At 37.0% G+C, this 72089-nt stretch overlaps 2 long non-coding RNA genes and 1 other non-coding gene across 3 annotated transcripts; 2 read left to right on the top strand and 1 right to left on the bottom strand.

Annotated features, from left to right (window-relative positions):
- The first annotated feature begins 19962 nt into the window (after positions 1-19962).
- On the top strand, positions 19963-22308 carry LOC141720463 (uncharacterized). Its single transcript, XR_012574378.1, has 3 exons — positions 19963-20088; positions 21079-21271; positions 22093-22308. It is a non-coding gene; the product is annotated as an uncharacterized LOC141720463 (long non-coding RNA).
- A 6738-nt stretch (positions 22309-29046) lies between these two features.
- Positions 29047-31483, top strand: LOC141720467 (uncharacterized). Its single transcript, XR_012574381.1, has 3 exons — positions 29047-29227; positions 30219-30411; positions 31233-31483. It is a non-coding gene; the product is annotated as an uncharacterized LOC141720467 (long non-coding RNA).
- An 18487-nt stretch (positions 31484-49970) lies between these two features.
- On the bottom strand, positions 49971-50077 carry LOC141679840 (small nucleolar RNA R71). Its single transcript, XR_012558194.1, has one exon. It is a non-coding gene; the product is annotated as a small nucleolar RNA R71 (small nucleolar RNA).
- Positions 50078-72089: the final 22012 nt, after the last annotated feature.

Below are 72089 nucleotides of genomic sequence, written 5' to 3' on the forward strand. Positions count from 1 at the left end.
GGTACACTTGAGATAAATATGACACAAGTCTCGGTGCCTACCTCGCAAACATGTATGTGTTGCATAGGTTTTATCGGCAAACTGAGGTGCGAGTTGTCGTTGATCATTGTTGGTTCTGTGGCCAGATTGATATGTTGATGTTTTATCCTGGAAGCGATATTGCTGCATTCCATCATAACTTAAGTGGGGGGCAATAATCTCTTCAAGAACAGTCAAATCCTCTTGAAGGGTTTGGCGACTTAGCTGTTGTATTCTTCTTCTTATCAGAATTTGGAAAGCGATAAGAGATAAGTTTTCTTTACTTTCGTTGTCAATTACAGTCTTTATAATTATAGTCTTTATAGTTTGTTATTGCCTTCATGTTTTGTTTCGTTAGTTGGTTATTTGGTTATTTGCCTTGTTCTTGTTATTGTATATATATAACTGCCAATTGTTGCTGTGTAGTTAGAATTATACCCTTATCCCATCTGCATGTACAGAGCACTACACGAATTGATTATGAATGAAAAATAGGTAGAAAAATCTGCTACCCTCCCGGATTCCGTCTCCCATAGTTGCATTGCCTTAAAGTATGGGGTCGGACCAGTACTTTTCAACATGCCTACAGCATTACGGTCGAGGGTTAATTGAATTGAGGGATCAAAATGTCCAGCATCACCAGCATAGGTTATTCCCTCAGTGTTTGGATTAAATATAGTGTAGTTAGAAGGAAATTTGCGCATCACATGAGAATATAAAGAAATTCAAAATGATGATCATGAAAGTACAACGATAAATCTTGACTTTGTAGGGATGAAAGATATTCCAAAGATTGTAGAACAACATTTCTAGTTTAACTAGGACTGGAACAATAAACTTTAGAGGATAAGTCAAGCTGATGCGATATCATATTGATCAATTACTAAAGTAATTACGAATATATTATTTGATGGACTTGCATAGTTTGTGGTTTCTTATGCATAGGTCTCCCTTTGGTGTCTTCAAAGAAAAAGTTAATAACTGCAGTCAGATTTCGGAAGAGGTATCTTAATGCATTGGTACATCCAAGAAGACATTAGACCTTGAGGAACATTGTGTCATTGTCCCTCATGCTTTCTGCATTGCATGTACCACGTTAGTTACCATGTACCTATCTGTCTTATTTTTGGATTCTATCAGAATACTGTTTTTGTCCCAACCGCATTGCAGTATCTAAACTACACAAAATTTACAATTAGAGCAAATTGTCTCACTTAAGCCCATTCTGTAAGGGCTTTCCAAGAAATATTAGTAATATTTTGGATTATACGCTGCGTGAGCTTGAAAAATGAATGGGATAGGAGCAAGTACTAGGAGAGCAACAGGACTATGTGTTTAGCATTTTATTCAATTAAAGTTAGAGTTGAGTATGAAAATATTCACCAGTTTGATCAATCTTAAGAATCAAGCTTCAAATCCAAACAGGACAATATTATTACATTATTGGCAAGGTTAATTTTCAGGAGTTTACCAATTTCTGGGGGTAAGTTTCTTTTCTGGATCGTTTATATATCTAACAACCCTAAAGAGGGAAGGCGCATTAAAATACATATTCATATCGATTAATATGATTATTTTTCGCATGTAGTAAGCAGTAGACAAAAACATGAAATCATCCCTATAACCTCATACTAATTAAACATCACAATCTTAGAGAACATTATTTTATAATGCTATCATACACAATAAGATTTAGATCAGAATTTTTACCTCTTACAATAGCTTTCTGGTCACCGGAAGTCTCAACTCACCCTTGCCCTATTATCCTTAACGCTCTCCAAGCTCCTTTGGATATTCTTGGCTGGATGCATGAGTCCTCACACGGTCTCTTCCATATTGCTATTCTTGGCTGGATGCATGTTCATAATGCGTATTAACTATGTGCAATATTGCAGGTTAAGAAATGCCAATACTTGTCACTTAGAACTCACAAAGAAAAACAAACAGTTACATCAGACTCTTCATTAAACTCAGCCATTCAAATGTGTTGACAGAGGAGATAAAATTATATAAAAGATTATTATTATTATTATTATTTTAAACGTGATTGTGATACGAAAAGATTTTGCTTTTGTGTCATAATCTGCATCAACACCAGAACTACAATTAAATGTTGACTTCGTTAACTATCAGCATATGCGTATTTTTACTCTCTGTATATGCCAAGATTTGATAAAACCTCAAAAGTTTTGCACATGGGGAAACCATAGTTCTGCAAGAACCATTAGATTTCTTCAAGCTCAAGAGTTTGTTGTGCACATTGCAATAGATGTTAGCTAACCAGTCGTTACTGTTATAAACCAGGGGCCTTTGTTAACTCTGCCTGGTCTGAATCAAGTAAATAAATTTTGGGATCATTCAGCCTAAACTTTTTGGACTTCTATTCCATTTTATTTTATCTACTCCTGAGCAACCAGCTGCCTCTTTTAACAAGCCCTTAAAAGTTGCTAGATCGTCGGGTGCAAACTTGGAGTGTTAAATCTTTTTTGCCATTCCAATTCGAGGGGGGTAATTTAGACGTCGTTATTCTTGTACTTGACAGGTTACTTAGGTAGTCCTAGACAATACTGCTAGCGTAATTAGTTAGGTAGTGTAAGAGTTAGTAATTAGTCTTGACAGGTTACTTGGGTTATCTTGTATTATCAATTCATGTTCCAATTAAATGAAAAGTACAGTTCGATCCATTTTTTTGCAAGTACCCTTTGGGTAGTAGTACTTATCTGTGAGCAGCTATGGAACAAGTAAACAACATTTATAACACGTTGCCTATAATTGGCTAAAAAAGGATTTCCCTAGAGAGTGGTTCTTGATACAATTACTCAAATCCCGAAAATTGTGAGGAAGATGGAGAGCATCAAGAAAGCTTCCCTGCTGATACAATGCGCATCAGTGCTACTTATAATTTCCACTATAGCAGCATTGTATCAGCAGGGAAGCTTCCCGGTAATTGCTAAGTGCTAGTTGATCAACACTTTAGCAGCATCATTGTACTAAATAGCATGGATTGTAAGTTAATATATGGATTGTAATGCGTGGATGCTGGGGGGAGAGAGAGAGGGAGAGAGAGAGAGGGAGAGAGAGAGTAATCAATAACAACACATTTTACCTAGAAAAAATGAAATTTATAAATCTGAAAAATGAATTGCAGAAGACCACTATACTATTGGAGATCATATATATCTTATAAGAATATATATGTTGTTGTGCTGGAAAATATATCTCGCAATGTTGTTCAAGATTTCGAATTTAACAGTGGTCATCATGTAACTTAACCTCTATATTTATGATCACAAAATGCATAAAATTTCAGGATAAGCAGAGCACACTATCAAGCTTCAAATCCAAGTAGTACAATATTTCCAAATTATTGGCAAGATTGATTTTCAAATCATTTTCGGGTAAGTTAGCGGCTAATATCCCGTAATTTTTAGAATAATAATAATAGGATATTAGAAAAATGGGATTAAAATTAGATAAAAACTAGGATTAAAAATTATATTAGAGTAATGGGCCTAAAATTTAGATCATATTATAATATGGATAACCTTAGGTTAAGATATAGGGTTTTGTATCGTTATAAATATATCCTATTCGTATTCCTCGTCTTTTATATCAAAATCCGTAGGGCTTTAAGGCACAAAAATCAGTAATCTTGTAGAATTTGTAGAAAATTCATCGTAAGTCGAAATTCAGTGATCCTGGACTTTTCGAAAATGTCTTTTCCTTCTCTACAACTTTTGTATTTGTATTTTTCAATAATCGTTGTTTAGAGGGTCAAAAAGGATAATTTCATGCCTGATCAGGTTTGGAGGTAAGTTTTCGATCGATCTCGCTAGTATTTTCAAAATTGTATGTTATGCGTTTATAGTTGATTATCAAAATATGAGCTAAGTGATGATATATTTGAAATTATTATGTGTTATAGTATACTTTTATTTTATATATGTGTGGTCTATACGATAATTTTGGATCTCTGATTTATGTCATGGTTTGTGAAAATATCGAATAAGAACTTAGGACCGCAGTCACCAGATTGCAGTGACAGTTTTCTGAAAATTTAGGACCGTTATCACCGGTTTGTAGTGGTCGTGGCATGAATTATGGATTTTGAATTATTATCATTTATGTGTTATGTGTATTATGTGTATCGAATAAGAATAAGAATATGTATCGAAAATATTTGTTTCTTATATCGTATCGTATAGATTATCGTATTTTGAGTTATATGTATATGTGTTACTTGGCCTGCTAGTTGGATCGATTGTTTTCTTGCTGGGCTATATAGCTCATTCTTTCAATTTCAGGTTTCGTCCGAGATTCAAGTTGAATATCATTGAAGTTAGAGAACTTGGTATTGGAGTGGATTGACTTTTGAACTTCCGCTTTTAGCTGCGCGTTTGTAATAATGACCTTTGTAATTGAATTTTGATTAGTAAATTGTATTTTATATTAGTTTTGATTTAGAATTAATAGTCCGGAAGTGCGGGCTATTACACTAACCAATAATTGTATAGTCGGAGAATTAGGTACTGTAAAATGAGCAATGTCATCATCAATTAGTGTTTTCTTTTTTTAAATGAGTAGGACAGTTTCCAATTCTGTATCTGTGCAGGTACTAACAAACCGGAATTCGATTGCCTAACTAGTACCCTACAACCCTTACACCCTCCCTCGCTAATGTATATATGTAAGTTGTCTTCCTAACTTATTTGTTAATCTATGTAAGAAAATCTTTGGTTAGTAATTAATTCAATCAATCCAATCCGACTCAAACCAACATATAATCATGCATTACATTCCAGAATAGACTCTGCCGTAATGGTTTTAGGCCCCAAAACAGTTTAAAAATGCAAAGTTCGAGCTATGTTTTAAACATGTTCTTGATGTAATTTATTGTTAGTGTTTGTGCCCTAGAGACAACACTATGATATTTTAGTTTAAGACATTAGGATTATTATTGTTTATGTTCAATCGATTATTCTCTTTATAATTTATTAATTCTTAATTTACCGCGATATAAATGTTAGATTAATAAATGTCCTTGGAATATGATATGCAATTCTATATCTCTAAGTACGTGACTTAGAAATGAGATTATGAGAATAGTATCAATATTCCTAAAGGTCCCTAGTCGAGTATTATTATTAAGGGACAATAATAATGCATTAAGACTGGTGTGTTTGTTGACTGATGATCACATCTCATTGTTCATAGGTATAGTGATACTAAAGTAAAAAATATATGCAGATTTATATGTACATGGTGCTGGACAGACCCAATGTGAGATTCTACATGTCTGTTGTATCATAAGTAATTCTCACAGTGATAATGATGTAATGGTCCTTAGACCTGAAGTCATTATATTTCTATACGAGAATTAATATACATTGATTCCATTAAAAGTTATCCTTGACCGGATAATGATAAAAGTGGACATTGGGTATATTACTAGATGTCTCTCATTGTTTACGATTTAAAATTAGATTTAAAATTCGTTGTCAACGTAATAATAACCTATAGGGTCACACACTAAGAATACTTGAAGGATTATTTAATTTAAATTGGATTTAAATTATATTAAAGTAATTCGAATTATTTATAATATTAATTAAGTATGACTTAATTACTTAGATAAATATTGATATTCGAATTTACTAATATTAATTATTAAATTCATTTCTTAAATAATTAAGTGTGACTTAATTATTATACAAATAGGAATTTCAAATTAATAATAACTCCTAATTAGTTAAGAGTTATAATTCTTATTATACTCTATATATAATATCTCTTGTGTGGCTGATTTTGCGTGCAAGACTTTTACTAAAACCCTAGCCACTAAGGGAGAAGATGGAGAGAGCAAGAAGAAACGAGTTTGTGCTAGTACACATTCAATCCTTGCGTTCAAGCAATCGTGCGGATACCGATGGAGCGTAGATCGCGAGAACGGGATGCGTGGCGATTGAACAAGCTTTGGATCTCCATTAGTCAACCAATTTGTAAAGCTTCTTAAGGTAAACAATCTGATCTATGAATTAAATATCTATTTTTCGCATGGATCCTGCGGTGGGTTTTGAAAATTCTGATTTTTCACGTTTTTAATTTTTGTTTCTATTACGTTTATTTGCTCGAAACCCTTCAATTTCCTAAAATCAATTGTTGGAGGTTGTTACTTACAATGAGAACTTAAATTTTAATGTTTCTACGTAAGTCATATTCCTAGTATAATTCATATTAAATTAAAATATATTTAAAGTTTGTAGCTTTAAACCCACACAATCCTTTTCTTTTTCTTTTTTTTGCAGAAATACACAATCCTTTTCAAGTTACAAACTTCAACTAAATTTGCAGTTAGGTGTGCATGGTGTTATTGTGTGCCTCGCGCACGCACGCACGCGCCGCGCTATGCCAAAGGTCGGGTCGAAAGGTGAATGTCCCAGCATCGCGTATGCTGAGCGTTGAATTTTACTGATGGTTTAATTTATATATTTGTTGACTTGTTATGTTATTTTAATATGAATATTGAGTATCAGTATTTGTTGTTCAGATATGATGAATAAATACTGATATCAGTATTTGTTGAATCAGAGTTTAACAAACTTTGATATGCTGAATAATTAAAATATTTTCTAACTTGTTATATTATTTTAATATGAATACTGAGTATCAGTATTTATTGTTCAGATATGTTGAATAAAAACTGATATCAGTATTTGCTGAATTAGAGTTTAACAAACTCAATATGCTGAATAAATACTGATATGGATATCAACATTTGTTGTCTGGTTGGATTAATTGTCGATATACCTGAGGCTGATCAGAGTTTAACAAACATTTCATCTGACTGTACGATTCAGATTCTAAAAATATTTTATTATATGCAATTCAGGTCATAATATTTATTTTAATTAATGTAATATCTTCAGTCACATTTTAATTTTGTTTTATATACTAAACTAAACGTCTGATAAGATATATAGAATATACACAACTGACAAATTTGTGAAGACCCTAGCTACAAATTCTCTCTCTATTCTCTCCACATACGTACAGTATTTGTGCATAGGTTTTCTGGGAAACTGAGGTTCAGTTCATTGTTGAGTATTATGTGACTATGGACGCATTGTTCTGTGTTGTTTTATCCTGAAAACGATATTACTGCAACCCAACACAGCATAAGTGGGGAAATAATCTCTTCAAGAACAGTATATACTTCTCAAAGGCTAAGCGACTCTGCTGTTATTGATTTTTTCAGAATTTGTTAAAACTTCTGTTAGAGCTAAGTGATTATCTCCTCTCTTTGTCAATTTAGTTACTGATTGTATCTTGTTGTTTCCGCCTTCGTGTTTTGTTTCGTTACTTTGTTTATTGCTTGTTCTTGGTTTATTAATATTTATGTTCTATCGATTATTTCTTTTGTAATTTATTAATTCTTAATTTACTGCGATATAAATTTTAGATTAATAAATGTCCTTGGAATATGATATAAATTCTATATTTCTAAGTACGTGACTTCGAAATGAGATTATGCGGATAATATCAATATTCCTAAAGGTCCCTAGTCAAGTATTATTATTAAGGGACAATAATAATGCATTAAGACTGGTGTGTTGGTTGATTGATGATCACATCTCATTGATCATAGGTATAGTGATACTAAAGTCAAAGACACAGGCATATATATATACGAACATGGTGCTGGACTGACCCGATGTGAGATTCTACATGTCTGTTGTGTTCTAAGTAATTCTCACAGTAATAATGATTTAATGGTCCTTAGACTTGAAGTCATTATATTTCTATACGAGAATTAATATACATTGATTTCATTAAAAGTTATCCTTGACCGGGTAATGATAAATGTTAGATATATTTGTGATGTCATGTCTAATCTGATTTGTTTAGTTTCAGAGCTTACTATTAGAACTTAACTGGAAATCAGAACTTACTGAAGACAAGAAGTTATCAGAACTTAAGTCATCAGGACTTATATCAGGACTTAAGTGCGGATACACTTCAGGGATGAAAAGCGGCTGATTTATAGGAGGGGATCTGGATTAAACAAAAGAAGATATGCTTGGAGAGTTGTACAGCTAAAGGACTACAGTAGATAATCTCTGATTGATGTATTTTAGGAAACAAAACATATCATATCAATTAGGAGATATCGTGTAACTTTGTAGTATATAAACACAGATTAGGGTTTACACTATATGTGTTATCATTCACGAGCATATTATTCATTGTAACCCTAACAACTCTTAGTGATATCATACATCACTGAGAGAGTAGATTAAACCTACTATAACAGAGTTTGATATATTGAATAAACTTATTTTCTGTTACATACTTGTGTTTATAATCGAATTGATTGTATCACAAAGACCACTATTGATTAATTTTAAGGACCCAGACTTGCTTGGATCCTTTGGCATTGTTAAGTTTGTTAACATTTGCAGCGGATTTAGTTTCAGAGTTTATGCTAACATGCTTTTTATCAAACTTTATATCAGACTTTGCATCAGAATTTACACTATAAGGAATTACACTAATTTTCTTTAAAGAAGGTTTTATTTCATAATAATCATAGTACAAACTATGATATTCCTTACAAGTATAAATAGAATGACATAACTACCACAATGAAAACAAGGATTTTGTGGTTTAAACCTAACAGACTGACTCTTAACACCTGATCTAGGAGGTAAAGAGTTTATATCTTTTATTTTCCTGCAAAAAGAAGCAAGATGGTTAGAGTTTCCACAATTATAGCATTTCTTTCTAGGAGCATTAGAAACAAGCATATAATTATTACTTTTATTCACACCTTCCTTTCCATTCCTATTTTTCCTAGCTTCTCTTACCTTGTTCACATTTTTAATCTTTTTCAGTTTATACTTAAGCTGCTTCTTTGTCATTAAGCCAATTTTTACCAAAGCTGGTTTATCATGTTTTAATTTGTCAGAAGTTGACTTTTCTTTGACTTCTGTTTTAGAGTCTTTCATCTCTTCAGAATCAGACACAACAATTTTTGCAACAAATTTAACAGGATTTACCTTTGGCTTTTCAGTCTGTTTGATAGCAATTGTTTTAATTGGCAAAGTCCCTTTTTCACTTTTACCATGTTTATAACCTAACTCCTCTTTCCAGTTTCCACTACTTAGAATATTCTGAGTTGTTCTGCCTGAGTTAGTCCAAGTCCTGATGATTTCTCTTTCTTTTTCTAATTCAGTTTTTAGATAATCATTTTGTTTAAGCAATTCATTCTTAACATACACAACATTATCTCTCTCTGTCTGAATAGTGTTCATCTTGACTAACTCTTCTTCAAGATAGCTATTTCTATTTTTGTACTTTATATTTTCATATTTTAATCTTTCATTCTCTAAAGTTTGATCTCTATAGCTAATATAAATGTTTTTCAGAAATAATCTCAACTCAGTAATATCTTTTGTATCAAAAGTAAGAGTTGATAGAGGTACCTTTAGTTCAGCAGCATCAGAACTGCTATCAGCATTTTCCATTAAGGCATAGTTCACCTCTTCTTCAGATTCTGAAGTGTCTGCCCAGTTTTTCTTCTTTGTGATAAGTGCCTGGCCTTTATCACCTTTTCCTTTCTTGCAATCAGGAGAATGTGGCCTCTTTCACCAGAATTATAGCATTTGACATTTGAGTTATCTCCTCTGTCAGACTTTCCTCCTTTGCCTTCAGTCTTTCTGAACCCTTTCTTGTCAGAACTTCCACCTTTCCTGGAAAACTTCTTACCCTTTCTGAATTTCTTGTAGGTTATCTTTGTGATACCCTTCACCATAAGAGCACACAGTTGCATCATCTCTGCATCAACATCCACTTCAGATAAATTTTCAGGTTCTAAATCATCATCATCAGAATCTGATGACTCTGAATTAGACTGTATGATGAGAGTCTTTCCTTTTGCCTTCCTAGAGACAATTGGCTTTTCTTCAGTCTTTAAAGCAACTGTCTTAGACTTCCCTCCATGCCTCTTCTTTCTTTGCTCCATCTCAAGTTCATGAGTCTTGAGCATCCCATAGATTTTATCAAGAGACATACCAGCAAGTTCATAGTTATCTCTTATTGTAGTAGCTTTCAAATCCCACTTTTCAGGAAGAGCTAGTAGAAATTTCAGATTTGAATCTTCTGTATCATATTCCTTATCCACTAGTGACAGATCATTCAACAGCTTTGTGAATCTGTCATATGTATCAGTTAGTGACTCATCAGATTTTGAGTCAAAGTGCTCATACTCCTGTGTGAGTATTGTCTTTCTGTTCTTTTTTATGGCATTGGTTCCTTGACATCTCACTTTCAATGCATCCCAGATTTCTTTTGCAGTCTTGCATCCAATCACCCTGTTTGACATGACATTGTCAAGTGCACTATGAAGCAAGTGTCTTACTTTTGCATCCTTGCCTAGTGAAGAGATGTCTTCAGTGGTGAGTTCTCTCTTTTCTTTGGGAATCAACTTCTGTGGCTCATTCCGAACTTCAACAGAAAGCTTTATGGGCTTGTGTGGACCATCATAAATTTTGTCTAAATATACTGGATTTGTAGCTTCCAGAAACATGGCCATCTTCACACTTCATACAGGGTACATAAACACCCTGAGCATAGGAACCCTGATGGTTTCATATCTACTGGTGTTTTGAATGGGTTGAACCTTTGCAGGTTTTTGAGGGTCTTGTGTTTTTGATTGATCAGACATGATTGATTGTTTGTTTGGATCTTAACTATTTGTAAGCTTAACAAATTGGTTCTGATACCACTTGTTAGGTAAAGATACTGGAGCATCAGTAGATATTACTAACTACAGAGGTATGATTGGCTCTTTACTCTATTTAACTGCAAGTAGACGAGATATCATGTATGCTACCTATCTTTGTACAAGATTTCAGGCTGATCCAAGAGAACCTCATCTAATACCTGTGAAAAGAATTTTCAAGTACCTCAAGGGTACAGCTGATCTAGGATTATGATATCCTAGGGAATCAGATTTTAAGCTAATAGGTTACTGATAAGTGGCATTTTATACCACTTAGAACGTCTTAAAATGGCTTAAATTGGTGTCTTGAAATCAAGTATTTTGTGTATTTGATGCGTTTTTCTAGTGTTTGTGCATTTCAGGGTAATAGTTGCATTTCGGGGGAGTAATCATCAAGAATAAGCCTTGGCATGTGTTTAGCATTGCGAGAGGGAAGAGAGGAGCAGATTATAGCGAAGGAACGAAGCAAACTCAGAAAAATTCCAGTAGGGGTCTGAGCGCCCGCTCAGCTATGCTGAGCGGCCGCGTAGGGTCGGGAAAAAAAGAATATTTATTTTAGACTTCTATTTCTGTTTGGCTTCCAACTTCTGTGTAATCTGAGTTTTATAGGACTTCTATATAAGTAGATTCAGAGATGTTTCACGTGTGTGGAATCGTTGTATTAAGCAAGGAGAGAAGGAGATAAGGAAGAAGACGGTTTTAGCACACCACAACGAAGAGGAAGCATATTTTCTTGTGATTCTTTATTTCGTTATAACGTTGGATGCTAGTTTTCTTGCTTTGAACCTATTTACTCTTGTGACGTACTCTGGTTTAATATAATTAGTTTAGTTATTATTCTCTTGTGTTTATTTATCATGTTTTCATATGAACCCATGATGACGATAAGTGCTATTATGGGCTAATCGTGATCATGGGGTCGTAACGGATTTACTATGGAATTCTTTAATTAGTTGTTTAATACCTTAGTGTGTGATGATTATATGATATCTAGTATTGGTTGTGCGTATTCGTCTTATGTGCGTCGCGAACATATAAGATAGGGTGTTAATCTCTTGTGAAGCGACGGTGGATCTCGAGATTTAGAACTTGCTGCTAGCATAGGTTCATATATGATGTTGCATGATTAGTGGGTAACTCTAACCGTTTTATTCGCCTTGTGTAATCAAAAGGAATAACTTGTGCTTAAATCATTATGTTGTCAATTTCTGTAGACATATAGGGACTCAACGTAATTGATGCCTATTCAACTTCTATCTTAATTGTGGATGTTTGGTAGAATGGTATTAGTACAATGAAAGTTGGCTTTTATCAGTTTCGTGTTATTCGATTAATATCATCACTATTGCATGCTAAGGGTAATAACAATGACTATTGAAGGAAGTAGTAATGAAGTTGTGATATCGTGAGTGTTTTAATATTGTTAATTCGAAGTGTTAATTAAGTGGTTAATTTTAGTAGTTAATTGTAGTTAATAATTAGTTAACAATTCTAAGTGTTATTGTCTTAACATTGAGAAGTAATCATACATTGGTGAGTGAGTTTTAATTGAACATAATTAGTCTGAGTCTCTGTTAGGTCCCAATGTGTTTGTAGAAGGGGAGGGGGTTGAATACAAACTATACCGAATAATCGAATTTAGTGCGGAATAAAAATTGAAACAAAATTCAAGCTAAATAAAAATATTATTAAACTTGAAAGGTGTTACAACAATAGTATCGATTACAAGGGATTAATCTCAAATTAATTATCACAAATCTAGAATAAATTCGACATGAACTTTTTCTATTTTTGCAATAAAAAGATTCAAATGCTAAACGTAATTTGAGATTAAGTTCCAGGGATTTTGATCCGCTAGATAGTTACACAAGAACAAGAGAATGATTTCTAGTTGTTTGGATTTAACTTTAAAACTAGAAATTGTGATCTTGAAATATGCAGATGAAAAGATGAAATATTGCTTCTGCTTCTTTTCTTTTTTGTTCTTGAATAAGTGTGTTCTGTATATTATTCTTGAATGTCTGCTGCTGCTTCTGTCTTTATAATTCAATCAACAGAATCACTTGAACTAGAATGACAATCGGTTGAACTAGCAAGACAATCTGCTGAACCAGTAGAACTTTCGGTATGACAATCAGTTTAAGCTAGTATGACTTTCGGCAAGACTATCTGTTGAACTAGCAAGACTATCAAACTGAACTAGCAAGACTATCTCCTTCCAGTAGAACTTTCGGTGAGACAATTGAAATGACTTGGCATGACAATCGGTATGACAATCCAAATTGTCATGCTAGTTCAATTTCACTTGTCTTGCTGAATTAAAACTAATTTTAATCCAATTAAAATTCTGAAAATTCTTAATATTAATTCAGAATTAATTAATCAATTAATTCAATTAATCAATAAATTAATCTTTACAGATATAATTTATTTTCTTAATTAAATTATATGACTTAATTAATTAATAGAGAATTAATACTAATCTTGAGCAGCAACCACTCTTCTGAAAATCTTTCTGAAAATCACTGAGAATTATGAATCAATTCCACCACTCCAATGTTGACACTCGATGTATTGTCTGGTTCATGAGTGACTAACTTCCGTGACATTTCTTCATGTCTTGACTTTGACACTTTGATTTTCTTCAGATTAAATCCTTGTAATTCTCTGATACCCTGACGAGATATCTGTCACTTGATTAAATTCCCAATCTTGATTTGTATCACTGAGACTTGATCAATTTCTTGAACTTCTTCCAGTGAAGTAATTCCTCAAGTCTGTAAATGAACCTTGTTTCTGAATCCTTTGACAGATGTTACTTTGTGAGATCTCTTTGACGGTAGATCCACTATTTACTTATTACATTCTTATTTGAGTTGAGTTAAATCCTCGAATATACAAATAGGCTATGATATATGCCTTACAATCTCCCCCTATTTGTTTGTTAGACAATAACAACAAATACCTAGAGGATAACTCAACTAACAAATAAGAAAAAGATATAAACAGAAATGCAAAGTAAATAGCAAAAAAGTTCTGGATAACATTTAACATTTTCCAGATTCCAAATAGATGTTCCTCTAGACTGAACATATCTTCAAGTAGTTTCATCTTCTTTTGTACAACCATATTTCCTGTTGAGAAGCGCATATCTCTCTTGCTTCTCCCCCTATGAGAATCAACTGATTAAAGAAGATCACCTTCGTTTACCACATCTCCCGTACAATAGGATCCGCAGATAAAAACCAATGGTACTCCCCTATTGGAAAACAGCTTCTTCCCTTATGAAGAAAATCACCTTGTGTTTACCACCTCTCCCGTATAATAGGATCTGTAGTTACAAACAACAATGGTGTGGTGTAGTGTACATATGTAGGATCTTTTTCTTCCTCCCTACTATTTCTCCCCCTTAGTTGAGGAATCCTCCAAACTATTACTTAAGCTTTTATCTCCCCCTTTGAGAAGGAATGTATGCTGTTGTCTGAAGGAGTTCTCATGTTTCACTTGGTTGGAAAAGAAATAACAAGTAGTTTCTCTTTCTTCCTCACTGTGAGTGTGTGATTCTGTTTAGTGTACCTCACATGTGTTTCACTCTTCTCTCCACTCGTGTTTACACTCATTCTCACAAGTGTATCACTCCTCTCATAGCTCCAAAAATCAGCTGTACCTGCAAGGAAAATCACCTTAGCCGTCCTTAAGGAGGTCACAGGTGGTGCGATGGGAGTTCGCAAATCCCCATCCTTGTTAAACTCGTCAGATGAATCTGAGTCATAATCTAGAAGTTGCTAGTTTCCCTTTTAGGGTTCCAGATTTGAATTCTGGGAAGGTAAACAATGATCCAAAGAATTTGGCATAAGGATCAAAGTTCCCTTCTAATGTCTGTGAAGACATTTCCTTGTGACTCATCAGGTAATATCTGAATCATTGTCAAGAAGTTGTCGATCTGCACCTATGTCAGATCCACTATCCACAGATGCATCCAGGGGATTTAAGCCTGGGGAGGTAGACACTGACCACTGACATATGGCTTTTGGATCAGTATCCTCTCCTAATACCTGTAAAGGCAATTGGTCCATTAATGAACCTTGAACAATCGAATCTGACCTTAAAATGGTCGAAACTTTTGTTTCCGTCAACTCATCCTTTGTGTGTGTAACCTTTCCTTGTGCATCAAGAACTGTTCATGTTTGAGGTGGTGACACTACATCGGATACCCTGGCCGACAGGCAAATTTCAATAGACACACCCTTTTGAGAGAATGAATCTAGTAACTGTTTTTGAGCCTTTTCATCCATTACATCTTTTTGAGAAGATGTATGGGGGCTAGCAGTTGTCTCGGTTTAAAAACTACTCATCTTTGTACGAGAGAGAGCTGCTAGGTTGACTACAGAACCTTCTTTATGTGGTGCACTAGGGCACTATCTCCCTCACACTCATTCATACTTCATTTTAGTGGTAAGAGAGTGTTGGTTGCTTCTGTTTTTATGTTTGTCTTTACAGTCTGGGATAGAAGTTGTGGGTTTTCAACCTTATGACTGTCAATGAAAGAAAGTCATTGGAGGCTGAACCTGTATTACAGAACATATGGAAATATAGAGATAAAATGTACTTAAGATCTATAATGAATGAAAATTATACATTTAACCTTTTGAGAGAAATGATGTACACTAATGATTTCAAAAGATTTTAATGAAATAAGAAATCACTAATGTAGAAAGAAGTTTGATTTTCTCCTAAAACTCACTGCACATATAAAATAATATGTTTGTGCCTAGTAATAAGAGAGTTATTAATATGACGACTCTACTAGTTCATATTAAATGTAACTTCAGTTAGAGTGCCATACCATGTTCTTGACGATTGCTTGAGTAGTACACTAGTTCATACCAACCTGAAGTGAGATTGTGAAGAAGAGATTGCATAGTCCAATATATCTGCAACTGCAAAGTCCATGAACTGTGGTGCATTAACTTCCTCTTTTGACTCACCAACCAGGAGTACACTTGTACACATCTTACTAGAGTCCAATTCCAAGTGTAATGTGCATCAGGTGCCTGATATATTGTAATATTCTCAAATCTCGTCATTGGTGCTATATGTTAGATACTGCTTCCTGATAATAACCTAGCACAATATACAAATTTACACTGATAACATTTCCAGCTTGCAAACAACCATATCCCTCAGATAAACCTTTGCTGTTATCTCCAAAGGTAACCAGTGGGCCAGCTTTCTCAACCACATTTGATAGCAGGGCTCTATCTCCGATCATATATCTTGACGATCCACTGTCAAGAATCCACACTACCGGTTCCACCTGTTTACTGCCCTGCACTTCAAATGGATTAGACCTTCTTCGGAACCCAAACTTGGTTGGGCCCGGCATACTTGTAGAATTGACCTTTGTCAGGCAAAACAACATTCTTAACTTTAATGGTCTCAACTTTCTCTATGACTGAACATTTGACCTTGTAAACAGCCTTAACAAATTTATGTTTAGGCTTAGGCACAAATGTCTCCTTTCTAGCCTTAGAAGGACTAGCAGTCTTAGACTTATCATGATTCATATTATTCACATGCTGATGAGGAGTAGTCTTATCACTAGAAACATGCTTACCATTAAAATAAGCATACATCAAATTAAAAGCACAAGACATACAATTAGCAACACCACATGCTTTATGAGAGGGATTAACAATAGACAAATTATGCATGGTAGACATGGCAGTTTTGTTATCCAACTCATGTGTGTCTGAGTTAGTCTCAGTTGCTTTCACAACTTTGACTGGAACTTTCGACACACTTGACTTGGAAACAACCTTCTCATTAGCAAGATCTTCAGCACGCATTTCTTCTTGAATAATAGAGGAGGTCGTATTAAATGGTTCAGCAATTGATCTTTTATAGAGGGGTTCATCAACACCCTTAAGCACATGTGTTACTTCCCTACCTTTAGCACATACATGAGGAGGGGAGTTTATGCCTAATTCTCCAATATCAGCATTATAATCATAACCTATTCCAGATGTTTGATTAACAACTTGCTTACTGTAGAACTCTTTAGCCTTCGAACAAGAATTGAAGTAGGCTCTAACCTTAGTCTCAAGACCAGTGATCTTGTCTTTGAGAATAGTTTCGAGTTGTCTATAACAGTTAACTCTAATCTCTAGAAAAGATACTTGTTCTTTTAACTTGTCTTGATTAATGTGCACAAGTCTTAATTCATTGACCTCTTTCTCAAGGTCTTTGATCTGCTGACTTAACAGTTCATTATCACGACGAGCACAATCTAAGGAACCTCCTAGATGATAAACTAATTCAGCATCAGTAAATTTTACCTCTTTTCTTTACGATGAAGCTTTTCCATCAATAGCCATAAGAGCAAGATTCTCATCTTCTTCATCTTCACTATCAGTATCATCCCAGCTTCTTCCCTTTGCCAGGTAATCCCTTTCAGAGTTACTCTTCTAATTTAAATCATAGGAGTTCTTCCTTACTTGCTTTGTCTTCCTGCATTCTGTGGCAAAGTGTCCCAACTCATTGTAGTTATAGAATCTAATGGTGCTCTGATCAACCATCCCTATTTTGTATCCACCACTACTGGTGTTAGAGGATGAAGATCCACCTGTCTGGAATCTGTTGTAGTTGGACTTGTACTTGAACTTGGGATTTCTCTTGAATCTGACATTGGAGAATTTCTTGACAATTTGGGCCATTGACTCATCTTCCAATTGCTCCAGCTCTTCCAAGGAATAAAAATCATCACTGGATTGATTTGTAGTAGGAGGATCATATTCTGCTACTAACACATTTTCCTCAGCCTTGGAAAACTGTACCATTCTCTCCGACTGTTGAGATTGTTGTTGTTGTTGACCTTCAGCTATAAGAGCAGTAGATGTGCTGACCATTCTATCTTTCCCGTGGACTTCCTTCTGCTGAATCTGCTCCAACTCATAGGTTTTTAACACACCATAGAGTCTATCCAAAGAAATCTCACTCAGATCTCTAGCTTCTCTTATGGCAGTGATTCTATGTTCAAGATGAGTTGGCAGTGTTAAAAGGAAATTTTTGTTGACCTCCCTGATTGAATAATATTTTCCAATTATGTTCAAGTTGTTGATCAATGCATTGTACCTCTCAAACACTTCAGTAATTCCTTCTCCTGGATTGGATTTAAAATTTTTATACTCAGAGGTTAGGATCTCCAACTTGTTCTCCCTAACTTCCTCTGTACCTTCATTAATCACCTCAATAGTTTCCCAGATGTGTTTGGAATTTTTACAGTTCATCACATGTCTATTCATCAAGGGATCGAGGGAATCAACTAAAATTAACTGAAGGTTGGCATACAAGGAGGCTTCTTCTTTTTCAGTAGGAGAAAAATCCTCAGGCTCTTTTGGATAGGTTCTAGCTTTGGTAATCATAACATCATCTGCTATCACCTCTGGTTCAATAACCATCAGAGTTTTTGGACCCTTCTTTAACAAGTTCAGATATTTGGGATTTGCAACTTGTAAAAACAAGTGCATCTTCTTCTTCCACATGATATAATTTTCTTTATCAAATAGTGGAATTTTAACGGTTCCAACTTTTTGTGAAGTCATTATGAATTTTTGAATAAATAAAAATTCAAGGAGTTGAAAAATCACAAAAGTCTAGGATCTTGATTTGTTCGTTAATCAGAAGGCTCTGATACCAATTGTTAGGTTCCAATGTGTTTGTAGAAGGGGGGTTGAATACAAACTATACTGAATAATCGAATTTAGTGCGGAATAAAAATTGAAACAAAATTCAAGTTAAATAAAAATATTATTAAACTTGAAAGGTGTTACAACAATGGTATCGATTACAAGGGATTAATCTCAAATTAATTATCACAAATCTAGAATAAATTCGACATGAACTTTTTCTATTTTTGCAATAAAAAGATTCAAATGCTAAACGCAATTTGAGATTAAGTTCCAGGGATTTTGATCCGCTAGATAGTTACACAAGAACAAGAGAATGATTTCTAGTTGTTTGGATTTAACTTTAAAACTAGAAATTGTGATCTTGAAATATGCAGATGAAAAGATGAAATATTGCTTCTGCTTCTTTTCTTTTTTGTTCTTGAATAAGTGTGTTCTGTATATTATTCTTGAATGTCTGCTGCTGCGTCTGTCTTTATAATTCAATCAACAGAATCACTTGAACTGGAATGACAATAGGTTGAACTAGCAAGACAATCTGCTGAACCAGTAGAACTTTCGGTATGACAATCAGTTTAAGCTAGTATGACTTTCGGCAAGACTATCTGTTGAACTAGCAAGACTATCAAACTGAACTAGGAAGACTATCTCCTTCCAGTAGAACTTTCGGTGAGACAATTGAAATGACTTGGTATAACGACTCGTGTATTTTTGAGTTATTTAAATATGTGATCATTATGGAAATTATTAAATAAAATATGTGTGTTGGTTTTGACCACTATATGATGCTTGAGTATTATTTATGTGTGATTTGCGGAGTACCGGGTTGTCCGCGTGATCAATTATGGAGTCGTATGGAATTATTTTCACTTTTAAAAGTGAATTTAGTGCAAATTTATTTGCATAAATATTTGGAATGTGTCTAAAATTATTTTTATGGTTTTATAATTATAATAATTATTTTTTTTGGGATTTTACAAAATTTGGAAATCAACATTTCATCAATTATTTAACCCTGTATTATTTTCTGATTACATTTATTTGTAAAATCTGTATTTAATTTCAGAATTATTCAAAAATTATGAAACTCATATTTATTTAAGTTTGGAATATTTTGAGAATTTTAAAATTATTTTGGAAATTTTCGGGATTAATTTTACCCTCGCGTTGATTCGTTTATTCGTTAAATGCGGGTATAAATTTTGTTTTAGAAATTATTTTAAAATTTTGAAAACTATGTTTTTATTTAATTCGGGATATTTATAATATTTTAAGACTATTATGATAATTTTCCAAGTTTATTTTTATGTGCAACGGATTCATTTAAATGCATTGGGCAAATCAGAATTGGACTAAAATATATAGATACGTGTCAAATTGCAGTACATGTGTCTCATTTCTGTTCACCGTAGGGTACATGGCAGCTATTGGTTGCATAAAGGATAAAAAGAATAAATAAATAAACCAAAAAGAAGGGATAAACACGGCTGTGTTCATCTCCTTCTTTCCCAATCTCTCTGATTTTAATCTCTCGGTAATCTCTCATCTTTCCTCTCCCCCTGTTCTTCGGTTCTTCTCTGCTCCGGCCGTCTGTTTCCGCCAGTAAGTCGTCGCCTCCACCTCGTTTTTTTCCGGTGGCCGCCTTGATTCCGGCCGCAGCTCTGTTTCGCCTTGATTTGTTACATTTGTGTGCGCGTGTGTGTGGTTTATGTTTGGGTGTGTGTGATTATCGTGTACATACACCTCTGTTATGAGGTTGTTGTTCCATTCTATCCGGTTACCGCCGGAAAAAGCTCCGGTGAGGTGACCCTGGTTCGTTTTGTTTGGGCAGCACGTGCGTGTTTGTCACATTTTGCTGTTTTGCCGAATTGTTCTTGTTGAAAATAATTGATTAATTTTATTGATATCTGCAGGAATTATTGAGTACAATTCATGAAATAAATATTTTGCGAAAATTGTTATTATTTAATCGGTAAAGTTCGTATGGAAACCCGAAATATTCGGGCACCGACGAATTTTACCGCCGTCAGCGATGAGCCTCGGCGAGCCGACGGTGGACGGTGATGATATAATTCTGAGTCCTAATATTTTTAAATAAATATAAAATACGAAAAGTAATTATTTAAAAGTTGTATCGTTAATTGAATTGTGATGGTGGTTGTTGGATTGTGCGATTGGTTGTGAATTGACGTCGAGTTGTTCGACGGGTAATCCGATAAACAGAGAGGACGCTGCCCGATTTCCGGGAAAATCGAACTACGGAAATACGGGAGCGTATCCGAGGATTATCGGGACATCGAGTGAGTATACGTGAATACTTATACGTATGTTTTATACAGAACCTGATTATATGTGGTGTTGTATGTTTTGACCAAAACACAGTAACCCTAATTTTGTAAAATGACAAGTATACGAATTTTCTGAAAACGAACACCAAACCGATTTCTCGAGAATGTGAACCCTAATTGTTGTCTGTGTTATTCTAATATGAATGATTACGAGTCGGGGTTTGAATATTTTCGGGTGAAAATTAGTATCGAGGATATGTCAAGCATACCTAGACGTCTAATATAAGGTATTTCGACCCTGTAGGTTATAATCGGGAACCTGAAAGTGGACGATGGACTAAAGATAACATAGTGGTCAGTTGACGAGCTCAATAGAGTTTCAACATAAAGACCTGAATGTCGAGGTCGAATCCAGAGTGACATAGTGGTTGGATGTAAAAGCCGAAGCGGCAGAGTTGGTCCAGAATTGATCAGTAATAATTATAAAGCCTTGTAAGGCAAGTATTTCTGAACTTTTCTCCAAAATGCATCGCAAATATTTTCGAATTGTTTTATAACATGTCGTTATTATGCAAAATAACTCCTGTTTTAAATTGCAAGTGCTATAAACAATTTATCCTTGAACCTTGATCTTTCTTGATCTTGAGCCATAAGCCCTATTCTTTGTAAAACCATCTTTTGCTGATCCTCGGATACAAACCACACAAATATGATACTACTTTCCAAAGGTATCACTACCAAACACAAAATGCTAAAACAAAATTGTTTGAAAACACAGAAATTTTTATACTCCAGCCATTCTTTATAACATCAAAGAACTACACCTCAAAAAAATCACTATTTGTCTTATACCTGATTATTTCACAGATTAAAAGCTGTTTCTTTTACATACCTGATATACCCTTGTGATATTCATGAGTTTCCTTACATTTTATTCAAATGTTTACTCATCATTGAGTATGATCTTGTGATAGCAAATTATATTGTTTATCATATTGAACTGCTTTAGGATTGGATAGTTTTATATATGTGGACCAGATTCGTGGTCAGACCATACAATGGTCAAGTTAGGCCAATGTGTGCCTTGGATCCAGTAATTAGAGCAGTGCTGTGTGCTTGCTCGGGGTTAGTGCGTGACTGATCAGCAGCCTAACCTTGGTTTTAAAACTTAAAATGAATATCCAATTCTAATGATTAGTTAAAAGAAACTTGATTCCCTTGAATCATCTCAATTGATCATTGTTTAACTTCGGATATCATTATCGTGACTTGCTGAGCTAGTTAGCTCACCCTTGCGATTCTTTTATGTATTTTACAGTTGAAAAGAATGTGGATGATAGTGACGTTCCTCAGTCCAAAGTGCGGGCTAAGGTTCCAGTAAGTTAAATCGAGCTAGCAGAAGCTTCATGCAGTATAGAGATAGTCAGATTGCAAGAATGATTTTATTTTCAATTGTAAGTTAAATTAGTTGGGATTTGGTACATTGTAATAAAAGTTAAGATTGTGGCTTGTTTTCATACTTTAACCTGTTGTGATCCGTGGTTTTGTGAAGCAGGGTCATTGCAATTAATATTTTATGTACAGGTTAATATATTATGAATGTGTTGTGGACCCCAAACTTCTGACCCGGGTTTGGAGGGCGCCACAGGTTGGTATCAGAGCTACAGGTTATAAGTCACTGAAACAAGCCTAGAGTGTCAGGATTGGGTAGAGGGTTAGGATTAGGAATAGGGAATAGAAAGATAAGACATTGTGAGGTTGAGCGCGATGGTGTAGTAGGTCTCCGGCACGGCTCGTGTTGCGATTCAGGATTCTTAACTAGCGACGTGATATCCAGGTAACGGCAATGGCAGATCCTAATTTCCTTGCATTAACTGATCATTTGGAGCCTTCCGTGTAAGGATCGTCATCTTCTCTCAGATTCGATTTGCGCTTTGTTCTCCATCAGTATTAGCAGTATTACCTTCTGTTATGACAGTTGCGCCTCCCCAAGTTATACAACGCTATTCTATTATCTCTCGATATGAGACTATCTATTCAAGAACCTTCATTTTCTTATTCTTGTTCTTTTGAACATTCAACTATGAATGTATCTTTTCTGTTTACTATACACCATATTCTATATCCCCAGTTTAGAACTTGTTTTATGAAGCGACTATACCTACGAGGATGGATTCGAGAGTTACAGTAAATAGTGAGCGCTTGAGATATAAATAAATGTGAGAAGAAGTTTAGAGAGAAGATTTAAGTGTTTTAGAGGATAGCTGTTATTGGGTTAAAAGAAGCCATTAGTGACTAAGCCACCCGTGAATAATTATAGGATGGATTAGCTGAATTTTGAAAGAATTAGAGAGAAAGGTATAAATCTGGAATCTTTGGTGAAATTAAATGATGATGCTATGATAAATGCGATATGTAAAGTAGTGATGTGATGTGATATGGGCAAACTTTGTTTTATGAAATAGATTTGTTGACTATTGGATAGTCTGTTCCACTTAGCGATTGCAAAGTTGTTAACGGGAGTATTACCAGTATGGGAGCCTTGATAGGAAGCTACGAATAAGATAACGTGCAACGACAATTAAAGTTTCATCGATTAAGGAAGGTAAATGGACACGATGAAGGAGAAAAGGTAGATTAAAGTGAACGGACCTTTATGTGATCGTTTCTTTAATTCGGTATCTTGTTATATGAAGGAAGGACAACAACCAACTCGTATAGTAAGGACAACCAGGCTTGTGATTTTCAAAATTTTTAAACAAGTTTTCGAAAAAGATTTTTCCTTTACAAAATTTCTAAAAGCCTTTTTGAATGAAATGATTTTTAAACATTGGTTGTCAAGTTACTACTTGAGTTTCTTGTTTAGCCCGGATTACCTGGAAATTTCGAGAACGAAGTAACCTATGATTATGAAGGAGTTGATTATCCCTAACAGTAAAGTGCAAGTATTGTTCGATAAAATTTGCAATAGAATCAGCGTACAGAGTAACTATACATTCAATTATTAGGACTATTAGAGTTCGAAGAATTCATTGATTCAACAGAAGCCGGAGCATGATCGAAAAGGTTGGAAAGAATTCCAAACATCTCTAAAAGAAGAATATTGTTAACAAAAGAATCGTTATATCGTATGGTTCGTGGTTATTCTAAATTAAAAAGAGGAAGCCCGAAGTTATCGGATAAGAATGCCATTATGATCGAATGGTTAAAGTATTATACGTGTAGGTGCGACATTAAAGACGCAAGACTTAACAAGTAGGAATTTACCACATTGCTTAATTTGCGAAAGCATTTCAGTATACCTTCTAAAGTTGTTATATGACGCAATTGGGATATGATTGAACAAGCTCGAAAGATGAATATAAGTGAAATGGGGATGGTGACCAATGGTATCATTCTCGTCCTCAACATTACAGCGTATATTCCTTTTTAATTCCTAAAAATGTATGAACTTCTTTTATTAATTTTTATGATGATATCAAAAAGAAAGATATTCCATTCCTTTCAAATTTATTGGCTTCCCTCAAATTTTGCTTTCTGATTGGGACAAACAGTGTTATGGTAAGACACTTTGTCAGAATGACAAAGAGTCGGGTGGGACGCCACCTAATCATATGCTGTATGCCGTAGGGTACGAGAGACTGGCCATCTTAAGTACCAATGTGGTTGTCTCATTCATATTCAAATCCTTGTTTCTTCTTTCTTTTCAACTCTCAATTTTGTTGAATTGTGAATCCTTCTAGATGCTTCATTGTACTGTCGTTCTTTGTAAGAATTTTTCAAACAAAAATCAACGAAATATGGACCAAGTGGGTAAAGTTCCATTTACTTTTCACGCATGGGAAGCAAACAAAGACATATGACGAAAATTGCAAATCACTAGCCCAGTCAGAGATGCACTAAGAGTCAAGGGAATCTACTCCAATGAGGAATACGTCTCCAAGAACGAGAATATGCGATTTTCCTGTGAAATATGTTATTCCGAATATGGACGTAATGATATGGATGATTAGGGTGAATACCTTATGCGTTAAAGTATTAAAAGATGTGGGAGAAACTTAATTGTTTATCTCTCAAGGTTTTGTTGATAAAATAAATTACCATATTGAATTGATAAGATTGTGATTAAAGGACTAGCAAGTCAAGAACGTGTGGTTGTTAAATAAGTGAGTACCAATGGTGAAATTGAGATTCCTGGCAATAAGTTGTGAAGAATTGATATTATGGAAGATAAGAGGATTTGATATTATTCTAAGGAATGGATTAACTGTTAAAGTGTGATGTCCAGACAGACCGTCACGATGAAAATATAATTGTGAGAACGCCAAATGAGAAGGTGATGAGATTCAGAAGATGAAAGAAGGAAAATAATTTGTTAATAATGATTACGGTGATTAAGATATGAGCATTATGGTGATTATGAGATAAATAAAAGTCAGAAGCAAACAAAATTTGAAGATTTTATAGCAATTAAAGAGTTTCAAGATATGTTTCCAAATGAATTATCAACATTTTCTCCAGATAGAGAAAGGAAGCTCGCGATTGACTTAACGCCTGAGATGAAGCCAGTGACTACGGCCTTACCCAAAATGGCACCAGTTAAAATGAAGAAGTTAGCAAAGTAGACGCAAAAGATATTTGAAAAGAAGCGATTAGACCCAGCATATCCTATAAGGTGCACCAGTACTAATTGTTAATAAGAAAGATGGAAGTATGTGATTATGCGTCGACGAGAAAGAGTTCAACGAGTTTACTATCAAGAACAAGTATCCGTTACCTTGACCCAATGATTTGCTTGATCAAACGAAGGAAGCAAAGTAAGTTTATAAGACTGATTTAAGATTTGATATTTCACCAATTGAAGACTAAACCTATGGATGTATCAAGGATAATTTTCAGAACTAAGTACTGTTCTCATATTGTCATCTATATTAACCAATATACCAGCAATATTTAAACTGGATGGACAATACCTTTAAGGAATATCCGAGTAAGCTATAGTTGTGATACTTAAAGTTAATGGAGGACTATGCAAAGCGTTTAATGATGACTGGAAAGTTGTGTGAAGTATAAATTTTTAGCATAAACGGTCAATGTGGAAAAGATCAAAAGGGATTCAGTAGAAATTAAAGTTACTATGAATAAAAAAGAAACCAGAAACCCCAACAAAAGTAAGAAGTGTTATTATAAGCCGGTTACTATCGAAAATTTGTGCAAGATTTCTTGGAAGTTGCCATATCTTGGGCGAAGCTGACCAGGAAAAGCAAGAAGTTTATATGAAGTAGAGAAGGGTAAAGAAAGTTTTACAGAGTCAAGTGAAAGAATGGTTTCAGCACCGGTTTTATCAATTTAAAAGTATTAAGGAGGTTTGGTAGTTTATAGTGATGCTTCTCATTAGGGAATAGGATGTGTGTCAATGCAGCACGATAGAGTTATTGTATATGCATCCAGACAACTGAAACCTTATGAGCAGAAGTATCCTACCCATAAATTGGGATTAACAGTAATAATAATATTCATTTTGAAAGATTTGGGAAACATGATATGTATGGAGAAAGGTGTAAGATCTATACGGGCCATAAGAGGTTGAAGTATGTATTCACGAGGAAAAGCAAAGATAAAGGAAATCAATAACGGACATAGAAACTATACCGGAAGAATTTTCTATGGAATTTTAGAAGTTGGAATTGGGAGTTAGAGTTTATAATTGAAACATGAGCAAGGATGGATAGTATGACCTTTCAGTCAAAGTTGTTAAGAGAAAGATAAGGATATATCAAAAGAAGATAATGGATCATGATGTTAGCAGTAGTGAGAGGAAATTTATGCGCCCAGGAGAATGATCACGATATCCCCAGGTTTTCTTCCAGCACTTGGAAGTTACAAGTAGAAGAATTAAGAAATGAGATGCCACAAGGAATTCATAGTATAAAGTATATACTTTATTGAAGAAATGCCAAAATATATGGAAAAAAAAAACAACGATAACCAGGCATAAGAAGAATATTTCAAAATGGATTAGAAAATGTTGGAGATGTCAAGGAATTAAGGTGAGCTATTGGAGGCCTAATGGATAAGGCAGACCCATGGAATGGTTTCACAAGAAGTGACTCGTGAAAGGTACCAGTGATGTTCATGAAGAAAAGGAATGAAATTATAAGAGAATGTACTGATTATCGGGAATTTAGCAAAACAATGAATAAGAAGAAGTAAGACCCTATAAAGAATTGATTACTTATAAGACCTAATTTAAGAAGTGTGTTATGTATTGAGAATTAACTTAAGATCTGACCTGAGAAAATATCAGAGATTACGATTAAAGTGAGTTCAGAGCATTGCAAGCTCGGATGATATTATGTGAAATAACAAGTGTATCAGGTAATTATAAGAAATTAAGGATCATAGTGTATAAGGAGTATTTAGATGAGCAAACTGTATTTATTGATAACATCTTCAGCTGTTCAGAAAACTATACGTTGAGTCTTCAAGAATGAAATTTTGACTAAGATTAACAAAAGATTCTGACTTGATCCACAAACAACTACCTAAGCAAAGCTGTAAGGTAACATATGCATTATGCCAACAGAGAAGATTGGATGTAATTAAGACCACCGAGGAGTTAATAGACGAATAGGAAAAAAATGGAATCTGAAGTTTAAATACTTAAAGGTGATAATACGTGGATATACGAGACTACTTTTCAGCCTTAACTGATGAAAAATGATAAGAGGTGCTTAAATGTTTAGAAACCAAGTGGAAAACGAGCACCGTCTAACATCCTTATGCGGAGAGTCAAAGTACGGAAATGATTTAGGAAATGTAAGATATGTTGAAAGGTGAAGTTTTAAAGAAACCCTGGAACGATCATTTATCAACAATGTCAGTTTTGGAATGCCACTCTACCAAGCTTCATGTGAATGCAAATGTAGTTCCCCATTTATGTTAAAATAAAGTGGCAGGAAGAAAGTTGTCAAATTCTAAGTTGAATTGGCACACCAAGAGCATAATAATATTGATTAAAGCAGCTCGTAGTAGACAAAGAAAGAAGACGAAATTGTATTGAGAAAAAGTATGAGTATAGAAATAAGACCAGTAGTTTTAGTAAAAGTGTCGTCTTGAAAGAGATTGGTTAAGTTTGAATAGAAGGGATAAGCTAAGTCCTAAAAAAAAAAATTTGTAAATCATTCGAGGTATTGATAAATATAGATAAAGTTGTTCATAAATGATATGACCGTCACACCCGTGTGTACACCTAATGTATTTTACTTGTCAATGTTAAGTGATAAGTATTGGGTTGAATTAAGTAATAGGTCAGGAGCCAATGGGGCTTTTGTCCAAAGTTGTTCTGCATAAAGTGATCAATCCAAATTTTTGATCGTCAAAGGCAAGTCCTTGGAAATGAGTGCATACCTATTGTGAGTACGTTTGAACCCTCGAGTAGAAGGGTCTACTTAGAAACTAGAGTCAGATATGCTTGACAAATATCCTCACTTGTGTAACTAGATCAGATTCTGAGGACAGAATCTTTTTAAGGGGGGAAGAATATAACGACTCGTGTATTTTTGAGTTATTTAAATATGTGATCATTATGGAAATTATTAAATAAAATATGTGTGTTGGTTTTGACCACTATATGATGCTTGAGTATTATTTATGTGTGATTTGCGGAGTACCGGGTTGTCCGCGTGATCAATTATGGAGTCGTATGGAATTATTTTCACTTTTAAAAGTGAATTTAGTGCAAATTTATTTGCATAAATATTTGGAATGTGTCTAAAATTATTTTTATGGTTTTATAATTATAATAATTATTTTTTTTGGGATTTTACAAAATTTGGAAATCAACATTTCATCAATTATTTAACCCTGTATTATTTTCTGATTACATTTATTTGTAAAATCTGTATTTAATTTCAGAATTATTCAAAAATTATGAAACTCATATTTATTTAAGTTTGGAATATTTTGAGAATTTTAAAATTATTTTGGAAATTTTCGGGATTAATTTTACCCTCGCGTTGATTCGTTTATTCGTTAAATACGGGTATAAATTTTGTTTTAGAAATTATTTTAAAATTTTGAAAACTATGTTTTTATTTAATTCGGGATATTTATAATATTTTAAGACTATTATGATAATTTTCCAAGTTTATTTTTATGTGCAACTGATTCATTTAAATGCATTGGGCAAATCAGAATTGGACTAAAATATATAGATACGTGTCAAATTGCCGTACATGTGTCTCATTTCTGTTCACCGTAGGGTACATGGCAGCTATTGGTTGCATAAAGGATAAAAAGAATAAATAAATAAACCAAAAAGAAGGGATAAACACGGCTGTGTTCATCTCCTTCTTTCCCAATCTCTCTGATTTTAATCTCTCAGTAATCTCTCATCTTTCCTCTCCCCCTGTTCTTCGGTTCTTCTCTGCTCCGGCCGTCTGTTTCCGCCAGTAAGTCGTCGCCTCCACCTCGTTTTTTTTCCGGTGGCCGCCTTGATTCCGGCCGCAGCTCTGTTTCGCCTTGATTTGTTACATTTGTGTGCGCGTGTGTGTGGTTTATGTTTGGGTGTGTGTGATTATCGTGTACATACACCTCTGTTATGAGGTTGTTGTTCCATTCTATCCGGTTACCGCCGGAAAAAGCTCCGGTGAGGTGACCCTGGTTCGTTTTGTTTGGGCAGCACGTGCGTGTTTGTCACATTTTGCTGTTTTGCCGAATTGTTCTTGTTGAAAATAATTGATTAATTTTATTGATATCTGCAGGAATTATTGAGTACAATTCATGAAATAAATATTTTGCGAAAATTGTTATTATTTAATCGGTAAAGTTCGTATGGAAACCCGAAATATTCGGGCACCGACGAATTTTACCGCCGTCAGCGATGAGCCTCGGCGAGCCGACGGTGGACGGTGATGATATAATTCTGAGTCCTAATATTTTTAAATAAATATAAAATACGAAAAGTAATTATTTAAAAGTTGTATCGTTAATTGAATTGTGATGGTGGTTGTTGGATTGTGCGATTGGTTGTGAATTGACGTCGAGTTGTTCGACGGGTAATCCGATAAACAGAGAGGACGCTGCCCGATTTCCGGGAAAATCGAACTACGGAAATACGGGAGCGTATCCGAGGATTATCGGGACATCGAGTGAGTATATGTGAATACTTATACGTATGTTTTATACAGAACCTGATTATATGTGGTGTTGTATGTTTTGACCAAAACACAGTAACCCTAATTTTGTAAAATGACAAGTATACGAATTTTCTGAAAACGAACACCAAACCGATTTCTCGAGAATGTGAACCCTAATTGTTGTCTGTGTTATTCTAATATGAATGATTACGAGTCGGGGTTTGAATATTTTCGGGTGAAAATTAGTATCGAGGATATGTCAAGCATACCTAGACGTCTAATATAAGGTATTTCGACCCTGTAGGTTATAATCGGGAACCTGAAAGTGGACGATGGACTAAAGATAACATAGTGGTCAGTTGACGAGCTCAATAGAGTTTCAACATAAAGACCTGAATGTCGAGGTCGAATCCAGAGTGACATAGTGGTTGGATGTAAAAGCCGAAGCGGCAGAGTTGGTCCAGAATTGATCAGTAATAATTATAAAGCCTTGTAAGGCAAGTATTTCTGAACTTTTCTCCAAAATGCATCGCAAATATTTTCGAATTGTTTTATAACATGTCGTTATTATGCAAAATAACTCCTGTTTTAAATTGCAAGTGCTATAAACAATTTATCCTTGAACCTTGATCTTTCTTGATCTTGAGCCATAAGCCCTATTCTTTGTAAAACCATCTTTTGCTGATCCTCGGATACAAACCACACAAATATGATACTACTTTCCAAAGGTATCACTACCAAACACAAAACGCTAAAACAAAATTGTTTGAAAACACAGAAATTTTTATACTCCAGCCATTCTTTATAACATCAAAGAACTACACCTCAAAAAAATCACTATTTGTCTTATACCTGATTATTTCACAGATTAAAAGCTGTTTCTTTTACATACCTGATATACCCTTGTGATATTCATGAGTTTCCTTACATTTTATTCAAATGTTTACTCATCATTGAGTATGATCTTGTGATAGCAAATTATATTGTTTATCATATTGAACTGATTTAGGATTGGATAGTTTTATATATGTGGACCAGATTCGTGGTCAGACCATACAATGGTCAAGTTAGGCCAATGTGTGCCTTGGATCCAGTAATTAGAGCAGTGCTGTGTGCTTGCTCGGGGTTAGTGCGTGACTGATCAGCAGCCTAACCTTGGTTTTAAAACTTAAAATGAATATCCAATTCTAATGATTAGTTAAAAGAAACTTGATTCCCTTGAATCATCTCAATTGATCATTGTTTAACTTCGGATATCGTTATCGTGACTTGCTGAGCTAGTTAGCTCACCCTTGCGATTCTTTTGTGTATTTTACAGTTGAAAAGAATGTGGATGATAGTGACGTTCCTCAGTCCAAAGTGCGGGCTAAGGTTCCAGTAAGTTAAATCGAGCTAGCAGAAGCTTCATGCAGTATAGAGATAGTCAGATTGCAAGAATGATTTTATTTTCAATTGTAAGTTAAATTAGTTGGGATTTGGTACATTGTAATAAAAGTTAAGATTGTGGCTTGTTTTCATACTTTAACCTGTTGTGATCCGTGATTTTGTGAAGCAGGGTCATTGCAATTAATATTTTATGTACAGGTTAATATATTATGAATGTGTTGTGGACCCCAAACTTCTGACCCGGGTTTGGAGGGCGCCACACTTGGCATGACAATCGGTATGATAATCCAGATTGTCATGCTAGTTCAATTTCAATTGTCTTGCTGAATTAAAACTGATTTTAATCCAATTAAAATTCTGAAAATTCTTAATATTAATTCAGAATTAATTAATCAATTAATTCAATTAATCAATAAATTAATGTTTGCAGATATAATTTATTTTCTTAATTAAATTATATGACTTAATTAATTAATAGAGAATTAATACTAATCTTGAGCAGCAACCACTCTTCTGAAAATTTCTGAAAATCACTGAGAATTATGAATCAATTCCACCACTTCAATGTTGACACTCGATGTACTGTCTGGTTCATGAGTGACTAACTTCCGCGACGTTTCTTCATGTCTTGACTTTGACACTTTGAGTTTCTTCAAATTAAATCCTTGTAATTCTCTGATACCCTGACGAGATCTCTGTCACTTGATTAAATCCCCAATCTTGATTTGTATCACTGAGGCTTGATCAATTTCTTGAACTTCTTCCAGTGAAGTAATTCCTCAAGTCTGTAGATGAACCTTATTTCTGAATCCTTTGACAAATGTTACTTTGTGAGATCTCTTTGACGGTAGATCCACTATTTACTTATTACATTCTTATTTGAGTTGAGTTAAATCCTCGAATATTCAAATAGGCTATGACATATGCCTTACAGTCTCTGTGGGAACGAACTAGAAGGTATTCTATATTACTTGCGAATGCGTATACTTGCGTGTATTATTAGTGCGTGTTTTCGCCCTAACATATTTTTGGCGCCGCTACCGGGGACTCGGCATATTTGTTTAGTTTATGTACTTACCATCATTGGTCGTTAGGACTCAGTGATTAAGATGTGTTACTTATTGTTTCCGGTTGTGTTTGAGGTACTTTAGCGAGCGTTTATGCAAACTCATTCTCGTACTCGCAAGAGGACTTTAGATACAGCTGAGGAGACAGACGAAGTTCTTGATATTCCGGAGAAGATAGATTTTGAAGATTCGGATTCAGGAAGTGAGCAGAAAGAACCAGTAAGCATGGGTGATCGTATTGTTCCGGCCGATCCAGCTCTTATTGTAATAACCCCAATTTTTGGAATTTTTTTGAAACCCTTATGAATAGTGATTTTGCTGATTATGCTGAATAAGAAAAACTTTTCATGCCACACTATGTAGGGGTTCTTTTATTGTTATTCTGAGATCATATTAGTACGCTATATGATATATAAGTGTATGTAAAGATCGTTAGAATCCAAATTCGAACACTTTGATTTTTCCCGGAAATCTACCAGATACAGAAAGAATTGAGTATAAGGTGACATGATAAAAAGGATTTAAATTCAAGGATTTTAAGAGAGGATCATAAATGGAATATAAAATATTGAGAAAGGTTTAGGGGAAGCCCAAGTAATAAGATCCCGGATATGATCCCTCGAACGATAAACGCGAACGAAAGTTAAGCGAACCGTAAAACAAATAAGCGACCAAGAGACAAGCTTGTACAAGAAGCCAAGGATTGTGACATCATCAAACCACAAGACAAAGACATGTGGCAAATGGATGACATAAGAAAGGTGACATAAGCATGACAAGTGAGATTGTTTTGTTGGTTGATTTGTAGCCAAGCATTATTTACCATGGTAAATTCTAAACTAACCAAGCTAACAAAACACCACACAAACACACCAAGCAAGCAAAAAAATTCATTTCCTCTCTTTTCTTCATGAAGCTCTCGGCTTCTTTGTTAGAAAAAGGGAAGTCCAAGCTCCTTCACTTGCTAATTTACAAGGTAATTATCCTAGCTTCTCCTAGTTAAGTTACATACTTCCTAGGAATCTTAGCTTCAAAATCCTTTCCTAGCATTTCCTATAAATCATTCAAGAAGATGGTGAATAGTACTTTCTTGAAATTAATTTTTGTGTTCTTGATTTCTTTGAAAGATCAAGCTTGTAGGAAGTTAGATTAAGGCTTCCATGGGCATTCCAAGGATCTTTTATGGATTAAAAGCTTCAAGGAAGGTATAACTCTTCATGATCTTAGTCTTAAGTTTTGTTGTTTGGATTTCCTAATGTTTAGATGATGGGTTAGTGTAATTGTGGCGCCCTCCAAACCCAGGTCAGAAGTTTAGGGTCCACACACACACCTTAATTATAACCTGCTTATAACAATAATAAAGATAATAATAATATATGCAGTGACCCTACTTACCAACCACCACAGACCGCAACAGGTTAAAGTATGCACACAAGCCAAACACACTAATATATTACAAACCGTTCAAATCCCAACTTTTTCAAACTCAAACTGAGTATTAAACATTATTACAAACTTTTACAAACTTAAATTATCCCAAAAGAAGCCTACTAGCTCAGCTTTCTCAACCTGAACCCCTAGCTCTCGCGCTGGACTGGGGATCCTCGCTACCAACTGGTTCCTTTTTAACTGGAAAGAATATAAACAACATCGCACAAATGAGCTAACTAGCTCAGCAAGTCACAATGACAAAACTGAGAATAATGATCATCAGGTGAATATGATTATGATATCAAGTGAACATTGGATTATGATTTATAATTGGATATTATACTTTTAATTTAAAAACCAAGGTTAGGCTGCTGATCAGTCACGCACTAACCCCGAGCAAGGCACACAGCATTGCTCTAACTACTGGATCCAAGGCACACATTGGCCTAACTTGACCATTATATGGTCTGACCATGAATCTGGTCCACAATTTTATAAAAACAATCCAATTCTAACATAATAACAAAATATGCAATAATAAACAATAACCGAAATCATTAACAACGATAAATATTTAACAATGAAAGGGTTTCAATCCTTGTAAGGATCAATAAGGCAATTTAAAAGCTTGGATGCTGGGTAATGAAAGAATTGGATAACAAAGGAATCAACATTTCAGGGTTTCAAAGATTTGGGCTTTCAATGCATAGGATACAATGATTGAATGTACAAGTAATCCAATTCAGTGTTTGGGATTTTGTTTGCATGTATTTGTGGAGTAGTATCGTATACTTGAGGTTCGTGTTTGGGTATACAACAATCAATGGTCTAGAAAGAATAAGGTTTATGGCTCAAGAACAATAAATGGAATCAGAGTTTAGGTTTCAGTGCTTCAAAGCACTTGCAATATCAATCTGACTATCAAATACTACAATATCTCGAGAAAGTTCAGAACACTTGCCTGATATTAGCTTACTACACTGCACTCGCTTCCAATCACAAGCGTCTTACTCCTCAACTATCTGTTTCCCTTTCCTACGTCTTGCCTCTTCTGCTCACAAATCATAAGCATCTATCAATAATTTACTCATAGAATTCTATTCAACACATACTTCTATCTACCCTTCGTTTTACCCAAATCCGATTAACGGATTGAAAGTTATGCAATAATCAAGTAAACACTGAATATATAGACCGATAGTCAATTAACAAGTCATATATAGCATATAATACATCACGTAATCAATGATATATCATTTATAAAGAAGTCTCGGGTCATTAATAGGCTTTCTGGTATTTAAAATGATTTTTAAAACATTTTTCGGAATTAAAACGGGTCGTTGGATCAATCTCGAAACTATTTTTCAGAATTTTAAAATCATTTTTAAATAAATAAATATAATTAAATAATTAATTAAAATCAATTAATAATTAATTAAATCAATTAATCAATTAATTTTCGAATTAATTGACCAATTAATCAATTAGAAATTAACTGAAATTAATTAACTAATTAATTTAGATTTATTTGTGAATTAAAAATAATTTTCAGAATTAAAATAATAATTTTTATAATTTTCAGAAATTAAAAACGAATTTTTATAATAAAAATAAATAGGAAATATGATTTTTAAACATTTTTAAAACAGAAATCCAATTTTTGCAAAGTCTGGAAACTACAGGGACCAAACTGCATCGTTTTCAAAACTATAGATACTAAAATATAATTTTCCAGGGGGGGTCGCCGGAAAACAGTCGGGGATGGCCGGAAAACACGTTCCAGGGATGCTCAGGCCACCATCACCTCCAGATCACATCTACACAACACCAGGAACACAACCATGCAATCAATTCATCCTAACAATCCCTGAGTTGGCCGGAATTTGGCCATGAAGTTTTGCAGTTTCCGGCGAACTTCGGAAAATTTAAAAAGACAACTCCCTTCTCTACAGACCTCGGTGATTCATGAAACTTATACGACTAGATTGCAAATTTCACAGAGAACACAATCCACTATATCACAACATCAATCTATCACATAATAAGAAGCCCCCAAATTTCAATTAAGAACATTCATACGGGTTATAAACCCTAATTTTAAAATTTGAAAATCAAACTCAAATTTGAACATGTTATTGAACTCCAAATCAGACGTATGACATATGAAAATCATCAGGAAAACAAGCTCTACAACATGCAATCATCAAATCATACAAACAATCATCCGAACAAAAATTCATATTTTTAATAAAATAAATTCGAAAATAAATAAATTTTTAGAAAAATAACCTTGATTTCTGCAGGTGTATGGATTACAGAATCTGGTAGAGCTCTTCAAGACCTTCAGATTGGTTACTCGAGCTTTCCAAACCGAATTCAATAACACCTCCAAATGCTTGTTTGATTCTTAGAACAGTTTTAGGAAATTAGGGTTTTTCTCTGAAAATTATATAATTATCTGTCTGCAAATGATTTTGATACGAAATAAATTATGGTAAAAGGCTATTTATAATTACGGAAAATTAGTATCCCGTTGGATCATTCCGGATATAAAATGGTACGTTTATTTGTAAAAACTGATCCAAACGGTATCGATTTTCGGGATAATTATCCAAATCAGTACAATTTGTACTGCGATCTTGGTCTCAGCGCCTGGTTACATGTATTACGAAGTGATAATTGGATAGTTTAATAAAAAGCTCCCGTTTATCGAAAATACGGGTTTTATTGATTTACCGAAACAAATATTGTATCGAAAATGTTGCGCCGTGACCCGCGCAGGACAAACCGTACGCCGGATCGAAAAAGTCGAAACATGGAATATGCTCGGAATATTACAATTAGGTTAGGAAGGAGTTCTCGAAAGAGTTTCGGGTTCCAAAAACGTAACAACGGTTGACGTCGGTTGGTTCCCGTTTTTATAAAATAGATTTTAATTACCCGGAAAAAGATTTTAGAAATTTCATATGATTCTTATAAATCCATAAACCAACATAAAAATAATTAGGAAGATATGACAATTATCTATATTTTATTTTGGACATATAAAAATTAAAATACTCAATTAATATTATTTTTGAATATTCGAGTACAGATAACACTTAACAATTAGCTCACAGAATAGATACTGAACACACATAATAATTATATAATAGCAAAAATAATTACACGATATATCCCGGATATTACATCCTTCCCCCCTTAAAAGGATTCTGTCCTCGTAATCTCTAAGAAAATAAATGAGGGTACTTTTCTCTCATATCACTTTCTAACTCCCAGGTTGACTCTTCAACCTTTGGGTTTCTCCACAATACTCTTACTAACTTTACCACTTTATTTCTCAATACTTTCTCTCTTTCCTCTATAATCTCTATCGGACTCTCTACATATGATAAATCTGCTTGAAGTTCTATTGGCTCATATTCTATTACATGCCTAGAGTCTGGATTATATTTCTTAAGCATTGATATGTGAAAAACATTGTGAATGTGCTCCATGTGCGGAGGTAACGCCAATTCGTAAGCTACTTTGCCAATATGCTTTAGGATTTCAAAAGGTCCGACATATCTTGGGTTTAGCTTCCCTTTCTTCCCAAACCTCGTTAGTCCTTTCCACGGTGATACTTTCAATAATACCAAGCTTCCTTCTTTAAATTCCATGTCTTTTCTTGACTGGTCTGCATATTTCCTTTGACGATCTTGCGTGGCTATTAATCTTTTCTGGATAATTTCAACAACTTCCTTTGTCTGCTGCACCAATTCGGGTCCGAGTATTTTGCGTTCTCCTACTTCGTCCCAATATACTGGAGATCTACATTTGCATCCATAAAGGGCTTCATAAGGTGGCATCCCAATGCTGGCATGATAACTGTTATTATAAGCAAACTCTACCAGGGGTAAATGCTCATCCCAACTTCCTTTGAAATCAATAGCACAAACACGTAGCATGTCCTCGATTGTCTGGATCGTTCTTTCACTTTGGCAATCCGTTTGGGGGTGATAGGCCGTACTCATATTCAATCTTGTTCCCAAACATTCTTGAAAACTCTTCCAGAATCTTGAATTAAACCTTGGATCTCTATCAGATACGATAGACACTGGAACTCCATGACGAACTACGATCTCTTTCAAGTAAATATGAACTAACTCGTCGAGCGAAAATCGTTCATTTATAGGCAGAAAATGAGCTGACTTGGTAAGTCTATCTACTATAACCCAAATGGCATCATGATTAGCCCTTGTCCTTGGTAATCCAACTATGAAATCCATGGTAATATGTTCCCACTTCCACTTTGGAATCTCCAATGGCTGTAGCAATCCGCTTGGTCTCTGATGCTCTGCTTTAACTCTCTGACAGGTATAGCATTTGCTAACCCATTCCGTAATTTCCCTCTTCCTATCTGGCCACCAATAATTCTTCTTTAAATCTCTGTACATTTTGGTACTCCCTGGATGGATGGAATATCTTGAACTATATGCCTCTTGTAAAATTTCATTTTTCAGCTCCGTTACTGGTGGAATCCAAATTCTTGAAGAAAACCTAAGAATACCTTGATCATCTTGTTGCGTGCATAATTCCTCACCTACCAAACTATTTATATCTTGATCCATTACCTCTTTCTGGCATTTCTTTATTTTCTCCAATAACTCCGGTTGGAAAATCATACTGTACACTTTTGCTTCCTCAGGCTTGTAAATTCTAATCTCCAATTCCAATTTTTGAAATTCTTTATATATCTCTTCAGGTACGGATAACACATTTAACCTTTCCTTTCGACTTAACGCATCTGCTACAACGTTCACCTTACCGGGATGATAATTAATCGAGCAATCATAATCCTTGATCAATTCTAACCATCTCCTTTGTCTCATATTAAGTTCCTTCTGGGTAAATATATATTTCAAACTTTTGTGATCCGTGAAAATCTCACATTTTTCTCCATACAAATAATGTCTCCAAATCTTCAAAGCAAATACTATGGCTGCTAACTCCAAATCATGAGTAGGGTACTTCTGTTCGTGTGGTTTCAATTGCCTTGACGCATACGCAATCACCTTGTCTTGCTGCATAAGAACACATCCTAATCCTTTGTAAGAAGCATCGCTATAAATTACAAAATTCCCTTGATCATCTGGAAGTGACAAAACAGGTGCTGTGATTAATCTCCGCTTCAATTCCTGAAAACTTTCTTCGCACTTGTCATTCCATATAAACTTTTCATTTTTTTGTGTAAGCTTTGTGAATGGTGTTGCAATTCTTGAGAAATTCTGAACGAATCGTCGATAATATCCTGCCAATCCCAAGAAACTTCTTACCTTAGTGGGTGTTCTCGGTCTTTCCCAATTCGTAATTGCCTCGATCTTTGTCGGGTCCACTTTGATCCCTTCATTACTGACTATGTGTCCTAAGAACTGAACTTCCTGTAGCCAATTCACACTTCGACAATTTAGCATATAACTTCTTTTTCCTTAAAATCTCCAAAGCTGTCCTTAAATGTTCCGCATGATCCTCCTCCATCTTTGAATAGATCAAAATATCGTCTATAAATACTATAACGAACTTGTCCAAATATTCCTTGAAAATTTTATTCATCAGGTCCATAAACGCTGCTGAGGCGTTGGTCAATCCAAAAGACATCACTAAAAACTCGTAATGTCCATACCTTGTTCTGAAAGCTGTCTTTGGTATATCTTCTGGTTTGATCCTCAGTTGATGATATCCCGATCTTAAATCGATTTTGGAGAAATACTTGGCTCCCTTCAATTGGTCAAACAAATCATCAATTCTGGGTAACGGATACTTATTCTTGATTGTCAACTTGTTGAGCTCCCTATAGTCGATGCACAGTCTCATGCTTCTATCCTTCTTCTTGACAAATAATACCGGTGCACCCCACGGGGATACGCTGGGTCTGATTACTCCTTTCTCTAACAGCTCTTGTAATTGCTTTGCTAACTCTTTCATCTCAACGGGCGCCATTCTATACGGGGCCTTGGATATTGGTTCGGTTCCAGGTGCTAAGTCGATTACAAATTCAATTTCTCTATCTGGAGGAAGTCCTGGTAACTCGTCAGGAAACATGTCTGGAAATTCCTTCACAACCGGAATATCTTCAAGTTTTGCTGGCTCCTGACTTCTGTCGATCACATATGCTACGAAATGCTCACATCCTTGTCGTAGTAACTTCTTGGCTTGAATCATCATTAAGAACTTATTTACCTGCTTCTGTCCCTTGAACGTTACTATTCTTTCGTCTGGCGTTTTCACCATTACTTTCTTATTTCGACAATCTATCTGAGCATCATGCTTAGATAACAAATCCATCCCTAATATAACATCAAATTCTCCTAACTTAAACGGTATCAAATCTACACAAAACTTACTACCAGAAATCTTAATCTCATAATTCCCACAAACTTGGTTAACAGTTACACGTTCTTTATTTGCTAATTCCACAGTCATTATTTCATTTAAATACCCAACTGGACAATTTAACTTACTAACAAAATCTTGTGAAACAAACGATCGAGTTGCTCCCGAATCTATTAACACTTTGGCACATAAAGAATCTACATTAAGCGTACCTGCCACGACATCCGCATCCTGGATCGCATCCTTCACCGACATGTTAAAAACTCTAGCCCTCAGAGTCTCATTCACTATTGGGGTAGATCCCATAATCCTTAATGCATTACTGACTTGGGCTGGTGTCTTGCAATCCCTGGCCATATGTCCTGGCTTTCCATATTTGAAGCATGTAAATCCAATGGCTGGAACCTTCACTGCTGGATTTCGGATAGGTTGATCCTTATTTGCTGGCTCTCTTGCTGGCTGATTTCGGCACTCCCTCGAGTAGTGCCCTTTCTAGTTGCATTTAAAACATACCACATTCAACTTGTTACAAACTCCTCCATGCTTCTTTCCACATACTTGACAATCTGGAAAAGTTAATCTCAACTGATTCGGCTGATTCACATTAGCTGGACGATTGCCCTGGCCTCCGTCTCCTGCATTTTATCTCCTGAAATTAAAATTTCTCCCTGGCTGAAACTTGCCCTTCTTAAAATTTGGAAACTTCCCTGTTTGTGACTGACCCTCACTTCCCTCAACTTTCCTTTTCTTGCTTTCCTTTTCTTTCTGGAACATCTCACTCTCTGTCTCTGCGATCATAGCCTTCTGTTCAACCCCGGCATAGGTATTCAATTCAAAAATAGCTACCTTCCCTCTGATCCATGGCTTCAAGCCTTGCTGGAATCTCTTAGCTTTCTTTCTATCAGTATCAACATACGACGTCACATACCTTGACAATTCCTCAAACTTCCCCTCATAATCTGTTACCAACATGTTCCCTTGCTTTAATTCTAAAAACTTCAGCTCCATTTGATCCTGAACAAACTGAGGAAAATACTTTTCTAAAAACAATTCCTTAAACCTTTCCCAAGTAATAACATCTGTGCTTTCCAATATCTTCACCATCTCCCACCAATAGGTGGCCTCATTCTTCAGATAGTAACTTGCAAATTCAACCTTCTGCTCCTCTTTCACTTTTACCAAGGTAAATGCCTTCTCTATTTCCTTTAACCACACATTTGCTTCAATTGGGTCTAAGGAACCTTTGAATTCTGGTGGGTTTACTGCCTGAAAAGTTTTGAAAGTTACCTGGGGATTGGTCTGTCTCTGCTGTTGTTGTGCCAGGTGAACTGTTTGTTGGGCCAGGATTTGAAGAATCTGGGCTATTGCTGGGTCCATGGGTCCTGGTTCACCATCTGGTTTGTATCATCTTGGTTGTTATTGTTGTTGTTGTTGGTTTCTTCATTATGGGTGTTGGTGCGGGTATTTCTTCTGGGAGGCATTTTCTGTAAAGAATCAATCAATTTATTTAGCTTTTAAATCAAATCTTTGTATAAAAGAAAAGTTTTGTAAAATAGGAATATCTCTTTTTGAAAACAGTTGTAACTAAGTAAATTGCATGCTTCTTTACAGAATATAAACAGTTATGGAAAACAGGGTACATGGTATCACAGGGTATACTGGTGCAATAAATAAGGTAAAGTAAAACAGGTGCGATAAAGTAAATGACAGTGTTGGAAAAGAAAAGGTACTGATATATAGATCAAAAGTTTTAGGTAGTACAAGCGTAAAGACGCTTCGAAAGTAAAAGCAAAAAAGGTACAACAACCTACTCACTAGTCAACATTGCTAGTCTATAAATACAACTCAAAAGTCTAGTGATACACACTACACACTACTGTACATACTACATAACCATAACAACACTGCTCAGCATCTCCATCTCAAAATCTATGGCTCATAGCAAATCTGGACCTCCTATCTCCTCAAGCTCCTCTAGAACCCACTTAGCCCACTCCACTAGGAAATCAGGGGTGATGTCCTCATGTGTAGCCTCAGCAATCCTCACAGCAGCTGCTCTACGAAATGCCTGGAGCCTCTCCCTAAGTCGCCTCTCACCACTCCCCATCTCTCTGGTACGCATGATATGCAATAACTCCTGGATCTGACCCTGTAGGAATCGCTGCTCCATAAGGCAAGCCTCAAACTGATGATATGGGACAGGATAGGAAGAGAACTGGAAAGGTACTCCTGTGACTAAATGACTAGTAAAGCCTGAATCAGCAGGTGGGGGTCCTCTGATAGGTGGCCTCATGCCTGGAGGTGGAATAGCCTACAATGGTACGGGCTGCAACACCGGTGGAGGTAGAATAGCCAATGCTAGTGGAATCACAGGACGTGGATCCGATGCTGGTGCTCCAACTGAAGGCTCTGAGTGATCAGTTGATACGGGAATAAAAGAGTCGGCCATCTCTGCTATCTGAAATCATATCGTAATATAAGAATCTTGTACCACGACGCAAACTATACTAATACCGGTTATACCATAACACTCAACCTCTCGACGTTCTATCATCCTATACCTTACTTCTAATCCTATCCCTCTACCCATTCCCATCAACCTAGGCTTGTGTCAGTGACTTATAACCTGTAGCTCTGATACCAAACCTGTGGCGCCCTCCAAACCCGGGTCAGAAGTTTGGGGTCCACACACACACCTTAATTATAACCTGCTTATAACAATAATAAAGATAATAATAATATATGCAGTGACCCTACTTACCAACCACCACAGACCGCAACATGTTAAAGTATGCACACAAGCCAAACACACTAATATATTATAAACCGTTCAAATCCCAACTTTTTCAAACTCAAACTGAGTATTAAACATTATTACAAACTTTTACAAACTTAAATTATCCCAAAAGAAGCCTACTAGCTCAGCTTTCTCAACCTGAACCCCTAGCTCTCGCGCTGGACTGGGCATCCTCGCTACCAACTGGTTCCTTTTTAACTGGAAAGAATATAAACAACATCTCACAAATGAGCTAACTAGCTCAGCAAGTCACAATGACAAAACTGAGAATAATGATCATCAGGTGAATATGATTATGATATCAAGTGAACATTGGATTATGATTTAGAATTGGATATTATACTTTTAATTTAAAAACCAAGGTTAGGCTGCTGATCAGTCACGCACTAACCCCGAGCAAGGCACACAACATTGCTCTAACTACTGGATCCAAGGCACACATTGGCCTAACTTGACCATTATATGGTCTGACCACGAATCTGGTCCAAAATTTTATAAAAACAATCCAATTCTAACATAATAACAGAATATGCAATAATAAACAATAACCGAAATCATTAACAACAATAAATGTTTAACAATGAAAGGGTTTCAATCCTTGTAAGGATCAATAAGGCAATTTAAAAGCTTGGATGATGGGTAATGAAAGATTTGGATAACAAAGGAATCAACATTTCAGGGTTTCAAAGATTTGGGCTTTCAATGCATAGGATACAATGATTGAATGTACAAGTAATTCAATTCAGTGTTTGGGATTTTGTTTGCATGTATTTATGGAGTAGTATCATATACTTGAGGTTCGTGTTTGGGTATACAACAATCAATGGTCTAGAAAGAATAAGGTTTACGGCTCAAGAACAATAACTGGAATCAGAGTTTAGGTTTCAGTGCTTCAAAGCACTTGCAATATCAATCTGACTATCAAATACTACAATATCTCGAGAAAGTTCAGAACATTTGCCTGATATTAGCTTACTACACTGCACTCGCTTCCAATCACAAGCGTCTTACTCCTCAACTATCTGTTTCCCTTTCCTACGTCTTGCCTCTTCTGCTCACATATCATAAGCATCTATCAATAATTTACTCATAGAATTCTATTCAACACATACTTCTATCTACCTTCGTTTTACCTAAATCCGATTAACGGATTGAAAATTATGCAATAATCAAGTAAACACAGAATATATAGACCGATAGTCAATTAACAAGTCACATATAGCATATAATACATCACGTAATCAATGATATATCATTTATAAAGAAGTCTCGGGTCATAAATAGGCTCTCTGGTATTTAAAATGATTTTTAAAACATTTTTCGGAATTAAAACGGGTCGTTGGATCAATTTCGGGTTAATAAACAGGGTTCGGTTGGCCAATTCTGGCTCCGAATTAATTTTAGAATAATTATCGAGCCTTGGAAATAATTTAGAATAATAGTTTAAAGCTCGAAACTATTTTTCAGGATTTTTAAATCATTTTTAAATAATTAAATCTAATTAAATAATTAATTAAAATCAATTAATAATTAATTAAATCAATTAATCAATTATTTTTTGAATTAATTGACCAATTAATCAATTAGAAATTAACTGAAATTAATTAACTAATTAATTTAGATTTATTTGTGAATTAAAAATAATTTTCAGAATTAAAATAATAATTTTTAGAATTTTCAGAAATTAAAAACGAATTTTTATAATAAATATAAATAGGAAATATGATTTTTAAATATTTTTAAAACAGAAATCCAATTTTTGCAAAGTCTGGAAACTACAGGGACCAAACTGCATCGTTTTCAAAACTATAGGTACTAAACTATAATTTTCCAGGGGGGTCGCCGGAAAATAGTCGGGGATGGCCGGAAAACACGTTCCAGGGATGCTCAGGCCACCATCACCTCCAGATCACATCTACCCAACACCAGGAACACAACCATGCAATCAATTCATCCTAACAATCCTTGAGTTGGCCGGAATTTGGCCGTGAAGTTTTGCAGTTTCCGGCGAACTTCGGAAAATTTAAAAAGACAACTCCCTTCTCTACAGACCTCGGTGATTCATGAAACTTATACGACTAGATTGCAAATTTCACAGAGAACACAATCCACTATATCACAACATAAATCTATCACAGAATAAGAAACCCCCAAATTTCAATTAAGAACATTCATACGGGTTATAAACCCTAATTTTAAAATTCGAAAATCAAACTCAAATTTGAACATGTTATTGAACTCCAAATCAGACGTATGACATATGAAAATCCTCAGGAAAACAAGCTCTACAACATGTAATCATCAAATCATACAAACAATCATCCGAACAAAAATTCATATTTTTAATAAAATAAATTCGAAAATAAATAAATTTTTAGAAAAATAACCTTGATTTCTGCAGGTGTATGGATTACAGAATCTGGTAGAGCTCTTCAAGACCTTCAGATTGGTTACTCGAGCTTTCCAAACCGAATTCAATAACACCTCCAAATGCTTGTTTGATTCTTAGAACAGTTTTAGGAAATTAGGGTTTTTCTCTGAAAATTATATAATTATCTGTCTGCAAATGATTTTGATACGAAATAAATTACGGTAAAAGGCTATTTATAATTACAGAAAATTAGTATCCCGTTGGATCATTCCGGATATAAAACGGTACGTTTATTTGTAAAAACTGATCCAAACGGTATCGGTTTTCGAGATAATTATCCAAATCAGTACAATTTTACTGCGGTCTTGGTCTCAGCGCCTGGTTACACGTATTACGAAGTGATAATTGTGATAGTTTAATAAAAAGCTCCCGTTTATCAAAAATACGGGTTTTATTGATTTACGGAAACGAATATTGTATCGAAAATGTTGCGCCGGGACCCGCGCAGGACAAACCGTACGCCGGATCGAAAAAGTCGAAACATGGAATATGCTCGGAATATTACAATTAGGTTAGGAAGGAGTTCTCGAAAGAGTTTCGGGTTCCAAAAACGTAACAACGGTTGACGTCGGTTGGTTCCCGTTTTTATAAAATAGATTTTAATTACCCGGAAAAAGATTTTAGAAATTTCATATGATTCTTATAAATCCATAAACCAACATAAAAATAATTAGGAAGATATGACAATTATCTATATTTTATTTTGGACATATAAAAATTAAAATACTCAATTAATATTATTTTTGAATATTCGAGTACAGATAACACTTAACAATTAGCTCACAGAATAGATACTGAACACACATAATAATTATATAATAGCAAAAATAATTATACGATATATCCCGGATATTACAGTAATGGGTGTGTAATCATGTTTAGAGCTTTGTTTAGTAAGTGGTTTTGTTGATTTTGGAGTTAGGAGTGATACTTGTTGGATTTAAAGTTCTTGGCCACATTTTTGACTTAGTTTAGATGAATAGGTTGAGATATTGAGTTATGGTTGAATGATATTGTATTGTGGTTGAATGATGGTGGAATGGTGATGATTGTGGGTTGTTTGTGAATTGAATTGGAGTTGTACGAAATTGGTAATCGCGTAAATATAGCCGTCGTAATGTCCGATTACCCTAGACTGTTTTTGTTCTTAACATTAGGACCCGTGAACTCACTGTTAGGTTTTGACCATTGCCATGATTAGATAGTTCATGTTACGAGCTTCGTTTTGATATGTGGTTTGTTTGAATCCGATGTACGTTTTAGGAGAAACGACCTTTTTAAGTAACGGCGTTTCGCGACCGAACCATTACCCCTCGCCTTACTTTGAAACCCTGGTTAAGGACTTTAAATGACTAATTGGGGTATGAAACAATTATGTTAAGTGGATTAGGAAGTTAGTAAGGTACTCGCGAAAGAATCGCTTTAAAATTCTTAATGGTTAATTTATTAAATATGGTGGAGCCGAGGGTACTCGAACGACTTAGGTGATTCGTTAAGCATAGGAGTGACCATAAGCGAACGTTAGGGTTCAATTGGTTAAAGTCTAGTTTCTTAAGCGACCGGGGTTTAATTCCAACTTATGTTGTTGTTCATTGGTTATCGGACCCACTCTAAGCTTAAGTCTATCCGGGAGCACTCAGACAAGTTTTCTACCCGTTATACTGTTGTTGTGATGTATATATGTATATGCATTATCTTGTGATAGATGCATGGTGGTTAATTAGCAAATCTTGCGATATATTGGAGCATGTGATATGGTATATATGCATGTCTGTTTCGTAATCTTGATATATATTGTTGATTCAATTGCTTATAAGTTTCATAATACTTATACTAGAGATAAACAGTAGTTGCGTATACCCTTAGTATAGGGGACCCAAAGGTGAACATATTTCTAAACCGGGAGTCGATGTTCCCGAGTATAATATATATATATATAGATATAGTTTTCAAAACTATTAATCGAATAAGGTTTATTCGATAACTTTATATTATTTAATGAATATTATTTTGAATATTCATTCGAGGACTTAAGACTCCGTTTATTTTATTTAATGAATATTATTTTGAATATTCATTCGAGGACTTAAGACTTCGTTTATTTTATTTAATGAATATTATCTTGAATATTCATTCGAGGACTTACGACTCTGTTTATTTTATTTAATGAATATTATTTTGAATATTCATTCGAGGACTTAAGACTCCGTTTATTTTATTTAATGAATATTATTTTGAATATTCATTCGAGGACTTAAGACTCCGTTTATTTTATTTAATGAATATTATCTTGAATATTCATTCGAGGACTTATGACTCTGTTTATTCTATTTAATGAATATTATTTTGAATATTCATTCGAGGACTTATGACTCAGTTTATATTATTTAATGAATATTAATTGAATATTCATTTGAGGACTTATGACTCTGATTATTTACTAATTAATATTCTATATTTTATTAAAGAATAATGTGTCGATAATCAAACTTATTTTTGATTATTCCATTAAAGATAGTACTTTCGTATAAGTATATCTTTGGTTATTTAATACCCATTTCAAGTATGAGTTTTAACACTTCTACTTCGATTATTTTGATAGAGATTATCCTTTTTGGGAATATTATTTAAATAATAATATTCAAATATTTTCTAATATATTGGGACTGATTTATTTTAATAAATCAGCAGTACTCCAAACATTCTTAAAAATGTTTCGAGTCTTCGAAATGATTTTAAAAGTTAGAGCGGATCCCAAAACTCATTTTTATATTTAAGATCTTCCTTTTTGAAGGGGACTTGAATACTCGCTAAAAAATCTAAGGGATCCGGCTCTGTGGTGTATTTTATATTCGCAATGAGGTTGTTGTTTTGATAAATGAATTAATTACTTACCCAACGTTCGGGAAGTAAGTCCATCTATTGAGTCGGCATAAGCAACATGGGCTCAGTGGGCGTCCTTGAAAGTGTAAGTGGCTCAGTGGGATTCCATCAAATGCGTAAGTGGCTGAGTGGCAGTCCAGCATAAGGTCCTATTGTGACCAGGGTGATGACCAGTGGGGAATTCGTCCATCTACTAGTAGAAAAGGTTACTTATTGGTATCTTTGCCAGATCAGCAAGATATCAGGTTTATGCCAAGGTTTTCTCCTTTCCAAATTCATTGGATATTGCAACTCTGTTTGTAATTTTCATAACAGATGTTTTCAAGGAGTGTATGAAATGTATATATATATAGGTGTATATCTATATATCGGGACTTAATGAAGTATCTCGTAACTTCAATTCTTTCAAATGATATTTCAAAGATTGAATCTATTCAAGTCTTATCTTGTAGTCTCATCAGTGTGATGAAATTTTGAAATGGATTATACCTTGAACGGTGGTAGTTCAAGTAGTATTTGGAAAAGATATAAGTATATTGGAGTATCGTGTAACTTCATCTTTTAAACTTATATCTAGTAAATGATTATCTTATGCATGTCAAAGATTTTCAGAAAAATGTTGAGACAAGGTTAGATATATGAGATCACCTTGCAATGATATTTTTATACAGTTATAAACTGGAACTCTGTGTATATTATACATGTCAGAGGATTTCAAAGATTGTGAAAAGTATATATGTATATATATATATATACTGAATATTTTGTGACTTGGTCGCGTTAAGATAACAAACTTGGTTCATTTCTTTTTGACCAAGACTTTCATGAGTACTATGAGAATGCTCATATATTGTTAATTATTATACATATTATTTCGGTGGGCTTGTTGCTCACCCTTGCTTTCTTCTCTCATCACACAACAACAGATAGACAAGATGAACAGGATCAAGCTCCCAATTCGTGAGCGGTTAGGAAATGTTCTGCAGTTTCCTGTAGGCGTTGATGCCGTTGTAGCTGAGGTAGGAGCTACCAGTAGGCTAGGATTTCAACTTTTGTTGTGCCAGACTTATGTATATTTATGAATTGTAATAATGGCAAAAAATATGTAAATTATTCAGAAACCCTTTTTATGGTGAAATGGTTTATAATTGTGGAATAAAATGACTTGTGTTATTTTTGGTATTCATCTCTGAGACTATAACTTGTGGTGTGTGTATATTATGGGGTCACAGTACGCAGTAGTTGGTTGACTGTTAAGATTAAGTATTAATAAGGGAAATGGAACTCATGACAACCTGGATCCCCGACCCCGGATTTGGGGGTGTTACACTTATGGACTTCTCTCGGCCTAAAATTGATGGCATTCAGTCAAGCATTCTTCATCCGGCTATTCAAGCTAACACCTTTGAAATCAAGCCGGGCACTATTCAGATGGTGCAGAATTATGTTTCTTTTGGAGGAGCTGCGAATGAAGACCCCAACATGCACATAAGGAATTTTGTTGAGATCTGCAGTACTTTCAAATATAATGGTGTGACTAATGAGGCTATCAAGCAGAGGCTTTTCCCATTCTCACTGAGGGATAAAGCTAAGGACTGGTTACATTCTGAACCAGCTGGGTCCATCACTACTTGGCAAGATCTTGCACAAAAGTTTTTGGTGAAGTTTTATCCAATGGCAAAGACTGCTGCTATAAGGAGTGCTCTTACTCAGTTTGTGCAGCAACCTACAGAATCTATGTGCGAAGCTTGGGAACGCTACAAGGAAATGTTGAGAAAGTGTCCACATCATGGAATGCCCGATTGGATGGTGATCACTGGTTTCTATAATGGTTTGGGGGCTCAATCTCAGCCCATGCTCGATGCAGCAGCTTGAGGTGCCTTGTGGGCCAAAAGCTACACTGAGGCTTATAATCTTATCGAGACTATGGCTGCAAATGAGCATCAAACCCCAACTCAGAGGATGATGCCTGTGAAGGTAGCAGGTATTCTGGAAGTTGATGCAGCCATCGCTATTGCAGCGCAGCTCCAAGCGCTGTCTATGAAGGTCGATTCTCTAGCTACCTATGGAGTCAATCAAATAGCTATGGTATGTGAGCTTTGTGCAGGTTCTCATGCTACGGATCAGTGTTCTCTTGTCAATGAATCTGTTCAATATGTGAAGAATTATCAGCGACAACAGCAGCCTGTGCCAGCTACTTATCATCCAAACAACAGAAATCATCCAAATTTCAGCTGGGGTAATAATCAGAATGCTATTCAGCCACCATATCAGCAAGGTGTGAGTAAACAGTTCAATCCACCTGGATTCCAGCAACCACAACAGTATGCTCAAAGGCAATCATATCCTCAACAGGGAAGTGCAGCTGCACCCACTAGTGCTGATTTTGAGGAACTTAAGCTGTTGTGCAAGAGTTAGGCGGTTTCGATCAAGACCTTGGAAAATTAAATCGGTCAAATAGCTAATGCAGTACTCAATCATCAACCTGGAACACTTCCCAGTGACACGGAAGTACCAGGCAGAAAGGAAGCTAAATAGCAAGTCAAGGCTATTACCTTAAGGTCTGGGAAAGTTGTTGATGTTGAAAAGGCAAAAGAAGGAGAAGCTGAAGTTGGAGATGAAGAAGCTATGCAAAAGGAGAAAGCGGCGGAACCAAGGAAGACTACTGTTGAACACACTCTGCCTGAGGGTAATACAGGGGAGAAACAGCTCTATCCTCCTCCACCTTTCCCTAAGAGATTGTAACAACAAAAGCTACATAAGCAGTTTGGTAAGTTTCTGGAGGTGTTCAAGAAACTTCACATCAATATACCTTTCGCTGAGGCTCTGGAACAAATGCCTAGTTATGCGAAGTTTATGAAGAGTATTCTTTCAAGGAAGGTGAAACTGGATGACCTTGAGACCGTTGCTCTAACGGAAGAATGCAGCGCTGTGTTGCAGCAAAAGTTACCTCCTAAGCTTAAAGATCCAGGTAGCTTCACCATTCCTTGCACCATTGGCAAGTTGTCGTTTGACAAGTGCCTTTGTGATTTGGGAGCAAGCATCAATCTGATGCCGTTGTCGATCTTTAAAAAATTGGATTTGCCTCATCCAAAACCCACCTACATGTCTCTACAATTGGCTGATCGTTCTATTACTTACCCAAGGGGCATAGTGGAGGATATGCTAGTCAAGGTGGATAAGCTCTTCTTTCCAGCAGACTTTGTTATTCTGGATTTCGAGGAAGATAAGAAGATTCCCATAATCTTGGAAAGACCTTTCTTGGCTATTGGCCGTACCTTGATAGATGTGTAGAAAGGTGAACTTACTATGCGGGTGCAGGATCGGGATGTGACCTTCAATGTATTCAAAGCAATGAAATTTCCTACATAAGATGAGGAGTGCTTAAAAGTGGATGTGATTGATTCTGCGGTTACTTCAGAACTCGATCATATGCTAATGTCTGATGCATTAGAAAAGGCCTTAGTAGGGGATTTTGACAGTGATGATGAAGAGGGCAACGAGCAATTACAATATCTTAATGCTTCTCCCTGGAAGCGAAAGCTGGACATGCCGTTTGAATCTCTTGGTACTTCTGACCTCCAGAATGCTGAAGGAAAGCTCAAACCATCAATTGAGGAAGCACCTACCGTGGAGTTTAAGCCATTACCTAAATATTTGAGGTATGCTTTTTTAGGTGATGCATCTACTTTACCCGTTATTATTGCATCTGACCTTTCAGGTAGTGAGGAAGACAAGCTCTTAAGGATTTTGAGAGAATTCAAATCAGCTATTGGATGGACCATAGCAGACATCAAAGGGATCAGCCCTTCATATTGTATGCATAAGATTCTGCTAGAGGAGGGTAGTAAGCCAACTGTTGAGCAACAACGCAGACTTAATCCTATCATGAAGGAGGTGGTGAAGAAAGAAATTCTAAAATGGCTGGATGCAGGCATCATTTATTCTATTTCTGACAGTTCTTGGGTGAGCCCCGTGCAATGTGTGCCTAAGAAAGGAGGTATCACTGTGGTAGAAAATGACAAGAATGAGCTCATTCCCACTCGAACAGTTACAGGATGGAGAGTATGCATGGACTATAGAAAGTTGAACAAGGCCACGAGGAAGGATCACTTCCCTCTTCCATTTATTGATCAGATGCTTGACAGGTTGGCTGGTCATGAGTATTATTGTCTTCTGGATGGTTACTCCAGGTATAATCAGATTTGTATTGCACCAGAGGATCAAGAAAAGACTACCTTCACTTGTCCATTTGGCACGTTTGCTTTTCGCAGAGTTTCGTTTGGGTTATGTGGCGCACCGACCACTTTTCAGAGATGTATGATAGCTATATTCTCTGACATGATTGGAAATAACATTGAGGTGTTCATGGATGACTTCTCCGTCTTTGGACATTCGTATGATGAATGTTTGAATAATCTTCGTGCCGTGCTCAAAAGGTGTGTGGAAACTAATTTGGTGCTCAATTGGGAAAAATGTCATTTTATGGTGCGTGAAGGCATAATTCTTGGGCATAAGGTCTCTAGCAAGGGTCTTGAGGTGGATAAATCCAAGGTGGGATGTTATGGATTAAAACTACTATATATAATTGCTGTATTTAATACTAAGGAACGTGAGCTCCAAGGCTCGATTTGACTGCTCTTGTGTTTCGTGACTCAATCTGCCTTAACAAGATGCCTACGTACCTTGGTGATTGCCAAGGATCAAGTCAAAAAACGTAGTTCTGATGGGTGGGGGTGAGACCCCTTATATAGATGTTGGTGGTCCTTGAATTGGACTTGGTATAGGAGACTTGGTGGACAAGCCTTTGAATTAGGATAGACTTAGGAGTCCTAGGAAGTAGGAAGCTGATCCCTTATCCTTTTAGGTCCCCTTGAGGCTAATCTATAAGGATTTATATCCTTATCGGGACTCTTCTCAATAGCTGATTTTTCCCTTATTAATTAATTACGAAATTAATTAATAATTAGGGCTTTTGGGCCTTTTTTATTCCATCAGGCCTGATCTGGTCCATCAGGCTTAACCTTTCTGGTCTGAGTTTCATATATCTTTTTATTGGGCCTAGTAGCCCACAGCTTGTACAATTAATGCAGTATTTAATTATACAATCATAATTTATTTATCCCTATCATTTGCCCCCCAACTTTTGGGAAACATTGAATAGGTTTCGCAGAAGTTAGGTCTATTTGTTCCCTTACAGGGTTTCGTTTTTCCGTAAAGTGTGGAGCGACCTACACGTTTACAACGAATTTTTCCTTTTATTTAGGAATTATTTTGATTTCCAGGAATTTTTCCCTTATTTCCGGGATTTTTCCCTAATTTCTTGAATTTTCCCTAATTTTTCTGGGATTTTCCCTAATTTTTCTGGGATTTTTCCTTATTTTTCTGGGATTTATCCTTAATTTCTGGATTTTTCCCTTAATTTCCGGGATTTTTCCCTTAATTTCTGGATTTTCCCCTTAATTTCTGGGATTTATCCTTAATTTCTGGAATTTATCCTTAATTTCTGGATTTATTCCTTAATTTCTGGAATTTATCCTTAATTTCTGGATTTATTCCTTAATTTCTGGATTTATTCCTTAATTTCTGGAATTTATCCTTAAATTCTGGATTTATTCCTTAATTTCTGGATTTTATCCTTAATTTCTGGATTTATTCCTTAATTTCTGAAAATATTAACATTTTTCAAAAATTATTTTAAGGAATTTCCTGATTTTTTTTTTTTTTTAATACAGTTTTCGACCAGGAATCCATTCGGCCAGGATCCTGGTCGAATTAACCTTCTTTCAGCCCTGGTCGAAGGAAATTCGAGCAGGAATATTCGAGCAGAGGTCCTGGTCGAATTTCGGCCAGGATTTTTTTCCCTTTTTTTTTTTTTTTTTTTTCGACTAGGATTTTCGCCCTTTTCGGTCAGGATCTCCGTTTTTGACCGAATTAACCTTCATTTGTTGCCCAGGTCGATGCAAATTCGGGCAGGGCTCATTCGACCAGGATTTTATTTGGTTTCCTGGTCGACCGGGTCAAAAACATTCTGCCATTCTTGATCGAATAAAACAGCTATTTTCCCTTTTTCGACCAGAAAATTTTTTGGTCAGGGTTTGAGGTCAGAATTCTTTGTTTTGACCGAATTAGCCGCCTTTCTTGCCTTGGTCGAAGCTATTTCGAGCAGGATTGTTTCGACCAGGGTTTTCAGTTGATTTCTAGTCGAATGAGTCTCAATTCAGGTCGAATTAAGCTTATTTTTCAGCCCTGATCGAAAAGATTTCGACCTCAGGAGTTTTGATCAGGATTCCTTTGTGTTTCCTGGTCGAATTGGTCTGTAATCTATTAATTTCTTGCATATTTCTATGATTTGGGCCCTTATCCTGGGCTGTATTCTTTTGAGCTCATTTTAACTGGGCTTATCCTCTTACTGGGCTTCATAGGCCTATTTCTTAAATCTGGGCCTTATTTGTCAACTAATTGGGCCCTCTTTCTGGGCTTTCTTGGACTAGGCCTCTATCATGCTTTAATTCCAAAGCCCGTTCAAACTTGGGTTGGGCTTGAACTCTTAAGCCTGACTTCCAGAATATTCTGGAATCTTCCATATCATTCCAGATTTTTCCATACTTTTCTAAGACTTTTCTAAAATATTCTGGAACATTCCAGATCCTTCCATTTTTGGGCCCATATGGGCTTTTTTGAGGCCCAAATCCCCTTCTTCTTGGCTATAAAGAGGTGGGATGAGAGTGTGATTCCTCACACCTCTCATTTCATTTCTTCAATCATCCAACAAATTTCTTCTCATCCTTCCTCCAACTTTCTAGCCTTTCCTCTCTCAAATCCCTCCTTTAGTTTTCCAACCTCTCCTTCAGGCTTTTTCTAGCTTTCTAATGGTTGACAAGAATTCCGAGAGGGCGGCAAAGATAGCCTCGGCTTCAAAACGAGGTAAGGATATCGATATTCGTTCTTCGTATATGTCTTTGATCGATATGATTAACAATAGGGGGGATGAATATCCTTCCACTGCACATCTCGACTCCTTTAATCACTGTAATACTTGGCATAACATAGATTTCAATAAACTAAATGCTCGTTATAACGTCCCTCCCCCCTTTAGACTAGTTCCAGTCTCTGGTGGTGACCGTACTTGCCACTGGAGGCCTGATACTCTCTTCATCTACACCGACGCCCTTAATGCTGGGCTTAGGTTCCCTTTCCATCCTTTTATCCCTCATCTTTTGGCTGACTTACAAATCAACCCGTGTCAGCTTCCTCCAAACGCCTGGAGGAATATTCTATGTTTTATGGTTTGTTGTCTTAGGGAGGGCTTTCCTCTTTCTGTAGCCGTTTTTAGGAAAGTCTTTCAATGTTACAATAGTTCTTCCAATATTTGTGGCTGGGTTTATGTCAAACAAAGGCCCAAAAGCAAACATATCTTTAACAGCGCCTCTATTCCTGATAATAATCCAAATTGGAGGAATAGTTTCGTCGGGTTACGTTGGGAGAATGGCGATTGGGGCACGCTCTTTCGATCTTCCTTCGGGAAGGTCAGTGATGGTAGCCTCAAATCCATTCACTTAACTCCTGAAGAAACTATCATTTATAATGGGCTCACTCAGGATGATGGCACCACCACCAGCTGGACTCTTTTAGAAGAGTTTTCCCTGATTCATGTGGGACTATCCTCTGTTTCTCAACAGGGTATTTCTCTTCCCTTCTCAATTTTTCTTTATTCCACGCATTATTAACATCACTTATTTTGTCTTTTGCTTTGTTTCAGCTGCTAAAGAGATTAACGAGGACAATGTCCCCTTGGTCGAGGAAACAGCTAGGATGAAGAAAGCTCGGTTAGCAGGCCTAGACACCCGAGGAAAGGCGACAGAGCCTATCTTCTTGAGAAAGCACAAGGAGCCTATGGGGGAGGCTTCAACTGAAGGTGCTGAGGGCCATAATGCTCCTATCACTGCTGCTGCCCCTGCTGCTGCTGCTACAGGCGCCTTTCAGCCTCTCTGGGGATTCCGCCGAGGGGATACCGTGGTTGGTTCCACGAAGCATGCTTGGGATTGGTCCTACCATAGCGTGACTCCAAAGGACTTTACTGATGTGGTGGCCACCCCTGACCTTGAGAGGATTAAGCTCATGGGAGCCCAATCTCTGGCTTCGGTATGCCTTCTCTTTTTTAAACTTATTTCTCGTTCTTGTAGCACTTTCTTGCCTTATACTTTGTTAATTGTTTTGTTTCAGTCTAACGCCTACTTTCAAGGCGCTGTGAGGCAAGCCGAATCATGGAAGCGGGCTTCTGATAAGGCCGATAATGCCCTCAGGAGGCAGCAGAAGAAGTATGCTACCCTGGAGAAGAAGCTCAAGCGCAAGGAGGAAGAACTCGGAGAGTCTAACGCCGAGCTGGTGGTACTTCGGGCGGATAAGGATAAGGCTATAGACAACTATCTGGACTCGGAGGAGTTTGCCCAATCTATGAGGATTAGGGATGATTCAGTCTTTCCCGAGTTTTTTAGGACTGGTTGGGACACGGCCCTTGGGACCGTGAACGAGGCTTGTCCTGATATTAACCCGGCGGACTATATCTGTCCTGATGACGAGGCTTTGCTACAGAGGTTTCGTACCCGAGTAGTTGTCTCCGACCATGTTCCTCAGGATCCACTCCTTCCTCCTCCCGAGTCTTCTTCCAGACCTGCTGAGGACGACAGCTCTTCCTCCTCCTCCGAGACGACAGAGACATCCAGCGAGAGTGGAGAGGACGATGATATGGATGCCGAGGGTACTTCAGCTCCTTAGAGCTTTTTCAGCCCTGCGTGGCTTTTTTTATTTTCGAGACTTTATTTATCAAACTTTTGTAACATCTATCAGATCTATTTCATTTATCACCTTTTATGCTTGCATCCATGCATTTGATTTTTATTTGTTAGGCCACAAACATACTTTGAAGAACTTATGAATTTCATAAAATTGTCTGGGATTCGTCCCTTACACAAGTCTTAATAAATTTAGTAATAAAACTAAAACATATAAATCCTAAGCAAGCAAAGCTTCAAGGTGCTTTTCAACCTACTCGCCATCCCGACGAGTGAAAATCGTACTTCGACCATCTCACACGTAGTAAACCTTCAGGTTTTGTGCGTGCCAGGTTCTCGGGACTTCAAAACCATCCATAGTCTCCAGCTTGTAGGTTCCTCTACCCTGAACGCTCTTGACTCTATATGGCCCTTCCCAATTTGGGGCAAGCTTTCCTTTCTGGCCGACACCAGAAGCCTCTATTTTTCTCAAGACTAGGTCACCTTGTTTGAAAAACCTCTCTTTAACCCTTAGGTTGTAGTAGAATGAAGCCTTTTTCTGATATTCTACTATCTTTGCGTGTGCTTTATCTCGTACTTCATCGATTAGATCCAGGGCTAACTTCTGCCCTTCCTCATTTTCTTTCTCATCAAAAGCCTGAATCCTTGGAGAAGAATGTGATATCTCCACGGGAACTACCGCTTCCGCCCCATATGCCAACATGAAAGGAGTTGCATTTGTCGTGACTCTACAGGTAGTCCTATAGGCCCACAATATGGGAAGTATCTCATCCACCCAGTTATTTCTTGACTTTTCGATCCTCTTCTTTAGTCCATCCAGGATTATCCGATTTGCTACCTCTGCTTGCCCATTGGCTTGCGGGTGAGCCACAGAGGTGAACCGTAACTCAATTTCATTTTCTTCGCAATACTTCTTGAATTCTTCGTTGTTGAATTGTGTTCCATTGTCAGTGACGAGGATACGGGGAATTCCATATCGGCACATAATGTTTTCCCACAGGAATTGTGCAACCTGCTTAGTTGTGATTTTGGCCAAAGGTTTGGCTTCGATCCACTTGGTGAAATAATCAATGGCTACAATCAGAAACCTCCTTTGTGCCGTGGCCATAGGAAAAGGCCCTAGAATATCCATCCCCCACATAGCAAAGGGAATAGGTGAGTTGATAGAGGTCAGCATCTCGGGGGGTTGTCTGGCGACTGGTGCATGCTTCTGACAACGATCACACTTCTTTACATATTCTTTGGCATCAGCCATCATTTCTGGCCAATAGAAGCCTAAACGAGTTATCTTATGAGCCAAGGCCCTGCCCCCCAAGTGCTGCCCGCAAATGCCTTCATGCACTTCCTCAAGAGCCAAGCGTGCTTCATCGGGCCTGAGACACCTCAAGTAAGGAACCACGAAAGATCTTTTATATAGAATCCCATCTATCAAAGAGTACCTTAGTGCTCGAACAGTTAACTTCCGTGCCTCAATTGTATCGCTTGGCAACCAACCGGTCTGAATGTGAGCCTTGATGGGATCAATCCATGACGTCCCCAAGCCTACGGGAGCCACAAGCTTAACATCTATGCTTCGTGTCTTCAAAACACGGAAGTACACACTTCCTGAACTTTCTTCAATCTCAGATGAAGCAAACTTTGATAGCGCATCTGCTTTAGCATTTTCTTCCCTTGGAATGTGTTCAACATGGCATTCATTAAATTGGGTCATCACAGCCCTTACTAGGCGAACATACTTTGCCATCGTATCATCCCTTGCTTCAAATTCTCCCTTTACCTGGGATATGATCAACTTCGAGTCTCCACGGACCTTTAAGTTTTTGACTCTAAGTGTCCCAGCTAGACCAAGGCCAGCAATCAGGGCTTCATACTCTGCCTCATTGTTTGTGGTTGGGAAGTCTAGCTTCATGGCATACTCAATTAAGAATCCATCAGGGCTTTGCAAAACCAACCCTGCTCCACTGGAATTTGTTTTTGATGCCCCATCAAAATAGAGAACCCAATATTCTTTCTCCTTGTCCCCATTGTCGACTCCCTTGTCTTGAGGTGTGGTATCTTCCTGCCCCCCGACTTCTTGGTTGGGTATGGTACATTCCACCACGAAGTCAGCTAGTGCCTGGGCTTTTATGGCCATACGTGGCTTATACTTGAGATCGAACTCTCCCAGCTCTATTGCCCACTTAATTAGTCTCCCACTTGCCTTGGGACTGTGAATGATATTTCTCAGTGGCTGATTTGTTAGCACTTCAATTTGGTGAGCTTGAAAATAAGGACGCAGCTTTCTTGAAGCCATTACCAAGGCTAAAGCGAATTTCTCAATGGCTGAATAATTCAACTCAGCACCATGCAAAATTTTGCTGACATAGTATACGGGTTTCTGGACTTTCAGTTCCTCCTTAACCAACACCGCGCTCAAGGCGCTTTCTGAAACAGCCAAGTACAAGAATAAAACTTCACCCAGAACTGGCTTGGCCAACAACGGGGCCTGGCCCATATACTTCTTTAACTCTTCAAATGCCTTCTGATTTTCCTCACTCCATACAAAGTCTTTAATGTTCTTTAATGACTTGAAGAATGACAAGCACTTGTCTCCTGACTTGGAGATGAATCGTCCTAGCGCAGCAACCCTTCCTGTGAGTTTCTGAACATCCTTGACAGTTTTTGGGGGTTCCATGTCCAGGATTGCCTTTATTTTATCGGGGTTAGCCTCAATTCCCCTCTTTGAGACCATCAATCCCAAGAATTTTCCAGATCCTACTCCGAAAGCACACTTCGTGGGATTCAACATCATCTTGTGGTACCTCAGGACCTCAAAAGTTTCCCTCAAATGGGTTATATGATCAGTCTTTACTAGACTCTTGACTAGCATGTCATCAACATAGACTTCCATAGTCTTCCCAATAAGATCCTTAAAAATTTTATTCACCAACCTTTGATAGGTGGCTCCTACATTCTTGAGACCAAACGCCATAACAAGATAACAATAAACACCAAAGTCAGTGATAAATGATACCTTTGGAATGTCATCCTTATGCATTTTGATCTGGTTGTATCCGCTAAACCCATCCATGAAACTCAGCATCTCATGTCCAGCGGTGGCATCAATCAAAGTATCAATTCTAGGCAGCGGAAAACAGTCTTTAGGGCATGCATCATTCAGATCGGTGAAGTCTATACACATCCTCCACTTTCCATTAGCCTTCTTCACCATTACAGGGTTTGCTAACCACTCCGGAAATTGAATCTCCTCAATGAAACCAGCCTCTAAGAGCTTTTCCACTTCCTGCTTTATAGCCTCTTGTCTTTCCGGGGCAAAATTTCTTTTCTTTTGTTTCACTGTCTTCCGGCTTGGATCCACGTTTAACTTGTGGGTAATTAACTCCGGGTCTATGCCTGGCATATCAGCTGCTGACCATGCAAACACATCACTATTTTCTTGCAAAAATTTCACTAACTTCCCTCTAAGGGGCTCCTCTAATGTAGCTCCAATGAAAGTCATCCTCTCAGGATTCTTGGGATCTAAAGGAACCGAAACCAATTCTTCTGCTGGCCTTCCTCTATTCTCATCATTTTCTCGAACATCCATATCTTCAATAGGAAGAACCTGCCCCCCGACTCCATCTGCCCTTAAAGAGGCCACATAACAGCTTCTAGCCATTTTTTGATCTCCCCTCTCTTCTCCAATCCCATTTCGGGTGGGAAACTTCATGACTGAATGGTAGGAAGAGGGGACTGCCTTGAAGGCATGTATCCATGTTCTCCCCATGATAGCATTATAAGTTGAACTAGCCTTTACCACCACAAAATCCAGCATCTGCGTTGCTTGCCTTGGCTCCGTACCTATGGTGGTTGGCAATTTAATTATCCCTTCCACAGGACATTCTACTCCAGCAAATCCATATATCGGCATGTCGGTTGGTGTCAACTGGGAGTCGTTATACCCCATCCTTAGAAAGGTGTCGTGGAGCAAGATATCCACAGAAGCACCATTATCCACAAGGACCCTCTTAACCGGGCTATTTCCTATTATCGGCGTTATGACCAGCGGGTCGTCATGGGGAAACTTCACACCCTCTAGGTCGGAATCATCAAAAGCCAATGTTACTTCTATCCCGGCCCTCTTCGGGGTTTCTCCAACAATATGCATAACCTCTCTAGTATATGCCTTTCTGGAATTTTTGGACAATCCAGCAGCAGTTGGACCTCCAAAGATCGTGTTTATCACAGGCTCTCGAGGTCTCGGCCCTCCATAAATGGTGTTTATAACTGGTCCTCTAGGTTGGGGATTCCGCCCCTGATCATCTTGGTCCCTCCTACGATCTTCAAAGTTCTTCCTTCCATTATTGTTTCTGTCTCCTCCATCTCCAGTATACTTGTTCAGCCTTCCTTTTCGAATCAAAAACTCAATTTCATCTTTCAACTGCCTACACTCATCGGTGTCATGGCCAACATCTTTGTGAAACCTGCAATACTTGCCTTTATCTAGCTTGGCGGGATCAGCCTTCAAGGGCTTAGGCCAGCGAATATCTCTGTCTTTCTCAATCTCCATCAAAATCTGACTTCTGGGAGCATTCAGCTTAGCGTATTCAGTGAACTTTTACCCAGGTCCTCCCTTCTTGGGGGTTGAATCAGGGTTTTGTTCAGTTCTAGGATATTTATCCTTAGCGATATACTCCAAATCAGTTTTTCGTTTCTTGCCTCCAGTGGGCTCATTACTTACTACGGTCTTCCTCATACTTTCTTCAACCTTGATATACTTTCCTGCCCTCTCTTGGAGCTGCAACATGCTCTCAGGGGGTCGTTTGGCCAAAGACATCTTGAAAAACTCATCCCTAGTTCCTTGTTGCAGTGCTATCATGGCTACCTTATCATCAAGGTCTGGGACTTTTAAAGCCTCCTTTGTAAAACGATTTAGGTAATCTCTTAAGGATTCTTTAGCTCCCTGCACAAGACTCATAAGAGATGCTGAACTTTTCTCATGGACTCTTCCACTGATGAATTGCTTAATAAAAGCCTGACTTAATTCTCTGAATGATCCAATAGAATTTGGGGGTAGGCGACTGTACCATCTTTGAGCCATACCCGACAGGGTTTGAGGGAAGGCCCGACATTTTATAGCATCATTCACGGGTTGCAGCAGCAGTGCATTAGAGAATGTCCTAACATGATTAGCGGGGTCTCCCGTGCCATCATAGGCTTTGATAGTGGGCATCTTGAATTTCCTTGAGATATGGGCATTCATTATCTCTTCTGTGAAGGGTGGAGTTGGATCATCAGGATCTCCAAGGGGAAGGAGATTGCTTGGATCAGTTCTTGGGACAGCAGCCCTTCTTCTTACCGGACCATCCAGGTCTATGATAGGAGGAGGATTTCTCCCCCTAGGAGGTATGTGGGGTCTGGTGGCTTGGTGAGCCTCCAAATCACGCCTCAGCCTTTGGATTTCAGCCTCATGAGCCCTGATCTTTTCCTGCACTTCTTGGGGATTCGCCCCTGGGGTGCTTTGGGGGCGTTGCCTTCCATCGGCCATTGGCTCTTTTCCAGGACGCCTCCTTCTCGGGGCCACTTCATCATCCGAAGATTCGGAGTCTCTCTCAGTGTATGGACCAGAAAATTCCCGATCCTCAGGGATAGGATCCAAACCTCGTATATAGGGGGGCGACCGCCCTCGTGCTTCGCTTCGCCCAGCATATCCACTTCCTCCAACCTCAGGGTGAAGGGGCATCCCATAAGGGGGGTTAGTAGTAACAATAGTTGAATATTCATACCCGACGGGTCGAGAATTCACAGGTATATGTATTTGTTGAACTTGAGGATTCGTACCTTGAATAGTCGGAGGAGTTGTCCCTTGTAGCTGAGGATGAGTTGCCCCTGTCTGGGCTTCCCCCTGAGTAGATGCATAAGTTGAATGGGGAGGAACCTCCACGGTTTATGAAATCACCTGGGTTGTCCCTGATGGTGTTCCCTCCTCCAGAGTGCTGGTTGTTCTCCGTGTTCTCGCCATGGTTGTTGTTCCGTTTTTTCCCACAGACGGTGCCAAATGTTATGGATTAAAACTACTATATATAATTGCTGTATTTAATACTAAGGAACGTGAGCTCCAAGGCTCGATTTGACTGCTCTTGTGTTTCGTGACTCAATCTGCCTTAACAAGATGCCTACGTACCTTGCTGATTGCCAAGGATCAAGTCAAAAAATGTAGTTCTGATGGGTGGGGGTGAGACCCCTTATATAGATGTTGGTGGTCCTTGAATTGGACTTGGTATAGGAGACTTGGTGGACAAGCCTTTGAATTAGGATAGACTTAGGAGTCCTAGGAAGTAGGAAGCTGATCCCTTATCCTTTTAGGTCCCCTTGAGGCTAATCTATAAGGATTTATATCCTTATCGGGACTCTTCTCAATAGCTGATTTTTCCCTTATTAATTAATTACGAAATTAATTAATAATTAGGGCTTTTGGGCCTTTTTTATTCCATCAGGCCTGATCTGGTCCATCAGGCTTAACCTTTCTGGTCTGAGTTTCATATATCTTTTTATTGGGCCTAGTAGCCCACAGCTTGTACAATTAATGCAGTATTTAATTATACAATCATAATTTATTTATCCCTATCATGGGAGTCATTGAAAATCTTCCACCACCTATTTCTGTGAAAGAAATCCGTAGTTTTCTTGGTCATGCGGGTTTTTATCGGCGTTTCATCAAGGACTTTTCGAAGATATCTAAGCCGTTGTGCAACTTGCTTGAGAAAGATGTGCCTTTCAAATTTGATGATGAATGTTTGACGGCATTCGAGACTCTTAAGAAGAGTTTAATCACTGCGCCAGTTATTACAGCACCGGATTAGACAGAGCCTTTTGAGATGATGTGTGATGCGAGTGATTATGCGGTAGGTGCAGTTCTTAGGCAGCGCAAGAATAATCTATTTCCTGTGGTCTACTATGCTAGTAAGACCTTAAATGAGGCCCAAATGAACTACACCACTACTGAGAAGGAGCTCTTGGCTATAGTCTTTGGTTTCGAGAAATTTTGATCTTATCTGCTTGGGACAAAAGTGACAGTATTCACTGATCATGCGACCATTCACTATTTGGTTTCCAAGAAGGATTCGAAGCCGAGACTCATTCGTTGGGTGCTCTTACTACAGGAATTTGAGTTAGAGATCAAGGATCGGAAAGGTACTGAGAATCAAGTAGCTGACCATCTCTCTAGATTGGAGAATCCCGAGTCTACTTCACAAGATAAGACATTGATCAACGAGTCTTTTTCGGATGAGCAGTTGTTCGCAGTTCAGGAGGAAGAGCCATGGTTTGCAGATATTGTAAACTATCTTGTCAGCAATATAATGCCTCCTAATTTGACCTCAGCTCAAAAGAAGAAGTTTCTGCATGAGGTGAAGTGGTATATGTGGGATGAACCATATTTGTTTAGATAGGGAGCTGACCAGATCATCAGGAGATGTATCCCGTTCTGTGAGACGGAGGGGATATTACGAGACTACCACTCCACAGCTTATGGTGGACACTATGGTGGTGAGAAGATGGCAGCTCGTATTCTGCAAGCAGGTTTTTTCTGGCCTACTTTGTTTAAGGATGCTCATCAGTTTGTTTTAAGGTGTGATCGTTGCAAAAGAGTGGGAAATTTGACAAGAAAGGATGAGATGTCGTTAAATGTGATGCTTGAAGTCGAGGTCTTTGATGTTTGGGGAATCGATTTTATGGGGCCTTTTGTCTCGTCCTGCAACAATCAGTACATCTTGCTGGCAGTCGATTATGTCTCAAAATGGGTAGAAGTCAAGGCTCTACCGATAAATGATGCAAAGGCAGTGTTGAATTTTCTTCATAAGCAGATTTTCACAAGGTTTGGAACGCCTCGGGTAATCATAAGTGATGAAGGGTCGCATTTCTGCAACCGTAAATTCACTTCTATGATGCAGCGTTATAATGTGAATCATCGAGTTGCTACTGCCTATCATCCGCAAACAAATGGTCAAGCGAAAGTGTCTAACAGAGAGATCAAGCACATTCTAGAGAAGGTTGTTTGTCCGTCAAGGAAGGATTGGTCCTTAAAGCTCGATGAAGCTGTTTGGGCTTACAGAGCAGCATACAAAACTCCACTTGGTATGTCCCCATTTTAACTGGTGTATGGAAAGGGATATCATTTACCTGCGGAGCTTGAGCATAAGGCCTATTGGGCGTTGAAAAAGTTGAACCTGGATCTAGATGCAGCTGGTAAGAAGCGAATGCTTCAGCTTAATGAACTTGATGAATTTCGACTCCAAGCGTACGAGAACAACAAAATGTACAAGGAAAAGGTGAAGAGGTGGCACGATAGGAAGCTACATCCTAAGTTATTCGTGTCGGGGCAACAAGTTCTATTATTTAACTCTCGTCTCCGACTCTTTCCTGGGAAGTTGAAATCAAGGTGGTCTGGACCTTTTATTATCAAAACTGTGTTGTCACACGGAGCAGTGGAGATTTTTGAGAATGATCCGGACCAAGCATTCAAGGTTAATGGTCAGCGTTTAAAGCACTACTATGGGGACACGGCAAACGGGGAAGTGGTTAGTGCCGTTTTGTTGTCAACTTGAGGAAGGTACGCAACATCAAGCTAATGTCGAAAAAGAAGCGATGCATGGGATGCAACCCATGGTTTGTTGTTACAGGAACCCTTAGAAGTTAATAACCTATCCAAAACCACAAAAAAAATCAGAAAAACCGGGCTTTAAAAAAAATTCCCAGTGACCCCCTGAGCGCCCGCTCAGCAAGCTGAGCGCCCGCTCAGCTCTGCTGAGCGTCCGCTCAGGGGTCGGCTGATAGAATTTTTTTTTTCAGTCAATAAAAATTCAAAAAAAAATCAGAAAACAAAAACCACAAAATTCAGCCCACAAAACCCACGACCTATTCCCCATCATCCCATGATTTTTACCCATAAACACACTCCTAATCAAATTCTACCCTAATTCATTCCCTATATATACATACACCTATCCCACATATCTCCCACACAACTTCTACACTCAAACTCTCTCCCAAACACAAAAACACAATTCTCAAGCACTTTTATTCAGATTCAATGGCACCCAAGAGAGCAAGGACTATTGATAGCAGCAGCACTATGCCTACGGCTGATTCTTCGAGGGGTACTGCTGCGAGGCCTCGGTTGAATGACAGGGCTGCGGAGGAGGAGTACACTAGGCTTTTGGGGAAGCCGATTCTGAAGGAGAGGGGATTTTTACCATCGAGGAGGGATGGTGAGTTGTTACCGATGATTGCTGAGAAGGGGTGGATAGCTTTTTGTGAGTCACCTGAAGCAGTGCCGATGAGCGTGGTTCGCGAGTTTTATGCGAACGCGAAGGCCGAGAAGAATGGGTTTTCAGTGGTCCGGGGGATGACGGTTGATTATCACCCAGCGGCGATTCGCCGTGTGATTGGGCAGCGAGAGAGGAAGCCCACGGAGGAGAACTGGAACGAGAAGACTGCTGAGGATTTTGACTTGGATTTGATTTGTGCTACTCTCTGTAGGTCGGGCACAGTGTGGACCTTCAAGACTGGAACTAATGAGTATCGTCACTTTCCGGCGATCGCGATAAACAGGTATGCCCGTGCATGGAATGCGTTTATTTGTGCTAATATTCTGCCTTCTTCGCATGCACATGAGGTCACAGTTGAGAGAGCACAGTTGTTGTGGGGAATTTTGAATGAGGAGTACTATGTGGACCTTGGTGAGTTCATCTATCAAGGAATTCTGAAGTTTTTGAGGGGAGCTAAGCATATGAACATCCCTTATGCATCCACGGTTACGAAGCTTTGCCGAGCAGTGGGAGTGAACTGGCCGTCTCATGAGCAGTTGCAGTTGCCGGCCGCTTCGATTGACTCCGGGACTCTGAATGGGATGCAGGAGTGGACCGGTGGTGAGCCCGAGGAGCATGGGCTGGGTTATCGTCTTCCAGGAGGGCGTCCAGCACGAGGTGCTACTATGGCGAGGCCTAGACGTGATGAGGCTGGTTCTTCACGAGCTCAGAAGGGTGTTGGGATGGCTGATGCCCAGTATAGGAGGCTGTCACGGTGGATGGATGCTATGTACGAGACGCAGAGCAGGTTTGCTCAGGAGCTCACCCTTGCGTTAGGGACTTCTTTTCGAGTCCTGGAGCTGACATCTAGTGGCCAGTTTTTGGTGAGGACTCTGCATACCCGCCGCCTGATACTCCACCCACTGAGGGTGATGATCATGATGACTCCGAGTAGGTATACCCTGTGTTCCTTTCTACTGCCTTCACTGGGGACAGTGAAGATTTTAAGTTTGGGGGTGGTAGTTAAGGAATATTTTGTGTGTGTGTCATATAGCTGCATATTCATGATAGTTAGTTCATATAGTTGCATAAATTTTGCCATATTAAATTTTTTATAGCTTTATTTTGCCATATGGCTAGTAGCTGGCTCGTATGTTTCTGCGAGTAGTCTAGGGTTGAGCAAGATGGAGCGAAATGCACTTGCTCAGAAAAAAGAAGAAACAAAATATAGAAAAAAAAAGAAAAAAGAAAAAAAAAGGAAAAAAAAGAGTATGCGTTTATGCATAATTGATCACGAGTGAGCTCTTTGGTATTCGAGTTATTAAGTTCTTAGGGGACTTCGTGCCTAGTGACCTAAGGCTTTTAGAGTCTGGGATCCGCTAACCTAACGCTCGCTACATGGAAACCATTGTATAAGTCTTTTGTGGACCTCACTCATTGCACGGTCAAATAAGCATTATTGTTATGAATAAAAAGCATGATTCCGTGATAAGCTCCAGAATTCTTGTAGTGTTTTAAGTCACTTTGTGCCTAGAATTTTTATTCTTTGTATAATCATGTGATTGCCTTGATGATAGTTGAGTCATAATAATTGATCTAGTTCCGGAGCATATCTATTAAGCATCTGCACACACCACGTTTCTGGCTGTATGTTCGTTTGCATCATTTGATAGATCTTTAGTAGCCTAATTGCATTTGTTGAGATGTTGTAAGTTGGTTGGTTTGTTCGTAGTAAGGGGGATCGCTGCATTTCATGTAGATTGCATTCATGCATGTTTTTATTTGTTTTTGAGTCTGTGACGCTTGAGGACAAGCATCGATTTAAGTTTGGGGGTGTGATAAGTGGCATTTTATACCACTTAGAACGTCTTAAAATGGCTTAAATTGGTGTCTTGAAATCAAGTATTTTGTGTATTTGATGCGTTTTTCTAGTGTTTGTGCATTTCAGGGTAATAGTTGCATTTCGGGGGAGTAATCATCAAGAATAAGCCTTGGCATGTGTTTAGCATTGCGAGAGGGAAGAGAGGAGCAGATTATAGCGAAGGAACGAAGCAAACTCAGAAAAATTCCAGTAGGGGTCTGAGCGCCAGCTCAGCTATGCTGAGCGGCCGCGCAGGGTCGGGAAAAAAAGAATATTTATTTTAGACTTCTATTTCTGTTTGGCTTCCAACTTCTGTGTAATCTGAGTTTTATGGGACTTCTATATAAGTAGATTCATAGACATTTCACGTGTGTGGAATCGTTGTATTAAGCAAGGAGAGAAGGAGATAAGGAAGAAGATCGTTTTAGCACACCGCAACGAAGAGGAAGCATATTTTCTTGTGATTCTTTATTTCGTTATAACGTTGGATGCTAGTTTTCTTGCTTTGAACCTATTTACTCTTGTGACGTACTCTGGTTTAATATAATTAGTTTAGTTATTATTCTCTTGTGTTTATTTATCATATTTTCATATGAACCCATGATGACGATAAGTGCTATCATGGGCTAATCATGATCATGGGGTCGTAACGGATTTACTATGGAATTCTTTAGTTAGTTGTTTAATACCTTAGTGTGTGATGATTGTATGATATCTAGTATTGGTTGTGCGTATTCGTCTTATTTGCGTCGCGAACATATAAGATAGGGTGTTAATCTCTTGTGAAGCGATGGTGGATCTCGAGATTTAGAACTTGCCATGCTAGCATAGGTTCATGTATGATGTTGCATGATTAGTGGGTAACTCTAACCGTTTTATTCGCTCTGTGTAATCAAAAGGAATAACTTGTGCTTAAATCATTATGTTGTCAATTTCTGTAGACATATAGGGACTTAACATAATTGATGCCTATTCAACTTCTATCTTAATTGTGGATGTTTGGTAGAATGGTATTAGGACAATGAAAGTTGGCTTTTATCAGTTTCATGTTATTCGATTAATATCATCACTATTGCATGCTAAGGGTAATAACAATGACTATTGAAGGAAGTAGTAATGAAGTTGTGATCTCGTGAGTGTTTTTATATTGTTAATTCAAAGTGTTAATTAAGTGGTTAATTTTAGTAGTTAATTGTAGTTAATAATTAGTTAACAATTCTAAGTGTTATTGTCTTAACATTGAGAAGTAATCATACATTGGTGAGTGAGTTTTAATTGAACATAATTAGTCTGAGTCTCTGTGGGAACGAACTAGAAAGTATTCTATATTACTTGCGAACGCGTATACTGGCGTGTATTATTAGCGCGTGTTTTTGCACTAACAGTTACTTAGATATAGATTTTGCAGGATGCAAAATAGACAGGAAAAACACTAGTGGAAGCTGCCAATTTTTTTGAGGCAGATTGGTTTCTTGGTTTAGCAAGAAACATAAATCAATTTCCACATCAACTGCAAAAGCAGAATATATTACTGTAGGGAAGCTGTTGTGCACAGATTATTTGGATGAAGAATCAATTACTGGATTATGGGTTGGAATTTTCTAAAATACCTATTTACTGTGATAACCAAAGTGCTATTGCTATCACAGGAAATCCAGTTCAACACTCAATGACAAAGCACATCAGCATTAGGTACCATTTCATAAGGGAACATGTGATGGAAGGTACAGTGGAATTGCATTTTGTTCCAACAGATCAACAACTAGCAGATATCTTCACAAAACCATTATGTGAAGCTACTTTTACAAGACTGGTAAATGAACTTGAAATGGTTTCAGGTTCTTTCTCAAAATCTGTTTAGTTTTTGTTCTCATACATCAGACTTTATGATCAGTGTTTACAGATTTTCCTATCTCAATGAAATATGTGCTTAAATTGTAACATATTAAACACTGCTTATTACCTGTTGTGATTCTATAATCTCTGAAAGTGTTTTGAATGTTTAGTGACTATTCAATCCAATGAGGATTATTTTGTTAGATGCTGACTTAGTAGTCTTTAACAAACTATGTATCCCATGTTTGAATTAGTTATTTATGTGGAAATCACTAACACAAGCAAATTCTGATTTTGATCTTAGTCAAACTTACTTCCTGTATCTTATTAATAAGTCACAAACAAGATTATTGCTTCTTATCTGTCAAATTCTGATGTCAGTAAATCTTAAGGATAAACTACATGCTTGATAAGCCTCACTTATCTGAAGAAACTAAAAGAAAAAAATTGAAATCAGATACTCATTTGAGATCTAGAGTAATTTATGTGAAAGGGAAGATCCAAGTGCATTGCTGGTATTAAGTTATATGCATTAGAAAAGCAAATTAATTTTTATTGGTGACTTTTCACATTCTCTAAATACTGGAGAAATATTTTGATAACAGCATTAATTCTGATGGCAGTTGTAACTCATTTACACTGAGAAGCCCTTGTCAAAAGAATTTCAAAAGATGCATAAAATAAGCACAAACAGTTGAGGTGGATTCTTGCATAACTTTATTCTACAGTAGACTTCACAATTCAAGACAGATTTTAAGCATTTTTCTTAGTTATGCCTTATTTCTAAGATATACTGAAGTTTATTAGACTTTAATCTTTATCTGATCATTTGCACATACACACATTATAACTTCATATGAATGATGAAAATTACTGTGGCGATTAAGTTGTTTCTGATAAACAGTTAAGTATTATTTGCATAAATTATGAGGACAAGTTCTGATTATGTTCTGATGATTAAACTCTGAAGAAACCGGTCAGTATATTTGTGAAGAAACACAGAAACAGTCTTTCACTTTTTGAGTACAGAAGCCATGTTCTGATGACCGTTAAATTCTGATAATAGCCAATTTCTGATGCAAATCCTGATGCTTGTGTGACATTATTTATTTACTTGACTTATTTTAGGTATTTACTGTAACGGTTACATTTCTCAGAAAAATAATTAGGTGAGATAAAAATAGTCATAATCATTTGTTAGTGGGTTGTGTGTTGGTTTTGGTATGTGCAGGTGTGCAATAATTACTGCATGTTTACCGTGCCCACTATTTATGTTTTAACTGATTACACGCTGCCAAGTGTAAAGCTGCCGGTTCTAATTCACAAAAAGAGACGTTTGCATGTGTAGAGTATAAATATCAGAGATAAAAGATTATACAATCTTTTACCCACTCTTTTACTCTATTCTCTCTCTCTCTTATATTCTTACTCTCTTATTTTCTGACGTTCACTTACAGGCATTTTCTCAAACACTTTGCAAACACAAAATTTTCACTTGATTTTTCAACAGAAATGGCACCAAAGGATGTTATTTTTAATGGAGCTAAGTTTGTCCCAAAAAACTACTCTACTATCTTGAACAAGGATGAAGCTCCTTCGGAACTTCACTTTATTTAGGATTTATTGGCTCACAGTGAGATTGGGTATGCTCTGACCGAACCTCAAGCAATCTCTGGTAAACAAGTGTTAGAGTTCTGCAAGACTGGAATCTATGATGATGGAGGTGAAAATGGATCTCCAAGCATCATCTTCTCATCAGGAGAAGATGAGTATATGGTCATTGTTACTACAGTGAAGCAAGCTCTTCATCTTCTTGAAAATTGCACTTACAACTCAGCACCTGGAGAATCTATTCTTCAGAACATGATGGCAAGCTTGGGATATGAGAAAAGCTTGTCTAGGCTAGGACAGTTGAAGAGGCCTTACTTCATGAGGGAATGGAGCTTCTTCTTTGATTGCATCACAAAGACTTTTGCTAACAAATGCTCCAATTTCGATGCCATTCCAATCATGAGTCAACAAATAGGGT

This window comes from Apium graveolens, chromosome 1, assembly GCF_009905375.1.
Source record: "Apium graveolens cultivar Ventura chromosome 1, ASM990537v1, whole genome shotgun sequence".
Lineage (NCBI taxonomy): Eukaryota > Viridiplantae > Streptophyta > Magnoliopsida > Apiales > Apiaceae > Apium > Apium graveolens.